Raw genomic sequence first — 72,089 nt, 5'->3', positions numbered from 1 at the left:
CCGATACTCGCCCGGATTCAATAACTTTTTGGTACTCACACCGATTATATCATTTTTCCGTACTCGTCAGGACAATTTTCCGGTACTCGCATGGATTCCTCTTTTTCCCGATACTCCCCCGGATTCAATAATTTTTCGGTACTCACATCGATTCTTCCATTTTTCGGTACTCGTCAGGATAGTTTTCCGGTACTCGCACGGATTCCACTTTTTCCCGGTACTCGCCCGGGTTCAATAATTTTGCGGTACTCACACCGATTCTACAATTTTTCGGTACTCGTTAGGACAGTTTTCCGGTACTCGCACGGATTCCACTTTTTCCCGATACTCTCCCGGATTCAATAACTTTTCGGTACTCGCACCGATTATATCATTTTTCCGTACTCGTAAGAGCAGTTTTCCGGTTCTCGCACAGATTCCACTTTTTCCCGATACTCTCCCGGATTCAATAACTTTTCGGTACTCGCACCGATTATATCATTTTTCGATACTCGTCAGGACAGTTTTTCGGTACTCGCACATATTCCACTTTTTCCCGGTACTCGCCCGGATTCAATAATTTTCCGGTACTCACACCGATTCTACCATTTTTCGGTACTCGTCAGGATAGTTTTCCGGTACACGCACGGATTCCACTTTTTCGCGGTACTCGCCCGGGTTCAATAATTTTGGGGTACTCACACCGATTCTACCATATTTCGATACTGGTCAGGATAGTTTTCCGGTACTCGCACGGATTCCACTTTTTCCCGGTACTCGCCCGGGTTCAATAATTTTGCGGTACTCACACCGATTCTACCAATTTTCGGTACTCGTCTGGACAGTTTTCCGGTACTCGCACGGATTCCGCTTTTTCCCGGTACTCGCCCGGGTTCAATAATTTTGCAGTACTCACACCGATTCTACCATTTTTCGGTACTCGTCAGGACAGTTTTCCGGTACTCGCAAGGATTCCGCTTTTTCCCGGTACTCGCCCGGGTTCAATAATTTTGCGGTACTCACACCGATTCTACCATTTTTCGGTACTCGTCAGGACAGTTTTCCGGTACTCGCACGGATTCCACTTTTTCCCGATACTCGCCCGGATTCAATAACTTTTCGGTACTCGCACCGATTATACCATTTTTCGGTACTCGTCAGGATAGTTTTCCGGTACTCGCACGGATTCCACTTTTTCCCGGTACTCGCCCGGGTTCAATAATTTTGCGGTACTCACACCGATTCTACCATTTTTCGGTACTCGTCTGGACAGTTTTCCGGTACTCGCACGGATTCCACTTTTTCCCGGTACTCGCCCGGGTTCAATAATTTTGCGGTACTCACACCGATTCGACCATTTTTCGGTACTCGTCTGGACAGTTTTCCGGTACTCGCACGGATTCCACTTTTTCCCGATACTCGCCCGGATTCAATAACTTTTCGGTACGCGCACCGATTATATCATTTTTCGATACTCGTCAGGACAGTTTTTCGGTACTCGCACATATTCCACTTTTTCCCGGTACTCGCCCGGATTCAATAATTTTCCGGTACTCACACCGATTCTACCATTTTTCGGTACTCGTCAGGATAGTTTTCCGGTACTCGCACGGATTCCACTTTTTCCCGGTACTCGCCCGGGTTCAATAATTTTGCAGTACTCACACCGATTCTACCATTTTTCGGTACTCGTTAGGACAGTTTTCCGGTACTCGCACGGAATCCGCTATTTCCCGATACTCTCCCGGATTCAATAATTTTTCGGTACTCACACCGATTCTACAATTTTTCGGTACTCGTAAGGACAGTTTTCCGGTACTCGCACGGATTCCACTTTTTCCCGGTACTCGCCCGGGTTCAATAATTTTGCGGTACTCACACCGATTCTACCATATTTCGATACTGGTCAGGATAGTTTTCCGGTACTCGCACGGATTCCACTTTTTCCCGGTATTCGCCCGGGTTCAATAATTTTGCGGTACTCACACCGATTCTACCAATTTTCGGTACTCGTCTGGACAGTTTTCCGGTACTCGCACGGATTCCGCTTTTTCCCGGTACTCGCCCGGGTTCAATAATTTTGCGGTACTCACACCGATGCTACCATTTTTCGGTACTCGTCTGGACAGTTTTCCGGTACTCGCACGGATTCCGCTTTTTCACGGTACTCGCCCGGATTCAATAATTTTGCGGTACTCACACCGATTCTACCATTTTTCGATACTCGTCAGGATAGTTTTCCGGTACTCGCACGGATTCCACTTTTTCCCGGTACTCGCCCGGGTTCAATAATTTTGCGGTACTCACACCGATTCTACCATTTTTCGGTACTCGTCTGGACAGTTTTCCGGTACTCGCACGGATTCCACTTTTTCCCGGTACTCACCCGGGTTCAATAATTTTGCGGTACTCACACCGATTCGACCATTTTTCGGTACTCGTCTGGACAGTTTTCCGGTACTCGCACGGATTCCACTTTTTCCCGATACTCGCCCGGATTCAATAACTTTTCGGTACGCGCACCGATTATATCATTTTTCGATACTCGTCAGGACAGTTTTTCGGTACTCGCACATATTCCACTTTTTCCCGGTACTCGCCCGGATTCAATAATTTTCCGGTACTCACACCGATTCTACCATTTTTCGGTACTCGTCAGGATAGTTTTCCGGTACTCGCACGGATTCCACTTTTTCCCGGTACTCGCCCGGGTTCAATAATTTTGCAGTACTCACACCGATTCTACCATTTTTCGGTACTCGTTAGGACAGTTTTCCGGTACTCGCACGGATTCCGCTATTTCCCGATACTCTCCCGGATTCAATAATTTTTCGGTACTCACACCGATTCTACCATTTTTCGGTACTCGTCAGGATAGTTTTCCGGTACTCGCACGGATTCCACTTTTTCCCGATACTCGCCCGGATTCAATAACTTTTTGGTACTCACACCGATTATATCATTTTTCCGTACTCGTCAGGACAATTTTCCGGTACTCGCATGGATTCCTCTTTTTCCCGATACTCCCCCGGATTCAATAATTTTTCGGTACTCACATCGATTCTTCCATTTTTCGGTACTCGTCAGGATAGTTTTCCGGTACTCGCACGGATTCCACTTTTTCCCGGTACTCGCCCGGGTTCAATAATTTTGCGGTACTCACACCGATTCTACAATTTTTCGGTACTCGTTAGGACAGTTTTCCGGTACTCGCACGGATTCCACTTTTTCCCGATACTCTCCCGGATTCAATAACTTTTCGGTACTCGCACCGATTATATCATTTTTCCGTACTCGTAAGGACAGTTTTCCGGTTCTCGCACGGATTCCACTTTTTCCCGATACTCTCCCGGATTCAATAACTTTTCGGCACTCGCACCGATTATATCATTTTTCGATACTCGTCAGGACAGTTTTTCGGTACTCGCACATATTCCACTTTTTCCCGGTACTCGCCCGGATTCAATAATTTTCCGGTACTCACACCGATTCTACCATTTTTCGGTACTCGTCAGGATAGTTTTCCGGTACTCGCACGGATTCCACTTTTTCCCGGTACTCGCCCGGGTTCAATAATTTTGCGGTACTCACACCGATTCTACCATATTTCGATACTGGTCAGGATAGTTTTCCGGTACTCGCACGGATTCCACTTTTTCCCGGTACTCTCCCGGGTTCAATAATTTTGCGGTACTCACACCGATTCTACCAATTTTCGGTACTCGTCTGGACAGTTTTCCGGTACTCGCACGGATTCCGCTTTTTCCCGGTACTCGCCCGGGTTCAATAATTTTGCAGTACTCACACCGATTCTACCATTTTTCGGTACTCGTCAGGACAGTTTTCCGGTACTCGCACGGATTCCGCTTTTTCCCGGTACTCGCCCGGGTTCAATAATTTTGCGGTACTCACACCGATTCTACCATTTTTCGGTACTCGTCAGGACAGTTTTCCGGTACTCGCACGGATTCCGCTTTTTCCCGGTACTCGCCCGGGTTCAATAATTTTGCGGTACTCACACCGATTCTACCAATTTTCGGTACTCGTCTGGACAGTTTTCCGGTACTCGCACGGATTCCGCTTTTTCCCGGTACTCGCCCGGGTTCAATAATTTTGCAGTACTCACACCGATTCTACCATTTTTCGGTACTCGTCAGGACAGTTTTCCGGTACTCGCACGGATTCCGCTTTTTCCCGGTACTCGCCCGGGTTCAATAATTTTGAGGTACTCACACCGATTCTACCAATTTTCGGTACTCGTCTGGACAGTTTTCCGGTACTCGCACGGATTCCGCTTTTTCCCGGTACTCGCCCGGGTTCAATAATTTTGCGGTACTCACACCGATGCTACCATTTTTCGGTACTCGTCTGGACAGTTTTCCGGTACTCGCACGGATTCCGCTTTTTCACGGTACTCGCCCGGATTCAATAATTTTGCGGTACTCACACCGATTCTACCATTTTTCGATACTCGTCAGGATAGTTTTCCGGTACTCGCACGGATTCCACTTTTTCCCGGTACTCGCCCGGGTTCAATAATTTTGCGGTACTCACACCGATTCTACCATTTTTCGGTACTCGTCTGGACAGTTTTCCGGTACTCGCACGGATTCCACTTTTTCCCGGTACTCGCCCGGGTTCAATAATTTTGCGGTACTCACACCGATTCTACCATTTTTCGATACTGGTCAGGATAGTTTTCCGGTACTCGCACGGATTCCACTTTTTCCCGGTACTCGCCCGGGTTCAATAATTTTGCGGTACTCACACCGATTCTACCAATTTTCGGTACTCGTCTGGACAGTTTTCCGGTACTCGCACGGATTCCGCTTTTTCCCGGTACTCGCCCGGGTTCAATAATTTTGCGGTACTCACACCGATTCTACCATATTTCGATACTGGTCAGGATAGTTTTCCGGTACTCGCACGGATTCCACTTTTTCCCGGTACTCTCCCGGGTTCAATAATTTTGCGGTACTCACACCGATTCTACCAATTTTCGGTACTCGTCTGGACAGTTTTCCGGTACTCGCACGGATTCCGCTTTTTCCCGGTACTCGCCCGGGTTCAATAATTTTGCAGTACTCACACCGATTCTACCATTTTTCGGTACTCGTCAGGACAGTTTTCCGGTACTCGCACGGATTCCGCTTTTTCCCGGTACTCGCCCGGGTTCAATAATTTTGCGGTACTCACACCGATTCTACCATTTTTCGGTACTCGTCAGGACAGTTTTCCGGTACTCGCACGGATTCCGCTTTTTCCCGGTACTCGCCCGGGTTCAATAATTTTGCGGTACTCACACCGATTCTACCAATTTTCGGTACTCGTCTGGACAGTTTTCCGGTACTCGCACGGATTCCGCTTTTTCCCGGTACTCGCCCGGGTTCAATAATTTTGCAGTACTCACACCGATTCTACCATTTTTCGGTACTCGTCAGGACAGTTTTCCGGTACTCGCACGGATTCCGCTTTTTCCCGGTACTCGCCCGGGTTCAATAATTTTGCGGTACTCACACCGATTCTACCAATTTTCGGTACTCGTCTGGACAGTTTTCCGGTACTCGCACGGATTCCGCTTTTTCCCGGTACTCGCCCGGGTTCAATAATTTTGCAGTACTCACACCGATTCTACCATTTTTCGGTACTCGTCAGGACAGTTTTCCGGTACTCGCACGGATTCCGCTTTTTCCCGGTACTCGCCCGGGTTCAATAATTTTGAGGTACTCACACCGATTCTACCAATTTTCGGTACTCGTCTGGACAGTTTTCCGGTACTCGCACGGATTCCGCTTTTTCCCGGTACTCGCCCGGGTTCAATAATTTTGCGGTACTCACACCGATGCTACCATTTTTCGGTACTCGTCTGGACAGTTTTCCGGTACTCGCACGGATTCCGCTTTTTCACGGTACTCGCCCGGATTCAATAATTTTGCGGTACTCACACCGATTCTACCATTTTTCGATACTCGTCAGGATAGTTTTCCGGTACTCGCACGGATTCCACTTTTTCCCGGTACTCGCCCGGGTTCAATAATTTTGCGGTACTCACACCGATTCTACCATTTTTCGGTACTCGTCTGGACAGTTTTCCGGTACTCGCACGGATTCCACTTTTTCCCGGTACTCGCCCGGGTTCAATAATTTTGCGGTACTCACACCGATTCTACCATTTTTCGATACTGGTCAGGATAGTTTTCCGGTACTCGCACGGATTCCACTTTTTCCCGGTACTCGCCCGGGTTCAATAATTTTGCGGTACTCACACCGATTCTACCAATTTTCGGTACTCGTCTGGACAGTTTTCCGGTACTCGCACGGATTCCGCTTTTTCCCGGTACTCGCCCGGGTTCAATAATTTTGCGGTACTCACACCGATTCTACCATATTTCGATACTGGTCAGGATAGTTTTCCGGTACTCGCACGGATTCCACTTTTTCCCGGTACTCTCCCGGGTTCAATAATTTTGCGGTACTCACACCGATTCTACCAATTTTCGGTACTCGTCTGGACAGTTTTCCGGTACTCGAACGGATTCCGCTTTTTCCCGGTACTCGCCCGGGTTCAATAATTTTGCAGTACTCACACCGATTCTACCATTTTTCGGTACTCGTCAGGACAGTTTTCCGGTACTCGCACGGATTCCGCTTTTTCCCGGTACTCGCCCGGGTTCAATAATTTTGCGGTACTCACACCGATTCTACCATTTTTCGGTACTCGTCAGGACAGTTTTCCGGTACTCGCACGGATTCCGCTTTTTCCCGGTACTCGCCCGGGTTCAATAATTTTGCGGTACTCACACCGATTCTACCAATTTTCGGTACTCGTCTGGACAGTTTTCCGGTACTCGCACGGATTCCGCTTTTTCCCGGTACTCGCCCGGGTTCAATAATTTTGCAGTACTCACACCGATTCTACCATTTTTCGGTACTCGTCAGGACAGTTTTCCGGTACTCGCACGGATTCCGCTTTTTCCCGGTACTCGCCCGGGTTCAATAATTTTGCGGTACTCACACCGATTCTACCATTTTTCGGTACTCGTCAGGACAGTTTTCCGGTACTCGCACGGATTCCGCTTTTTCCCGGTACTCGCCCGGGTTCAATAATTTTGCGGTACTCACACCGATTCTACCAATTTTCGGTACTCGTCTGGACAGTTTTCCGGTACTCGCACGGATTCCGCTTTTTCCCGGTACTCGCCCGGGTTCAATAATTTTGCAGTACTCACACCGATTCTACCATTTTTCGGTACTCGTCAGGACAGTTTTCCGGTACTCGCACGGATTCCGCTTTTTCCCGGTACTCGCCCGGGTTCAATAATTTTGAGGTACTCACACCGATTCTACCAATTTTCGGTACTCGTCTGGACAGTTTTCCGGTACTCGCACGGATTCCGCTTTTTCCCGGTACTCGCCCGGGTTCAATAATTTTGCGGTACTCACACCGATGCTACCATTTTTCGGTACTCGTCTGGACAGTTTTCCGGTACTCGCACGGATTCCGCTTTTTCACGGTACTCGCCCGGATTCAATAATTTTGCGGTACTCACACCGATTCTACCATTTTTCGATACTCGTCAGGATAGTTTTCCGGTACTCGCACGGATTCCACTTTTTCCCGGTACTCGCCCGGGTTCAATAATTTTGCGGTACTCACACCGATTCTACCATTTTTCGGTACTCGTCTGGACAGTTTTCCGGTACTCGCACGGATTCCACTTTTTCCCGGTACTCGCCCGGGTTCAATAATTTTGCGGTACTCACACCGATTCTACCATTTTTCGATACTGGTCAGGATAGTTTTCCGGTACTCGCACGGATTCCACTTTTTCCCGGTACTCGCCCGGGTTCAATAATTTTGCGGTACTCACACCGATTCTACCAATTTTCGGTACTCGTCTGGACAGTTTTCCGGTACTCGCACGGATTCCGCTTTTTCCCGGTACTCGCCCGGGTTCAATAATTTTGCGGTACTCACACCGATTCTACCATTTTTCGGTACTCGTCTGGACAGTTTTCCGGTACTCGCACGGATTCCACTTTTTCCCGGTACTCGCCCGGGTTCAATAATTTTGCGGTACTCACACCGATTCTACCAATTTTCGGTACTCACACCGATTCTACCATTTTTCGGTACTCGTGAGGACAGTTTTCCGGTACTCGCACGGATTCCACTTTTTCCCGATACTCTCCCGGATTCAATAACTTTTCGGTACTCGCACCGATTATATCATTTTTCGATACTCGTCAGGACAGTTTTTCGGTACTCGCACATATTCCACTTTTTCCCGGAACTCGCCCGGATTCAATAATTTTCCGGTACTCACACCGATTCTACCATTTTTCGGTACTCGTCAGGATAGTTTTCCGGTACTCGCACGGATTCCACTTTTTCCCGGTACTCGCCCGGGTTCAATAATTTTGCAATACTCACACCGATTCTACCAATTTTCGGTACTCGTCTGGACAGTTTTCCGGTACTCGCACGGATTCCGCTTTTTCCCGGTACTCGCCCGGGTTCAATAATTTTGAGGTACTCACACCGATTCTACCAATTTTCGGTACTCGTCTGGACAGTTTTCCGGTACTCGCACGGATTCCGCTTTTTCCCGGTACTCGCCCGGGTTCAATAATTTTGCGGTACTCACACCGATGCTACCATTTTTCGGTACTCGTCTGGACAGTTTTCCGGTACTCGCACGGATTCCGCTTTTTCACGGTACTCGCCCGGATTCAATAATTTTGCGGTACTCACACCGATTCTACCATTTTTCGATACTCGTCAGGATAGTTTTCCGGTACTCGCACGGATTCCACTTTTTCCCGGTACTCGCCCGGGTTCAATAATTTTGCGGTACTCACACCGATTCTACCATTTTTCGGTACTCGTCTGGACAGTTTTCCGGTACTCGCACGGATTCCACTTTTTCCCGGTACTCGCCCGGGTTCAATAATTTTGCGGTACTCACACCGATTCTACCATTTTTCGATACTGGTCAGGATAGTTTTCCGGTACTCGCACGGATTCCACTTTTTCCCGGTACTCGCCCGGGTTCAATAATTTTGCGGTACTCACACCGATTCTACCAATTTTCGGTACTCGTCTGGACAGTTTTCCGGTACTCGCACGGATTCCGCTTTTTCCCGGTACTCGCCCGGGTTCAATAATTTTGCGGTACTCACACCGATTCTACCATTTTTCGGTACTCGTCTGGACAGTTTTCCGGTACTCGCACGGATTCCACTTTTTCCCGGTACTCGCCCGGGTTCAATAATTTTGCGGTACTCACACCGATTCTACCAATTTTCGGTACTCACACCGATTCTACCATTTTTCGGTACTCGTGAGGACAGTTTTCCGGTACTCGCACGGATTCCACTTTTTCCCGATACTCTCCCGGATTCAATAACTTTTCGGTACTCGCACCGATTATATCATTTTTCGATACTCGTCAGGACAGTTTTTCGGTACTCGCACATATTCCACTTTTTCCCGGAACTCGCCCGGATTCAATAATTTTCCGGTACTCACACCGATTCTACCATTTTTCGGTACTCGTCAGGATAGTTTTCCGGTACTCGCACGGATTCCACTTTTTCCCGGTACTCGCCCGGGTTCAATAATTTTGCAATACTCACACCGATTCTACCAATTTTCGGTACTCGTCTGGACAGTTTTCCGGTACTCGCACGGATTCCGCTTTTTCCCGGTACTCGCCCGGGTTCAATAATTTTGCGGTACTCACACCGATTCTACCATTTTTCGGTACTCGTCTGGACAGTTTTCCGGTACTCGCACGGATTCCACTTTTTCCCGGTACTCGCCCGGGTTCAATAATTTTGCGGTACTCACACCGATTCTACCAATTTTCGGTACTCGTCTGGACAGTTTTCCGGTACTCGCACGGATTCCGCTTTTTCCCGGTACTCGCCCGGGTTCAATAATTTTGCGGTACTCACACCGATTCTACCATTTTTCGGTACTCGTCTGGACAGTTTTCCGGTACTCGCACGGATTCCGCTTTTTCCCGGTACTCGCCCGGGTTCAATAATTTTGCGGTACTCACACCGATTCTACCATTTTTCGGTACTCGTCTGGACAGTTTTCCGGTACTCGCACGGATTCCACTTTTTCCCGGTACTCGCCCGGGTTCAATAATTTTGCGGTACTCACACCGATTCTACCAATTTTCGGTACTCACACCGATTCTACCATTTTTCGGTACTCGTGAGGACAGTTTTCCGGTACTCGCACGGATTCCACTTTTTCCCGATACTCTCCCGGATTCAATAACTTTTCGGTACTCGCACCGATTATATCATTTTTCGATACTCGTCAGGACAGTTTTTCGGTACTCGCACATATTCCACTTTTTCCCGGAACTCGCCCGGATTCAATAATTTTGCGGTACTCACACCGATTCTACCATTTTTCGATACTGGTCAGGATAGTTTTCCGGTACTCGCACGGATTCCACTTTTTCCCGGTACTCGCCCGGGTTCAATAATTTTGCGGTACTCGCACCGATTCTACCAATTTTCGGTACTCGTCTGGACAGTTTTCCGGTACTCGCACGGATTCCGCTTTTTCCCGGTACTCGCCCGGGTTCAATAATTTTGCGGTACTCACACCGATTCTACCATTTTTCGGTACTCCTCTGGACAGTTTTCCGGTACTCGCACGGATTCCGCTTTTTCACGGTACTCGCCCGGATTCAATAATTTTGCGGTACTCACACCGATTCTACCATTTTTCGATACTCGTCAGGATAGTTTTCCGGTACTCGCACGGATTCCACTTTTTCCCGGTACTCGCCCGGGTTCAATAATTTTGCGGTACTCACACCGATTCTACCAATTTTCGGTACTCGTCTGGACAGTTTTCCGGTACTCGCACGGATTCCGCTTTTTCCCGGTACTCGCCCGGGTTCAATAATTTTGCGGTACTCACACCGATTCTACCATTTTTCGGTACTCGTCTGGACAGTTTTCCGGTACTCGCACGGATTCCGCTTTTTCCCGGTACTCGCCCGGGTTCAATAATTTTGCGGTACTCACACCGATTCTACCATTTTTCGGTACTCGTCTGGACAGTTTTCCGGTACTCGCACGGATTCCACTTTTTCCCGGTACTCGCCCGGGTTCAATAATTTTGCGGTACTCACACCGATTCTACCAATTTTCGGTACTCACACCGATTCTACCATTTTTCGGTACTCGTGAGGACAGTTTTCCGGTACTCGCACGGATTCCACTTTTTCCCGATACTCTCCCGGATTCAATAACTTTTCGGTACTCGCACCGATTATATCATTTTTCGATACTCGTCAGGACAGTTTTTCGGTACTCGCACATATTCCACTTTTTCCCGGAACTCGCCCGGATTCAATAATTTTCCGGTACTCACACCGATTCTACCATTTTTCGGTACTCGTCAGGATAGTTTTCCGGTACTCGCACGGATTCCACTTTTTCCCGGTACTCGCCCGGGTTCAATAATTTTGCAATACTCACACCGATTCTACCAATTTTCGGTACTCGTCTGGACAGTTTTCCGGTACTCGCACGGATTCCGCTTTTTCCCGGTACTCGCCCGGGTTCAATAATTTTGAGGTACTCACACCGATTCTACCAATTTTCGGTACTCGTCTGGACAGTTTTCCGGTACTCGCACGGATTCCGCTTTTTCCCGGTACTCGCCCGGGTTCAATAATTTTGCGGTACTCACACCGATGCTACCATTTTTCGGTACTCGTCTGGACAGTTTTCCGGTACTCGCACGGATTCCGCTTTTTCACGGTACTCGCCCGGATTCAATAATTTTGCGGTACTCACACCGATTCTACCATTTTTCGATACTCGTCAGGATAGTTTTCCGGTACTCGCACGGATTCCACTTTTTCCCGGTACTCGCCCGGGTTCAATAATTTTGCGGTACTCACACCGATTCTACCATTTTTCGGTACTCGTCTGGACAGTTTTCCGGTACTCGCACGGATTCCACTTTTTCCCGGTACTCGCCCGGGTTCAATAATTTTGCGGTACTCACACCGATTCTACCATTTTTCGATACTGGTCAGGATAGTTTTCCGGTACTCGCACGGATTCCACTTTTTCCCGGTACTCGCCCGGGTTCAATAATTTTGCGGTACTCACACCGATTCTACCAATTTTCGGTACTCGTCTGGACAGTTTTCCGGTACTCGCACGGATTCCGCTTTTTCCCGGTACTCGCCCGGGTTCAATAATTTTGCGGTACTCACACCGATTCTACCATTTTTCGGTACTCGTCTGGACAGTTTTCCGGTACTCGCACGGATTCCACTTTTTCCCGGTACTCGCCCGGGTTCAATAATTTTGCGGTACTCACACCGATTCTACCAATTTTCGGTACTCACACCGATTCTACCATTTTTCGGTACTCGTGAGGACAGTTTTCCGGTACTCGCACGGATTCCACTTTTTCCCGATACTCTCCCGGATTCAATAACTTTTCGGTACTCGCACCGATTATATCATTTTTCGATACTCGTCAGGACAGTTTTTCGGTACTCGCACATATTCCACTTTTTCCCGGAACTCGCCCGGATTCAATAATTTTCCGGTACTCACACCGATTCTACCATTTTTCGGTACTCGTCAGGATAGTTTTCCGGTACTCGCACGGATTCCACTTTTTCCCGGTACTCGCCCGGGTTCAATAATTTTGCAATACTCACACCGATTCTACCAATTTTCGGTACTCGTCTGGACAGTTTTCCGGTACTCGCACGGATTCCGCTTTTTCCCGGTACTCGCCCGGGTTCAATAATTTTGCGGTACTCACACCGATTCTACCATTTTTCGGTACTCGTCTGGACAGTTTTCCGGTACTCGCACGGATTCCACTTTTTCCCGGTACTCGCCCGGGTTCAATAATTTTGCGGTACTCACACCGATTCTACCAATTTTCGGTACTCGTCTGGACAGTTTTCCGGTACTCGCACGGATTCCGCTTTTTCCCGGTACTCGCCCGGGTTCAATAATTTTGCGGTACTCACACCGATTCTACCATTTTTCGGTACTCGTCTGGACAGTTTTCCGGTACTCGCACGGATTCCGCTTTTTCCCGGTACTCGCCCGGGTTCAATAATTTTGCGGTACTCACACCGATTCTACCATTTTTCGGTACTCGTCTGGACAGTTTTCCGGTACTCGCACGGATTCCACTTTTTCCCGGTACTCGCCCGGGTTCAATAATTTTGCGGTACTCACACCGATTCTACCAATTTTCGGTACTCACACCGATTCTACCATTTTTCGGTACTCGTGAGGACAGTTTTCCGGTACTCGCACGGATTCCACTTTTTCCCGATACTCTCCCGGATTCAATAACTTTTCGGTACTCGCACCGATTATATCATTTTTCGATACTCGTCAGGACAGTTTTTCGGTACTCGCACATATTCCACTTTTTCCCGGAACTCGCCCGGATTCAATAATTTTGCGGTACTCACACCGATTCTACCATTTTTCGATACTGGTCAGGATAGTTTTCCGGTACTCGCACGGATTCCACTTTTTCCCGGTACTCGCCCGGGTTCAATAATTTTGCGGTACTCGCACCGATTCTACCAATTTTCGGTACTCGTCTGGACAGTTTTCCGGTACTCGCACGGATTCCGCTTTTTCCCGGTACTCGCCCGGGTTCAATAATTTTGCGGTACTCACACCGATTCTACCATTTTTCGGTACTCCTCTGGACAGTTTTCCGGTACTCGCACGGATTCCGCTTTTTCACGGTACTCGCCCGGATTCAATAATTTTGCGGTACTCACACCGATTCTACCATTTTTCGATACTCGTCAGGATAGTTTTCCGGTACTCGCACGGATTCCACTTTTTCCCGGTACTCGCCCGGGTTCAATAATTTTGCGGTACTCACACCGATTCTACCAATTTTCGGTACTCGTCTGGACAGTTTTCCGGTACTCGCACGGATTCCGCTTTTTCCCGGTACTCGCCCGGGTTCAATAATTTTGCGGTACTCACACCGATTCTACCATTTTTCGGTACTCGTCTGGACAGTTTTCCGGTACTCGCACGGATTCCGCTTTTTCCCGGTACTCGCCCGGGTTCAATAATTTTGCGGTACTCACACCGATTCTACCATTTTTCGGTACTCGTCTGGACAGTTTTCCGGTACTCGCACGGATTCCACTTTTTCCCGGTACTCGCCCGGGTTCAATAATTTTGCGGTACTCACACCGATTCTACCAATTTTCGGTACTCACACCGATTCTACCATTTTTCGGTACTCGTGAGGACAGTTTTCCGGTACTCGCACGGATTCCACTTTTTCCCGATACTCTCCCGGATTCAATAACTTTTCGGTACTCGCACCGATTATATCATTTTTCGATACTCGTCAGGACAGTTTTTCGGTACTCGCACATATTCCACTTTTTCCCGGAACTCGCCCGGATTCAATAATTTTCCGGTACTCACACCGATTCTACCATTTTTCGGTACTCGTCAGGATAGTTTTCCGGTACTCGCACGGATTCCACTTTTTCCCGGTACTCGCCCGGGTTCAATAATTTTGCAATACTCACACCGATTCTACCAATTTTCGGTACTCGTCTGGACAGTTTTCCGGTACTCGCACGGATTCCGCTTTTTCCCGGTACTCGCCCGGGTTCAATAATTTTGCGGTACTCACACCGATTCTACCATTTTTCGGTACTCGTCTGGACAGTTTTCCGGTACTCGCACGGATTCCACTTTTTCCCGGTACTCGCCCGGGTTCAATAATTTTGCGGTACTCACACCGATTCTACCAATTTTCGGTACTCGTCTGGACAGTTTTCCGGTACTCGCACGGATTCCGCTTTTTCCCGGTACTCGCCCGGGTTCAATAATTTTGCGGTACTCACACCGATTCTACCATTTTTCGGTACTCGTCTGGACAGTTTTCCGGTACTCGCACGGATTCCGCTTTTTCCCGGTACTCGCCCGGGTTCAATAATTTTGCGGTACTCACACCGATTCTACCATTTTTCGGTACTCGTCTGGACAGTTTGCCGGTACTCGCACGGATTCCGCTTTTTCACGGTACTCGCCCGGATTCAATAATTTTGCGGTACTCACACCGATTCTACCATTTTTCGATACTCGTCAGGATAGTTTTCCGGTTCTCTCACGGATTCCCCTTTTTCCCGGTACTCGCCCGGGTTCAATAATTTTGCGGTACTCACACCGATTCTACCATTTTTCGGTACTCGTTAGGACAGTTTTCCGGTACTCGCACGGATTCCGCTTTTTCACGGTACTCGCCCGGATTCAATAATTTTGCGGTACTCACACCGATTCTACCATTTTTCGATACTCGTCAGGATAGTTTTCCGGTACTCGCACGGATTCCACTTTTTCCCGGTACTCGCCCGGGTTCAATAATTTTGCGGTACTCACACCGATTCTACCATTTTTCGATACTGGTCAGGATAGTTTTCCGGTACTCGCACGGATTCCACTTTTTCCCGGTACTCGCCCGGGTTCAATAATTTTGCGGTACTCACACCGATTCTACCAATTTTCGGTACTCGTCTGGACAGTTTTCCGGTACTCGCACGGATTCCGCTTTTTCCCGGTACTCGCCCGGGTTCAATAATTTTGCGGTACTCACACCGATTCTACCATTTTTCGGTACTCGTCTGGACAGTTTTCCGGTACTCGCACGGATTCCGCTTTTTCACGGTACTCGCCCGGATTCAATAATTTTGCGGTACTCACACCGATTCTACCATTTTTCGATACTGGTCAGGATAGTTTTCCGGTACTCGCACGGATTCCACTTTTTCCCGGTACTCGCCCGGGTTCAATAAATTTGCGGTACTCGCACCGATTCTACCAATTTTCGGTACTCGTCTGGACAGTTTTCCGGTACTCGCACGGATTCCGCTTTTTCCCGGTACTCGCCCGGGTTCAATAATTTTGCGGTACTCACACCGATTCTACCATTTTTCGGTACTCCTCTGGACAGTTTTCCGGTACTCGCACGGATTCCGCTTTTTCACGGTACTCGCCCGGATTCAATAATTTTGCGGTACTCACACCGATTCTACCATTTTTCGATACTGGTCAGGATAGTTTTCCGGTACTCGCACGGATTCCACTTTTTCCCGGTACTCGCCCGGGTTCAATAAATTTGCGGTACTCGCACCGATTCTACCAATTTTCGGTACTCGTCTGGACAGTTTTCCGGTACTCGCACGGATTCCGCTTTTTCCCGGTACTCGCCCGGGTTCAATAATTTTGCGGTACTCACACCGATTCTACCATTTTTCGGTACTCCTCTGGACAGTTTTCCGGTACTCGCACGGATTCCGCTTTTTCCCGGTACTCGCCCGGGTTCAATAATTTTGCGGTACTCACACCGATTCTACCATTTTTCGGTACTCGTCTGGACAGTTTTCCGGTACTCGCACGGATTCCACTTTTTCCCGGTACTCGCCCGGGTTCAATAATTTTGCGGTACTCACACCGATTCTACCAATTTTCGGTACTCACACCGATTCTACCATTTTTCGGTACTCGTGAGGACAGTTTTCCGGTACTCGCACGGATTCCACTTTTTCCCGATACTCTCCCGGATTCAATAACTTTTCGGTACTCGCACCGATTATATCATTTTTCGATACTCGTCAGGACAGTTTTTCGGTACTCGCACATATTCCACTTTTTCCCGGAACTCGCCCGGATTCAATAATTTTGCGGTACTCACACCGATTCTACCATTTTTCGATACTGGTCAGGATAGTTTTCCGGTACTCGCACGGATTCCACTTTTTCCCGGTACTCGCCCGGGTTCAATAATTTTGCGGTACTCGCACCGATTCTACCAATTTTCGGTACTCGTCTGGACAGTTTTCCGGTACTCGCACGGATTCCGCTTTTTCCCGGTACTCGCCCGGGTTCAATAATTTTGCGGTACTCACACCGATTCTACCATTTTTCGGTACTCGTCTGGACAGTTTTCCGGTACTCGCACGGATTCCACTTTTTCCCGGTACTCGCCCGGGTTCAATAATTTTGCGGTACTCACACCGATTCTACCAATTTTCGGTACTCGTCTGGACAGTTTTCCGGTACTCGCACGGATTCCGCTTTTTCCCGGTACTCGCCCGGGTTCAATAATTTTGCGGTACTCACACCGATTCTACCATTTTTCGGTACTCGTCTGGACAGTTTTCCGGTACTCGCACGGATTCCGCTTTTTCCCGGTACTCGCCCGGGTTCAATAATTTTGCGGTACTCACACCGATTCTACCATTTTTCGGTACTCGTCTGGACAGTTTTCCGGTACTCGCACGGATTCCACTTTTTCCCGGTACTCGCCCGGGTTCAATAATTTTGCGGTACTCACACCGATTCTACCAATTTTCGGTACTCACACCGATTCTACCATTTTTCGGTACTCGTGAGGACAGTTTTCCGGTACTCGCACGGATTCCACTTTTTCCCGATACTCTCCCGGATTCAATAACTTTTCGGTACTCGCACCGATTATATCATTTTTCGATACTCGTCAGGACAGTTTTTCGGTACTCGCACATATTCCACTTTTTCCCGGAACTCGCCCGGATTCAATAATTTTGCGGTACTCACACCGATTCTACCATTTTTCGATACTGGTCAGGATAGTTTTCCGGTACTCGCACGGATTCCACTTTTTCCCGGTACTCGCCCGGGTTCAATAATTTTGCGGTACTCGCACCGATTCTACCAATTTTCGGTACTCGTCTGGACAGTTTTCCGGTACTCGCACGGATTCCGCTTTTTCCCGGTACTCGCCCGGGTTCAATAATTTTGCGGTACTCACACCGATTCTACCATTTTTCGGTACTCCTCTGGACAGTTTTCCGGTACTCGCACGGATTCCGCTTTTTCACGGTACTCGCCCGGATTCAATAATTTTGCGGTACTCACACCGATTCTACCATTTTTCGATACTCGTCAGGATAGTTTTCCGGTACTCGCACGGATTCCACTTTTTCCCGGTACTCGCCCGGGTTCAATAATTTTGCGGTACTCACACCGATTCTACCAATTTTCGGTACTCGTCTGGACAGTTTTCCGGTACTCGCACGGATTCCGCTTTTTCCCGGTACTCGCCCGGGTTCAATAATTTTGCGGTACTCACACCGATTCTACCATTTTTCGGTACTCGTCTGGACAGTTTTCCGGTACTCGCACGGATTCCGCTTTTTCCCGGTACTCGCCCGGGTTCAATAATTTTGCGGTACTCACACCGATTCTACCATTTTTCGGTACTCGTCTGGACAGTTTTCCGGTACTCGCACGGATTCCACTTTTTCCCGGTACTCGCCCGGGTTCAATAATTTTGCGGTACTCACACCGATTCTACCAATTTTCGGTACTCACACCGATTCTACCATTTTTCGGTACTCGTGAGGACAGTTTTCCGGTACTCGCACGGATTCCACTTTTTCCCGATACTCTCCCGGATTCAATAACTTTTCGGTACTCGCACCGATTATATCATTTTTCGATACTCGTCAGGACAGTTTTTCGGTACTCGCACATATTCCACTTTTTCCCGGAACTCGCCCGGATTCAATAATTTTCCGGTACTCACACCGATTCTACCATTTTTCGGTACTCGTCAGGATAGTTTTCCGGTACTCGCACGGATTCCACTTTTTCCCGGTACTCGCCCGGGTTCAATAATTTTGCAATACTCACACCGATTCTACCAATTTTCGGTACTCGTCTGGACAGTTTTCCGGTACTCGCACGGATTCCGCTTTTTCCCGGTACTCGCCCGGGTTCAATAATTTTGCGGTACTCACACCGATTCTACCATTTTTCGGTACTCGTCTGGACAGTTTTCCGGTACTCGCACGGATTCCACTTTTTCCCGGTACTCGCCCGGGTTCAATAATTTTGCGGTACTCACACCGATTCTACCAATTTTCGGTACTCGTCTGGACAGTTTTCCGGTACTCGCACGGATTCCGCTTTTTCCCGGTACTCGCCCGGGTTCAATAATTTTGCGGTACTCACACCGATTCTACCATTTTTCGGTACTCGTCTGGACAGTTTTCCGGTACTCGCACGGATTCCGCTTTTTCCCGGTACTCGCCCGGGTTCAATAATTTTGCGGTACTCACACCGATTCTACCATTTTTCGGTACTCGTCTGGACAGTTTGCCGGTACTCGCACGGATTCCGCTTTTTCACGGTACTCGCCCGGATTCAATAATTTTGCGGTACTCACACCGATTCTACCATTTTTCGATACTCGTCAGGATAGTTTTCCGGTTCTCTCACGGATTCCACTTTTTCCCGGTACTCGCCCGGGTTCAATAATTTTGCGGTACTCACACCGATTCTACCATTTTTCGGTACTCGTTAGGACAGTTTTCCGGTACTCGCACGGATTCCGCTTTTTCACGGTACTCGCCCGGATTCAATAATTTTGCGGTACTCACACCGATTCTACCATTTTTCGATACTCGTCAGGATAGTTTTCCGGTACTCGCACGGATTCCACTTTTTCCCGGTACTCGCCCGGGTTCAATAATTTTGCGGTACTCACACCGATTCTACCATTTTTCGATACTGGTCAGGATAGTTTTCCGGTACTCGCACGGATTCCACTTTTTCCCGGTACTCGCCCGGGTTCAATAATTTTGCGGTACTCACACCGATTCTACCAATTTTCGGTACTCGTCTGGACAGTTTTCCGGTACTCGCACGGATTCCGCTTTTTCCCGGTACTCGCCCGGGTTCAATAATTTTGCGGTACTCACACCGATTCTACCATTTTTCGGTACTCGTCTGGACAGTTTTCCGGTACTCGCACGGATTCCGCTTTTTCACGGTACTCGCCCGGATTCAATAATTTTGCGGTACTCACACCGATTCTACCATTTTTCGATACTGGTCAGGATAGTTTTCCGGTACTCGCACGGATTCCACTTTTTCCCGGTACTCGCCCGGGTTCAATAAATTTGCGGTACTCGCACCGATTCTACCAATTTTCGGTACTCGTCTGGACAGTTTTCCGGTACTCGCACGGATTCCGCTTTTTCCCGGTACTCGCCCGGGTTCAATAATTTTGCGGTACTCACACCGATTCTACCATTTTTCGGTACTCCTCTGGACAGTTTTCCGGTACTCGCACGGATTCCGCTTTTTCACGGTACTCGCCCGGATTCAATAATTTTGCGGTACTCACACCGATTCTACCATTTTTCGATACTGGTCAGGATAGTTTTCCGGTACTCGCACGGATTCCACTTTTTCCCGGTACTCGCCCGGGTTCAATAAATTTGCGGTACTCGCACCGATTCTACCAATTTTCGGTACTCGTCTGGACAGTTTTCCGGTACTCGCACGGATTCCGCTTTTTCCCGGTACTCGCCCGGGTTCAATAATTTTGCGGTACTCACACCGATTCTACCATTTTTCGGTACTCCTCTGGACAGTTTTCCGGTACTCGCACGGATTCCGCTTTTTCCCGGTACTCGCCCGGGTTCAATAATTTTGCGGTACTCACACCGATTCTACCATTTTTCGGTACTCGTCTGGACAGTTTTCCGGTACTCGCACGGATTCCACTTTTTCCCGGTACTCGCCCGGGTTCAATAATTTTGCGGTACTCACACCGATTCTACCAATTTTCGGTACTCACACCGATTCTACCATTTTTCGGTACTCGTGAGGACAGTTTTCCGGTACTCGCACGGATTCCACTTTTTCCCGATACTCTCCCGGATTCAATAACTTTTCGGTACTCGCACCGATTATATCATTTTTCGATACTCGTCAGGACAGTTTTTCGGTACTCGCACATATTCCACTTTTTCCCGGAACTCGCCCGGATTCAATAATTTTGCGGTACTCACACCGATTCTACCATTTTTCGATACTGGTCAGGATAGTTTTCCGGTACTCGCACGGATTCCACTTTTTCCCGGTACTCGCCCGGGTTCAATAATTTTGCGGTACTCGCACCGATTCTACCAATTTTCGGTACTCGTCTGGACAGTTTTCCGGTACTCGCACGGATTCCGCTTTTTCCCGGTACTCGCCCGGGTTCAATAATTTTGCGGTACTCACACCGATTCTACCATTTTTCGGTACTCCTCTGGACAGTTTTCCGGTACTCGCACGGATTCCGCTTTTTCACGGTACTCGCCCGGATTCAATAATTTTGCGGTACTCACACCGATTCTACCATTTTTCGATACTCGTCAGGATAGTTTTCCGGTACTCGCACGGATTCCACTTTTTCCCGGTACTCGCCCGGGTTCAATAATTTTGCGGTACTCACACCGATTCTACCAATTTTCGGTACTCGTCTGGACAGTTTTCCGGTACTCGCACGGATTCCGCTTTTTCCCGGTACTCGCCCGGGTTCAATAATTTTGCGGTACTCACACCGATTCTACCATTTTTCGGTACTCGTCTGGACAGTTTTCCGGTACTCGCACGGATTCCGCTTTTTCCCGGTACTCGCCCGGGTTCAATAATTTTGCGGTACTCACACCGATTCTACCATTTTTCGGTACTCGTCTGGACAGTTTTCCGGTACTCGCACGGATTCCACTTTTTCCCGGTACTCGCCCGGGTTCAATAATTTTGCGGTACTCACACCGATTCTACCAATTTTCGGTACTCACACCGATTCTACCATTTTTCGGTACTCGTGAGGACAGTTTTCCGGTACTCGCACGGATTCCACTTTTTCCCGATACTCTCCCGGATTCAATAACTTTTCGGTACTCGCACCGATTATATCATTTTTCGATACTCGTCAGGACAGTTTTTCGGTACTCGCACATATTCCACTTTTTCCCGGAACTCGCCCGGATTCAATAATTTTCCGGTACTCACACCGATTCTACCATTTTTCGGTACTCGTCAGGATAGTTTTCCGGTACTCGCACGGATTCCACTTTTTCCCGGTACTCGCCCGGGTTCAATAATTTTGCAATACTCACACCGATTCTACCATTTTTCGGTACTCCTCTGGACAGTTTTCCGGTACTCGCACGGATTCCGCTTTTTCCCGGTACTCGCCCGGGTTCAATAATTTTGCGGTACTCACACCGATTCTACCATTTTTCGGTACTCGTCTGGACAGTTTTCCGGTACTCGCACGGATTCCGCTTTTTCCCGGTACTCGCCCGGGTTCAATAATTTTGCGGTACTCACACCGATTCTACCATTTTTCGGTACTCGTCAGGACAGTTTTTCGGTACTCGCACGGATTCCAGTTTTTCCCGATACTCCCCCGGATTCAATAAATTTTGCGGTACTCACACCGATTATATCATTTTTCGGTACTCGTCAGGACAGTTTTCCGGTACTCCCACGGATTCCACTTTTTCCCGATACTCTCCCGGATTCAATAACTTTTCGGTACTCACACCGATTATATCATTTTTCGGTACTCGTCAGGACAGTTTTCCGGTTCTCGCAGGGATTCCTCTTTTTCCCGATACTCCACCGGATTCAATAATTTTCCGGTACTCACACCGATTCTACCATTTTTCGGTACTCGTCAGGATAGTTTTCCGGTACTCGCACGGATTCCACTTTTTCCCGATACTCGCCCGGGTTCAATAATTTTGCGGTACTCACACCGATTCTACCATTTTTCGGTACTCGTCTGGACAGTTTTCTGGTACTCGCACGGATTCCGCTTTTTCCCGGTACTCGCCCGGGTTCAATAATTTTGCGGTACTCACACCGATTCTACCATTTTTCGGTACTCGTCTGGACAGTTTTCCGGTACTCGCACGGATTCCACTTTTTCCCGGTACTCGCCCGGGTTCAATAATTTTGCGGTACTCACACCGATTCTACCAATTTTCGGTACTCGTCTGGACAGTTTTCCGGTACTCGCACGGATTCCGCTTTTTCCCGGTACTCGCCCGGGTTCAATAATTTTGCGGTACTCACACCGATTCTACCATTTTTCGGTACTCGTCTGGACAGTTTTCCGGTACTCGCACGGATTCCGCTTTTTCCCGGTACTCGCCCGGGTTCAATAATTTTGCGGTACTCACACCGATTCTACCATTTTTCGGTACTCGTCTGGACAGTTTGCCGGTACTCGCACGGATTCCGCTTTTTCACGGTACTCGCCCGGATTCAATAATTTTGCGGTACTCACACCGATTCTACCATTTTTCGATACTCGTCAGGATAGTTTTCCGGTTCTCTCACGGATTCCACTTTTTCCCGGTACTCGCCCGGGTTCAATAATTTTGCGGTACTCACACCGATTCTACCATTTTTCGGTACTCGTTAGGACAGTTTTCCGGTACTCGCACGGATTCCGCTTTTTCACGGTACTCGCCCGGATTCAATAATTTTGCGGTACTCACACCGATTCTACCATTTTTCGATACTCGTCAGGATAGTTTTCCGGTACTCGCACGGATTCCACTTTTTCCCGGTACTCGCCCGGGTTCAATAATTTTGCGGTACTCACACCGATTCTACCATTTTTCGATACTGGTCAGGATAGTTTTCCGGTACTCGCACGGATTCCACTTTTTCCCGGTACTCGCCCGGGTTCAATAATTTTGCGGTACTCACACCGATTCTACCAATTTTCGGTACTCGTCTGGACAGTTTTCCGGTACTCGCACGGATTCCGCTTTTTCCCGGTACTCGCCCGGGTTCAATAATTTTGCGGTACTCACACCGATTCTACCATTTTTCGGTACTCGTCTGGACAGTTTTCCGGTACTCGCACGGATTCCGCTTTTTCACGGTACTCGCCCGGATTCAATAATTTTGCGGTACTCACACCGATTCTACCATTTTTCGATACTGGTCAGGATAGTTTTCCGGTACTCGCACGGATTCCACTTTTTCCCGGTACTCGCCCGGGTTCAATAAATTTGCGGTACTCGCACCGATTCTACCAATTTTCGGTACTCGTCTGGACAGTTTTCCGGTACTCGCACGGATTCCGCTTTTTCCCGGTACTCGCCCGGGTTCAATAATTTTGCGGTACTCACACCGATTCTACCATTTTTCGGTACTCGTCTGGACAGTTTTCCGGTACTCGCCCGGGTTCAATAATTTTGCGGTACTCACACCGATTCTACCATTTTTCGATACTGGTCAGGATAGTTTTCCGGTACTCGCACGGATTCCACTTTTTCCCGGTACTCGCCCGGGTTCAATAATTTTGCGGTACTCGCACCGATTCTACCAATTTTCGGTACTCGTCTGGACAGTTTTCCGGTACTCGCACGGATTCCGCTTTTTCCCGGTACTCGCCCGGGTTCAATAATTTTGCGGTACTCACACCGATTCTACCATTTTTCGGTACTCGTCTGGACAGTTTGCCGGTACTCGCACGGATTCCGCTTTTTCACGGTACTCGCCCGGATTAAATAATTTTGCGGTACTCACACCGATTCTACCATTTTTCGATACTGGTCAGGATAGTTTTCCGGTACTCGCACGGATTCCACTTTTTCCCGGTACTCGCCCGGGTTCAATAATTTTGCGGTACTCACACCGATTCTACCATTTTTCGGTACTCGTCTGGACAGTTTTCCGGTACTCGCACGGATTCCACTTTTTCCCGGTACTCGCCCGGGTTCAATAATTTTGCGGTACTCACACCGATTCTACCATTTTTCGGTACTCGTCTGGACAGTTTTCCGGTACTCGCCCGGGTTCAATAATTTTGCGGTACTCACACCGATTCTACCATTTTTCGATACTGGTCAGGATAGTTTTCCGGTACTCGCACGGATTCCACTTTTTCCCGGTACTCGCCCGGGTTCAATAATTTTGCGGTACTCGCACCGATTCTACCAATTTTCGGTACTCGTCTGGACAGTTTTCCGGTACTCGCACGGATTCCGCTTTTTCCCGGTACTCGCCCGGGTTCAATAATTTTGCGGTACTCACACCGATTCTACCATTTTTCGGTACTCCTCTGGACAGTTTTCCGGTACTCGCACGGATTCCGCTTTTTCACGGTACTCGCCCGGATTCAATAATTTTGCGGTACTCACACCGATTCTACCATTTTTCGATACTGGTCAGGATAGTTTTCCGGTACTCGCACGGATTCCACTTTTTCCCGGTACTCGCCCGGGTTCAATAATTTTGCGGTACTCACACCGATTCTACCAATTTTCGGTACTCGTCTGGACAGTTTTCCGGTACTCGCACGGATTCCGCTTTTTCCCGGTACTCGCCCGGGTTCAATAATTTTGCGGTACTCACACCGATTCTACCATTTTTCGGTACTCGTCTGGACAGTTTTCCGGTACTCGCACGGATTCCGCTTTTTCCCGGTACTCGCCCGGGTTCAATAATTTTGCGGTACTCACACCGATTCTACCATTTTTCGGTACTCGTCTGGACAGTTTTCCGGTACTCGCACGGATTCCACTTTTTCCCGGTACTCGCCCGGGTTCAATAATTTTGCGGTACTCACACCGATTCTACCAATTTTCGGTACTCACACCGATTCTACCATTTTTCGGTACTCGTGAGGACAGTTTTCCGGTACTCGCACGGATTCCACTTTTTCCCGATACTCTCCCGGATTCAATAACTTTTCGGTACTCGCACCGATTATATCATTTTTCGATACTCGTCAGGACAGTTTTTCGGTACTCGCACATATTCCACTTTTTCCCGGAACTCGCCCGGATTCAATAATTTTCCGGTACTCACACCGATTCTACCATTTTTCGGTACTCGTCAGGATAGTTTTCCGGTACTCGCACGGATTCCACTTTTTCCCGGTACTCGCCCGGGTTCAATAATTTTGCAATACTCACACCGATTCTACCAATTTTCGGTACTCGTCTGGACAGTTTTCCGGTACTCGCACGGATTCCGCTTTTTCCCGGTACTCGCCCGGGTTCAATAATTTTGCGGTACTCACACCGATTCTACCATTTTTCGGTACTCGTCTGGACAGTTTTCCGGTACTCGCACGGATTCCACTTTTTCCCGGTACTCGCCCGGGTTCAATAATTTTGCGGTACTCACACCGATTCTACCAATTTTCGGTACTCGTCTGGACAGTTTTCCGGTACTCGCACGGATTCCGCTTTTTCCCGGTACTCGCCCGGGTTCAATAATTTTGCGGTACTCACACCGATTCTACCATTTTTCGGTACTCGTCTGGACAGTTTTCCGGTACTCGCACGGATTCCGCTTTTTCCCGGTACTCGCCCGGGTTCAATAATTTTGCGGTACTCACACCGATTCTACCATTTTTCGGTACTCGTCTGGACAGTTTGCCGGTACTCGCACGGATTCCGCTTTTTCACGGTACTCGCCCGGATTCAATAATTTTGCGGTACTCACACCGATTCTACCATTTTTCGATACTCGTCAGGATAGTTTTCCGGTTCTCTCACGGATTCCACTTTTTCCCGGTACTCGCCCGGGTTCAATAATTTTGCGGTACTCACACCGATTCTACCATTTTTCGATACTGGTCAGGATAGTTTTCCGGTACTCGCACGGATTCCACTTTTTCCCGGTACTCGCCCGGGTTCAATAATTTTGCGGTACTCACACCGATTCTACCAATTTTCGGTACTCGTCTGGACAGTTTTCCGGTACTCGCACGGATTCCGCTTTTTCCCGGTACTCGCCCGGGTTCAATAATTTTGCGGTACTCACACCGATTCTACCATTTTTCGGTACTCGTCTGGACAGTTTTCCGGTACTCGCACGGATTCCGCTTTTTCCCGGTACTCGCCCGGGTTCAATAATTTTGCGGTACTCACACCGATTCTACCATTTTTCGGTACTCGTCTGGACAGTTTTCCGGTACTCGCACGGATTCCACTTTTTCCCGGTACTCGCCCGGGTTCAATAATTTTGCGGTACTCACACCGATTCTACCAATTTTCGGTACTCACACCGATTCTACCATTTTTCGGTACTCGTGAGGACAGTTTTCCGGTACTCGCACGGATTCCACTTTTTCCCGATACTCTCCCGGATTCAATAACTTTTCGGTACTCGCACCGATTATATCATTTTTCGATACTCGTCAGGACAGTTTTTCGGTACTCGCACATATTCCACTTTTTCCCGGAACTCGCCCGGATTCAATAATTTTCCGGTACTCACACCGATTCTACCATTTTTCGGTACTCGTCAGGATAGTTTTCCGGTACTCGCACGGATTCCACTTTTTCCCGGTACTCGCCCGGGTTCAATAATTTTGCAATACTCACACCGATTCTACCAATTTTCGGTACTCGTCTGGACAGTTTTCCGGTACTCGCACGGATTCCGCTTTTTCCCGGTACTCGCCCGGGTTCAATAATTTTGCGGTACTCACACCGATTCTACCATTTTTCGGTACTCGTCTGGAACGTTTTCCGGTACTCGCACGGATTCCACTTTTTCCCGGTACTCGCCCGGGTTCAATAATTTTGCGGTACTCACACCGATTCTACCAATTTTCGGTACTCGTCTGGACAGTTTTCCGGTACTCGCACGGATTCCGCTTTTTCCCGGTACTCGCCCGGGTTCAATAATTTTGCGGTACTCACACCGATTCTACCATTTTTCGGTACTCGTCTGGACAGTTTTCCGGTACTCGCACGGATTCCGCTTTTTCCCGGTACTCGCCCGGGTTCAATAATTTTGCGGTACTCACACCGATTCTACCATTTTTCGGTACTCGTCTGGACAGTTTGCCGGTACTCGCACGGATTCCGCTTTTTCACGGTACTCGCCCGGATTCAATAATTTTGCGGTACTCACACCGATTCTACCATTTTTCGATACTCGTCAGGATAGTTTTCCGGTTCTCTCACGGATTCCACTTTTTCCCGGTACTCGCCCGGGTTCAATAATTTTGCGGTACTCACACCGATTCTACCATTTTTCGGTACTCGTTAGGACAGTTTTCCGGTACTCGCACGGATTCCGCTTTTTCACGGTACTCGCCCGGATTCAATAATTTTGCGGTACTCACACCGATTCTACCATTTTTCGATACTCGTCAGGATAGTTTTCCGGTACTCGCACGGATTCCACTTTTTCCCGGTACTCGCCCGGGTTCAATAATTTTGCGGTACTCACACCGATTCTACCATTTTTCGATACTGGTCAGGATAGTTTTCCGGTACTCGCACGGATTCCACTTTTTCCCGGTACTCGCCCGGGTTCAATAATTTTGCGGTACTCACACCGATTCTACCATTTTTCGATACTGGTCAGGATAGTTTTCCGGTACTCGCACGGATTCCACTTTTTCCCGGTACTCGCCCGGGTTCAATAATTTTGCGGTACTCACACCGATTCTACCAATTTTCGGTACTCGTCTGGACAGTTTTCCGGTACTCGCACGGATTCCGCTTTTTCCCGGTACTCGCCCGGGTTCAATAATTTTGCGGTACTCACACCGATTCTACCATTTTTCGGTACTCGTCTGGACAGTTTTCCGGTACTCGCACGGATTCCGCTTTTTCACGGTACTCGCCCGGATTCAATAATTTTGCGGTACTCACACCGATTCTACCATTTTTCGATACTGGTCAGGATAGTTTTCCGGTACTCGCACGGATTCCACTTTTTCCCGGTACTCGCCCGGGTTCAATAAATTTGCGGTACTCGCACCGATTCTACCAATTTTCGGTACTCGTCTGGACAGTTTTCCGGTACTCGCACGGATTCCGCTTTTTCCCGGTACTCGCCCGGGTTCAATAATTTTGCGGTACTCACACCGATTCTACCATTTTTCGGTACTCCTCTGGACAGTTTTCCGGTACTCGCACGGATTCCGCTTTTTCACGGTACTCGCCCGGATTCAATAATTTTGCGGTACTCACACCGATTCTACCATTTTTCGATACTGGTCAGGATAGTTTTCCGGTACTCGCACGGATTCCACTTTTTCCCGGTACTCGCCCGGGTTCAATAATTTTGCGGTACTCGCACCGATTCTACCAATTTTCGGTACTCGTCTGGACAGTTTTCCGGTACTCGCACGGATTCCGCTTTTTCCCGGTACTCGCCCGGGTTCAATAATTTTGCGGTACTCACACCGATTCTACCATTTTTCGGTACTCGTCTGGACAGTTTGCCGGTACTCGCACGGATTCCGCTTTTTCACGGTACTCGCCCGGATTCAATAATTTTGCGGTACTCACACCGATTCTACCATTTTTCGATACTGGTCAGGATAGTTTTCCGGTACTCGCACGGATTCCACTTTTTCCCGGTACTCGCCCGGGTTCAATAATTTTGCGGTACTCACACCGATTCTACCAATTTTCGGTACTCGTCTGGACAGTTTTCCGGTACTCGCACGGATTCCGCTTTTTCCCGGTACTCGCCCGGGTTCAATAATTTTGCGGTACTCACACCGATTCTACCATTTTTCGGTACTCGTCTGGACAGTTTTCCGGTACTCGCACGGATTCCACTTTTTCCCGGTACTCGCCCGGGTTCAATAATTTTGCGGTACTCACACCGATTCTACCAATTTTCGGTACTCGTCTGGACAGTTTTCCGGTACTCGCACGGATTCCGCTTTTTCCCGGTACTCGCCCAGGTTCAATAATTTTGCGGTACTCACACCGATTCTACCATTTTTCGGTACTCGTCTGGACAGTTTTCCGGTACTCGCACGGATTCCGCTTATTCACGGTACTCGCCCGGATTCAATAATTTTGCGGTACTCACACCGATTCTACCATTTTTCGATACTCGTCAGGATAGTTTTCCGGTACTCGCACGGATTCCACTTTTTCCCGGTACTCGCCCGGGTTCAATAATTTTGCGGTACTCACACCGATTCTACCATTTTTCGATACTGGTCAGGATAGTTTTCCGGTACTCGCACGGATTCCACTTTTTCCCGGTACTCGCCCGGGTTCAATAATTTTGCGGTACTCACACCGATTCTACCAATTTTCGGTACTCGTCTGGACAGTTTTCCGGTACTCGCACGGATTCCGCTTTTTCCCGGTACTCGCCCGGGTTCAATAATTTTGCGGTACTCACACCGATTCTACCATTTTTCGGTACTCGTCTGGACAGTTTTCCGGTACTCGCCCGGGTTCAATAATTTTGCGGTACTCACACCGATTCTACCATTTTTCGATACTGGTCAGGATAGTTTTCCGGTACTCGCACGGATTCCACTTTTTCCCGGTACTCGCCCGGGTTCAATAATTTTGCGGTACTCGCACCGATTCTACCAATTTTCGGTACTCGTCTGGACAGTTTTCCGGTACTCGCACGGATTCCGCTTTTTCCCGGTACTCGCCCGGGTTCAATAATTTTGCGGTACTCACACCGATTCTACCATTTTTCGGTACTCGTCTGGACAGTTTTCCGGTACTCGCACGGATTCCGCTTTTTCCCGGTACTCGCCCGGGTTCAATAATTTTGCGGTACTCACACCGATTCTACCATTTTTCGGTACTCGTCTGGACAGTTTGCCGGTACTCGCACGGATTCCGCTTTTTCACGGTACTCGCCCGGATTCAATAATTTTGCGGTACTCACACCGATTCTACCATTTTTCGATACTCGTCAGGATAGTTTTCCGGTTCTCTCACGGATTCCACTTTTTCCCGGTACTCGCCCGGGTTCAATAATTTTGCGGTACTCACACCGATTCTACCATTTTTCGGTACTCGTTAGGACAGTTTTCCGGTACTCGCACGGATTCCGCTTTTTCACGGTACTCGCCCGGATTCAATAATTTTGCGGTACTCACACCGATTCTACCATTTTTCGATACTCGTCAGGATAGTTTTCCGGTACTCGCACGGATTCCACTTTTTCCCGGTACTCGCCCGGGTTCAATAATTTTGCGGTACTCACACCGATTCTACCATTTTTCGATACTGGTCAGGATAGTTTTCCGGTACTCGCACGGATTCCACTTTTTCCCGGTACTCGCCCGGGTTCAATAATTTTGCGGTACTCACACCGATTCTACCATTTTTCGATACTGGTCAGGATAGTTTTCCGGTACTCGCACGGATTCCACTTTTTCCCGGTACTCGCCCGGGTTCAATAATTTTGCGGTACTCACACCGATTCTACCAATTTTCGGTACTCGTCTGGACAGTTTTCCGGTACTCGCACGGATTCCGCTTTTTCCCGGTACTCGCCCGGGTTCAATAATTTTGCGGTACTCACACCGATTCTACCATTTTTCGGTACTCGTCTGGACAGTTTTCCGGTACTCGCACGGATTCCGCTTTTTCACGGTACTCGCCCGGATTCAATAATTTTGCGGTACTCACACCGATTCTACCATTTTTCGATACTGGTCAGGATAGTTTTCCGGTACTCGCACGGATTCCACTTTTTCCCGGTACTCGCCCGGGTTCAATAAATTTGCGGTACTCGCACCGATTCTACCAATTTTCGGTACTCGTCTGGACAGTTTTCCGGTACTCGCACGGATTCCGCTTTTTCCCGGTACTCGCCCGGGTTCAATAATTTTGCGGTACTCACACCGATTCTACCATTTTTCGGTACTCCTCTGGACAGTTTTCCGGTACTCGCACGGATTCCGCTTTTTCACGGTACTCGCCCGGATTCAATAATTTTGCGGTACTCACACCGATTCTACCATTTTTCGATACTGGTCAGGATAGTTTTCCGGTACTCGCACGGATTCCACTTTTTCCCGGTACTCGCCCGGGTTCAATAATTTTGCGGTACTCGCACCGATTCTACCAATTTTCGGTACTCGTCTGGACAGTTTTCCGGTACTCGCACGGATTCCGCTTTTTCCCGGTACTCGCCCGGGTTCAATAATTTTGCGGTACTCACACCGATTCTACCATTTTTCGGTACTCGTCTGGACAGTTTGCCGGTACTCGCACGGATTCCGCTTTTTCACGGTACTCGCCCGGATTCAATAATTTTGCGGTACTCACACCGATTCTACCATTTTTCGATACTGGTCAGGATAGTTTTCCGGTACTCGCACGGATTCCACTTTTTCCCGGTACTCGCCCGGGTTCAATAATTTTGCGGTACTCACACCGATTCTACCAATTTTCGGTACTCGTCTGGACAGTTTTCCGGTACTCGCACGGATTCCGCTTTTTCCCGGTACTCGCCCGGGTTCAATAATTTTGCGGTACTCACACCGATTCTACCATTTTTCGGTACTCGTCTGGACAGTTTTCCGGTACTCGCACGGATTCCACTTTTTCCCGGTACTCGCCCGGGTTCAATAATTTTGCGGTACTCACACCGATTCTACCAATTTTCGGTACTCGTCTGGACAGTTTTCCGGTACTCGCACGGATTCCGCTTTTTCCCGGTACTCGCCCAGGTTCAATAATTTTGCGGTACTCACACCGATTCTACCATTTTTCGGTACTCGTCTGGACAGTTTTCCGGTACTCGCACGGATTCCGCTTATTCACGGTACTCGCCCGGATTCAATAATTTTGCGGTACTCACACCGATTCTACCATTTTTCGATACTCGTCAGGATAGTTTTCCGGTACTCGCACGGATTCCACTTTTTCCCGGTACTCGCCCGGGTTCAATAATTTTGCGGTACTCACACCGATTCTACCATTTTTCGATACTGGTCAGGATAGTTTTCCGGTACTCGCACGGATTCCACTTTTTCCCGGTACTCGCCCGGGTTCAATAATTTTGCGGTACTCACACCGATTCTACCAATTTTCGGTACTCGTCTGGACAGTTTTCCGGTACTCGCACGGATTCCGCTTTTTCCCGGTACTCGCCCGGGTTCAATAATTTTGCGGTACTCACACCGATTCTACCATTTTTCGGTACTCGTCTGGACAGTTTTCCGGTACTCGCCCGGGTTCAATAATTTTGCGGTACTCACACCGATTCTACCATTTTTCGATACTGGTCAGGATAGTTTTCCGGTACTCGCACGGATTCCACTTTTTCCCGGTACTCGCCCGGGTTCAATAATTTTGCGGTACTCGCACCGATTCTACCAATTTTCGGTACTCGTCTGGACAGTTTTCCGGTACTCGCACGGATTCCGCTTTTTCCCGGTACTCGCCCGGGTTCAATAATTTTGCGGTACTCACACCGATTCTACCATTTTTCGGTACTCGTCTGGACAGTTTGCCGGTACTCGCACGGATTCCGCTTTTTCACGGTACTCGCCCGGATTCAATAATTTTGCGGTACTCACACAGATTCTACCATTTTTCGATACTGGTCAGGATAGTTTTCCGGTACTCGCACGGATTCCACTTTTTCCCGGTACTCGCCCGGGTTCAATAATTTTGCGGTACTCACACCGATTCTACCATTTTTCGGTACTCGTCTGGACAGTTTTCCGGTACTCGCACGGATTCCACTTTTTCCCGGTACTCGCCCGGGTTCAATAATTTTGCGGTACTCACACCGATTCTACCAATTTTCGGTACTCGTCTGGACAGTTTTCCGGTACTCGCACGGATTCCGCTTTTTCCCGGTACTCGCCCGGGTTCAATAATTTTGCGGTACTCACACCGATTCTACCATTTTTCGGTACTCGTCTGGACAGTTTGCCGGTACTCGCACGGATTCCGCTTTTTCACGGTACTCGCCCGGATTCAATAATTTTGCGGTACTCACACCGATTCTACCATTTTTCGATACTCGTCAGGATAGTTTTCCGGTTCTCTCACGGATTCCACTTTTTCCCGGTACTCGCCCGGGTTCAATAATTTTGCGGTACTCACACCGATTCTACCATTTTTCGGTACTCGTTAGGACAGTTTTCCGGTACTCGCACGGATTCCGCTTTTTCACGGTACTCGCCCGGATTCAATAATTTTGCGGTACTCACACCGATTCTACCATTTTTCGATACTGGTCAGGATAGTTTTCCGGTACTCGCACGGATTCCACTTTTTCCCGGTACTCGCCCGGGTTCAATAATTTTGCGGTACTCGCACCGATTCTACCAATTTTCGGTACTCGTCTGGACAGTTTTCCGGTACTCGCACGGATTCCGCTTTTTCCCGGTACTCGCCCGGGTTCAATAATTTTGCGGTACTCACACCGATTCTACCATTTTTCGGTACTCGTCTGGACAGTTTGCCGGTACTCGCACGGATTCCGCTTTTTCACGGTACTCGCCCGGATTCAATAATTTTGCGGTACTCACACCGATTCTACCATTTTTCGATACTGGTCAGGATAGTTTTCCGGTACTCCCACGGATTCCACTTTTTCCCGGTACTCGCCCGGGTTCAATAATTTTGCGGTACTCACACCGATTCTACCAATTTTCGGTACTCGTCTGGACAGTTTTCCGGTACTCGCACGGATTCCGCTTTTTCCCGGTACTCGCCCGGGTTCAATAATTTTGCGGTACTCACACCGATTCTACCATTTTTCGGTACTCGTCTGGACAGTTTTCCGGTACTCGCACGGATTCCACTTTTTCCCGGTACTCGCCCGGGTTCAATAATTTTGCGGTACTCACACCGATTCTACCAATTTTCGGTACTCGTCTGGACAGTTTTCCGGTACTCGCACGGATTCCGCTTTTTCCCGGTACTCGCCCGGGTTCAATAATTTTGCGGTACTCACACCGATTCTACCATTTTTCGGTACTCGTCTGGACAGTTTTCCGGTACTCGCACGGATTCCGCTTTTTCACGGTACTCGCCCGGATTCAATAATTTTGCGGTACTCACACCGATTCTACCATTTTTCGATACTGGTCAGGATAGTTTTCCGGTACTCGCACGGATTCCACTTTTTCCCGGTACTCGCCCGGGTTCAATAAATTTGCGGTACTCGCACCGATTCTACCAATTTTCGGTACTCGTCTGGACAGTTTTCCGGTACTCGCACGGATTCCGCTTTTTCCCGGTACTCGCCCGGGTTCAATAATTTTGCGGTACTCACACCGATTCTACCATTTTTCGGTACTCCTCTGGACAGTTTTCCGGTACTCGCACGGATTCCGCTTTTTCACGGTACTCGCCCGGATTCAATAATTTTGCGGTACTCACACCGATTCTACCATTTTTCGATACTGGTCAGGATAGTTTTCCGGTACTCGCACGGATTCCACTTTTTCCCGGTACTCGCCCGGGTTCAATAATTTTGCGGTACTCGCACCGATTCTACCAATTTTCGGTACTCGTCTGGACAGTTTTCCGGTACTCGCACGGATTCCGCTTTTTCCCGGTACTCGCCCGGGTTCAATAATTTTGCGGTACTCACACCGATTCTACCATTTTTCGGTACTCGTCTGGACAGTTTGCCGGTACTCGCACGGATTCCGCTTTTTCACGGTACTCGCCCGGATTCAATAATTTTGCGGTACTCACACCGATTCTACCATTTTTCGATACTGGTCAGGATAGTTTTCCGGTACTCGCACGGATTCCACTTTTTCCCGGTACTCGCCCGGGTTCAATAATTTTGCGGTACTCACACCGATTCTACCATTTTTCGGTACTCATCTGGACAGTTTTCCGGTACTCGCACGGATTCCACTTTTTCCCGGTACTCGCCCGGGTTCAATAATTTTGCGGTACTCACACCGATTCTACCAATTTTCGGTACTCGTCTGGACAGTTTTCCGGTACTCGCACGGATTCCGCTTTTTCCCGGTACTCGCCCGGGTTCAATAATTTTGCGGTACTCACACCGATTCTACCATTTTTCGGTACTCGTCTGGACAGTTTTCCGGTACTCGCACGGATTCCGCTTTTTCCCGGTACTCGCCCGGGTTCAATAATTTTGCGGTACTCACACCGATTCTACCAATTTTCGGTACTCGTCTGGACAGTTTTCCGGTACTCGCACGGATTCCGCTTTTTCCCGGTACTCGCCCGGGTTCAATAATTTTGCGGTACTCACACCGATTCTACCATTTTTCGGTACTCGTCTGGACAGTTTTCCGGTACTCGCACGGATTCCGCTTATTCACGGTACTCGCCCGGATTCAATAATTTTGCGGTACTCACACCGATTCTACCATTTTTCGATACTCGTCAGGATAGTTTTCCGGTACTCGCACGGATTCCACTTTTTCCCGGTACTCGCCCGGGTTCAATAATTTTGCGGTACTCACACCGATTCTACCATTTTTCGATACTGGTCAGGATAGTTTTCCGGTACTCGCACGGATTCCACTTTTTCCCGGTACTCGCCCGGGTTCAATAATTTTGCGGTACTCACACCGATTCTACCAATTTTCGGTACTCGTCTGGACAGTTTTCCGGTACTCGCACGGATTCCGCTTTTTCCCGGTACTCGCCCGGGTTCAATAATTTTGCGGTACTCACACCGATTCTACCATTTTTCGGTACTCGTCTGGACAGTTTTCCGGTACTCGCACGGATTCCGCTTTTTCACGGTACTCGCCCGGATTCAATAATTTTGCGGTACTCACACCGATTCTACCATTTTTCGATACTGGTCAGGATAGTTTTCCGGTACTCGCACGGATTCCACTTTTTCCCGGTACTCGCCCGGGTTCAATAAATTTGCGGTACTCGCACCGATTCTACCAATTTTCGGTACTCGTCTGGACAGTTTTCCGGTACTCGCACGGATTCCGCTTTTTCCCGGTACTCGCCCGGGTTCAATAATTTTGCGGTACTCACACCGATTCTACCATTTTTCGGTACTCCTCTGGACAGTTTTCCGGTACTCGCACGGATTCCGCTTTTTCACGGTACTCGCCCGGATTCAATAATTTTGCGGTACTCACACCGATTCTACCATTTTTCGATACTGGTCAGGATAGTTTTCCGGTACTCGCACGGATTCCACTTTTTCCCGGTACTCGCCCGGGTTCAATAATTTTGCGGTACTCGCACCGATTCTACCAATTTTCGGTACTCGTCTGGACAGTTTTCCGGTACTCGCACGGATTCCGCTTTTTCCCGGTACTCGCCCGGGTTCAATAATTTTGCGGTACTCACACCGATTCTACCATTTTTCGGTACTCGTCTGGACAGTTTGCCGGTACTCGCACGGATTCCGCTTTTTCACGGTACTCGCCCGGATTCAATAATTTTGCGGTACTCACACCGATTCTACCATTTTTCGATACTGGTCAGGATAGTTTTCCGGTACTCGCACGGATTCCACTTTTTCCCGGTACTCGCCCGGGTTCAATAATTTTGCGGTACTCACACCGATTCTACCATTTTTCGGTACTCATCTGGACAGTTTTCCGGTACTCGCACGGATTCCACTTTTTCCCGGTACTCGCCCGGGTTCAATAATTTTGCGGTACTCACACCGATTCTACCAATTTTCGGTACTCGTCTGGACAGTTTTCCGGTACTCGCACGGATTCCGCTTTTTCCCGGTACTCGCCCGGGTTCAATAATTTTGCGGTACTCACACCGATTCTACCATTTTTCGGTACTCGTCTGGACAGTTTTCCGGTACTCGCACGGATTCCGCTTTTTCCCGGTACTCGCCCGGGTTCAATAATTTTGCGGTACTCACACCGATTCTACCAATTTTCGGTACTCGTCTGGACAGTTTTCCGGTACTCGCACGGATTCCGCTTTTTCCCGGTACTCGCCCGGGTTCAATAATTTTGCGGTACTCACACCGATTCTACCATTTTTCGGTACTCGTCTGGACAGTTTTCCGGTACTCGCACGGATTCCGCTTATTCACGGTACTCGCCCGGATTCAATAATTTTGCGGTACTCACACCGATTCTACCATTTTTCGATACTCGTCAGGATAGTTTTCCGGTACTCGCACGGATTCCACTTTTTCCCGGTACTCGCCCGGGTTCAATAATTTTGCGGTACTCACACCGATTCTACCATTTTTCGATACTGGTCAGGATAGTTTTCCGGTACTCGCACGGATTCCACTTTTTCCCGGTACTCGCCCGGGTTCAATAATTTTGCGGTACTCACACCGATTCTACCAATTTTCGGTACTCGTCTGGACAGTTTTCCGGTACTCGCACGGATTCCGCTTTTTCCCGGTACTCGCCCGGGTTCAATAATTTTGCGGTACTCACACCGATTCTACCATTTTTCGGTACTCGTCTGGACAGTTTTCCGGTACTCGCACGGATTCCGCTTTTTCACGGTACTCGCCCGGATTCAATAATTTTGCGGTACTCACACCGATTCTACCATTTTTCGATACTGGTCAGGATAGTTTTCCGGTACTCGCACGGATTCCACTTTTTCCCGGTACTCGCCCGGGTTCAATAAATTTGCGGTACTCGCACCGATTCTACCAATTTTCGGTACTCGTCTGGACAGTTTTCCGGTACTCGCACGGATTCCGCTTTTTCCCGGTACTCGCCCGGGTTCAATAATTTTGCGGTACTCACACCGATTCTACCATTTTTCGGTACTCCTCTGGACAGTTTTCCGGTACTCGCACGGATTCCGCTTTTTCACGGTACTCGCCCGGATTCAATAATTTTGCGGTACTCACACCGATTCTACCATTTTTCGATACTGGTCAGGATAGTTTTCCGGTACTCGCACGGATTCCACTTTTTCCCGGTACTCGCCCGGGTTCAATAATTTTGCGGTACTCGCACCGATTCTACCAATTTTCGGTACTCGTCTGGACAGTTTTCCGGTACTCGCACGGATTCCGCTTTTTCCCGGTACTCGCCCGGGTTCAATAATTTTGCGGTACTCACACCGATTCTACCATTTTTCGGTACTCGTCTGGACAGTTTGCCGGTACTCGCACGGATTCCGCTTTTTCACGGTACTCGCCCGGATTCAATAATTTTGCGGTACTCACACCGATTCTACCATTTTTCGATACTGGTCAGGATAGTTTTCCGGTACTCGCACGGATTCCACTTTTTCCCGGTACTCGCCCGGGTTCAATAATTTTGCGGTACTCACACCGATTCTACCATTTTTCGGTACTCGTCTGGACAGTTTTCCGGTACTCGCACGGATTCCACTTTTTCCCGGTACTCGCCCGGGTTCAATAATTTTGCGGTACTCACACCGATTCTACCAATTTTCGGTACTCGTCTGGACAGTTTTCCGGTACTCGCACGGATTCCGCTTTTTCCCGGTACTCGCCCGGGTTCAATAATTTTGCGGTACTCACACCGATTCTACCATTTTTCGGTACTCGTCTGGACAGTTTGCCGGTACTCGCACGGATTCCGCTTTTTCACGGTACTCGCCCGGATTCAATAATTTTGCGGTACTCACACCGATTCTACCATTTTTCGATACTGGTCAGGATAGTTTTCCGGTACTCGCACGGATTCCACTTTTTCCCGGTACTCGCCCGGGTTCAATAATTTTGCGGTACTCACACCGATTCTACCATTTTTCGGTACTCGTCTGGATAGTTTTCCGGTACTCGCACGGATTCCACTTTTTCCCGGTACTCGCCCGGGTTCAATAATTTTGCGGTACTCACACCGATTCTACCAATTTTCGGTACTCGTCTGGACAGTTTTCCGGTACTCGCACGGATTCCGCTTTTTCCCGGTACTCGCCCGGGTTCAATAATTTTGCGGTACTCACACCGATTCTACCATTTTTCGGTACTCGTCTGGACAGTTTTCCGGTACTCGCACGGATTCCGCTTTTTCACGGTACTCGCCCGGATTCAATAATTTTGCGGTACTCACACCGATTCTACCATTTTTCGATACTGGTCAGGATAGTTTTCCGGTACTCGCACGGATTCCACTTTTTCCCGGTACTCGCCCGGGTTCAATAAATTTGCGGTACTCGCACCGATTCTACCAATTTTCGGTACTCGTCTGGACAGTTTTCCGGTACTCGCACGGATTCCGCTTTTTCCCGGTACTCGCCCGGGTTCAATAATTTTGCGGTACTCACACCGATTCTACCATTTTTCGGTACTCCTCTGGACAGTTTTCCGGTACTCGCACGGATTCCGCTTTTTCACGGTACTCGCCCGGATTCAATAATTTTGCGGTACTCACACCGATTCTACCATTTTTCGATACTGGTCAGGATAGTTTTCCGGTACTCGCACGGATTCCACTTTTTCCCGGTACTCGCCCGGGTTCAATAATTTTGCGGTACTCGCACCGATTCTACCAATTTTCGGTACTCGTCTGGACAGTTTTCCGGTACTCGCACGGATTCCGCTTTTTCCCGGTACTCGCCCGGGTTCAATAATTTTGCGGTACTCACACCGATTCTACCATTTTTCGGTACTCGTCTGGACAGTTTGCCGGTACTCGCACGGATTCCGCTTTTTCACGGTACTCGCCCGGATTCAATAATTTTGCGGTACTCACACCGATTCTACCATTTTTCGATACTGGTCAGGATAGTTTTCCGGTACTCGCACGGATTCCACTTTTTCCCGGTACTCGCCCGGGTTCAATAATTTTGCGGTACTCACACCGATTCTACCATTTTTCGGTACTCGTCTGGACAGTTTTCCGGTACTCGCACGGATTCCACTTTTTCCCGGTACTCGCCCGGGTTCAATAATTTTGCGGTACTCACACCGATTCTACCAATTTTCGGTACTCGTCTGGACAGTTTTCCGGTACTCGCACGGATTCCGCTTTTTCCCGGTACTCGCCCGGGTTCAATAATTTTGCGGTACTCACACCGATTCTACCATTTTTCGGTACTCGTCTGGACAGTTTTCCGGTACTCGCACGGATTCCGCTTTTTCACGGTACTCGCCCGGATTCAATAATTTTCCGGTACTCACACCGATTCTACCAATTTTCGGTACTCGTCTGGACAGTTTGCCGGTACTCGCACGGATTCCGCTTTTTCACGGTTCTCGCCCGGATTCAATAATTTTGCGGTACTCACACCGATTCTACCATTTTTCGATACTCGTCAGGATAGTTTTCCGGTTCTCGCACGGATTCCACTTTTTCCCGGTACTCGCCCGGGTTCAATAATTTTGCGGTACTCACACCGAATCTACCATTTTTCGGTACTCGTCTGGACAGTTTGCCGGTACTCGCACGGATTCCGCTTTTTCACGGTACTCGCCCGGATTCAATAATTTTGCGGTACTCACACCGATTCTACCATTTTACGATACTCGTCAGGATAGTTTTCCGGTTCTCGCACGGATTCCACTTTTTCCCGGTACTCGCCCGGGTTCAATAATTTTGCGGTACTCACACCGATTCTACCATTTTTCGATACTGGTCAGGATAGTTTTCCGGTACTCGCACGGATTCCACTTTTTCCCGGTACTCGCCCGGGTTCAATAATTTTGCGGTACTCACACCGATTCTACCAATTTTCGGTACTCGTCTGGACAGTTTTCCGGTACTCGCACGGATTCCGCTTTTTCCCGGTACTCGCCCGGGTTCAATAATTTTGCGGTACTCACACCGATTCTACCATTTTTCGGTACTCGTCTGGACAGTTTTCCGGTACTCGCACGGATTCCGCTTTTTCACGGTACTCGCCCGGATTCAATAATTTTGCGGTACTCACACCGATTCTACCATTTTTCGATACTGGTCAGGATAGTTTTCCGGTACTCGCACGGATTCCACTTTTTCCCGGTACTCGCCCGGGTTCAATAAATTTGCGGTACTCGCACCGATTCTACCAATTTTCGGTACTCGTCTGGACAGTTTTCCGGTACTCGCACGGATTCCGCTTTTTCCCGGTACTCGCCCGGGTTCAATAATTTTGCGGTACTCACACCGATTCTACCATTTTTCGGTACTCCTCTGGACAGTTTTCCGGTACTCGCACGGATTCCGCTTTTTCACGGTACTCGCCCGGATTCAATAATTTTGCGGTACTCACACCGATTCTACCATTTTTCGATACTGGTCAGGATAGTTTTCCGGTACTCGCACGGATTCCACTTTTTCCCGGTACTCGCCCGGGTTCAATAATTTTGCGGTACTCGCACCGATTCTACCAATTTTCGGTACTCGTCTGGACAGTTTTCCGGTACTCGCACGGATTCCGCTTTTTCCCGGTACTCGCCCGGGTTCAATAATTTTGCGGTACTCACACCGATTCTACCATTTTTCGGTACTCGTCTGGACAGTTTGCCGGTACTCGCACGGATTCCGCTTTTTCACGGTACTCGCCCGGATTCAATAATTTTGCGGTACTCACACCGATTCTACCATTTTTCGATACTGGTCAGGATAGTTTTCCGGTACTCGCACGGATTCCACTTTTTCCCGGTACTCGCCCGGGTTCAATAATTTTGCGGTACTCACACCGATTCTACCATTTTTCGGTACTCGTCTGGACAGTTTTCCGGTACTCGCACGGATTCCACTTTTTCCCGGTACTCGCCCGGGTTCAATAATTTTGCGGTACTCACACCGATTCTACCAATTTTCGGTACTCGTCTGGACAGTTTTCCGGTACTCGCACGGATTCCGCTTTTTCCCGGTACTCGCCCGGGTTCAATAATTTTGCGGTACTCACACCGATTCTACCATTTTTCGGTACTCGTCTGGACAGTTTTCCGGTACTCGCACGGATTCCGCTTTTTCACGGTACTCGCCCGGATTCAATAATTTTCCGGTACTCACACCGATTCTACCAATTTTCGGTACTCGTCTGGACAGTTTGCCGGTACTCGCACGGATTCCGCTTTTTCACGGTTCTCGCCCGGATTCAATAATTTTGCGGTACTCACACCGATTCTACCATTTTTCGATACTCGTCAGGATAGTTTTCCGGTTCTCGCACGGATTCCACTTTTTCCCGGTACTCGCCCGGGTTCAATAATTTTGCGGTACTCACACCGAATCTACCATTTTTCGGTACTCGTCTGGACAGTTTGCCGGTACTCGCACGGATTCCGCTTTTTCACGGTACTCGCCCGGATTCAATAATTTTGCGGTACTCACACCGATTCTACCATTTTACGATACTCGTCAGGATAGTTTTCCGGTTCTCGCACGGATTCCACTTTTTCCCGGTACTCGCCCGGGTTCAATAATTTTGCGGTACTCACACCGATTCTACCATTTTTCGATACTGGTCAGGATAGTTTTCCGGTACTCGCACGGATTCCACTTTTTCCCGGTACTCGCCCGGGTTCAATAATTTTGCGGTACTCACACCGATTCTACCATATTTCGATACTGGTCAGGATAGTTTTCCGGTACTCGCACGGATTCCACTTTTTCCCGGTACTCGCCCGGGTTCAATAATTTTGCGGTACTCACACCGATTCTACCAATTTTGGGTACTCGTCTGGACAGTTTTCCGGTACTCGCACGGATTCCGCTTTTTCCCGGTACTCGCCCGGGTTCAATAATTTTGCGGTACTCACACCGATTCTACCATTTTTCGGTACTCGTTAGGACAGTTTTCCGGTACTCGCACGGATTCCGCTATTTCCCGATACTCTCCCGGATTCAATAATTTTTCGGTACTCACACCGATTCTACCATTTTTCGGTACTCGTAAGGACAGTTTTCCGGTACTCGCACGGATTCCACTTTTTCCCGGTACTCGCCCGGGTTCAATAATTTTGCGGTACTCACACCGATTCTACCATATTTCGATACTGGTCAGGATAGTTTTCCGGTACTCGCACGGATTCCACTTTTTCCCGGTACTCGCCCGGGTTCAATAATTTTGCGGTACTCACACCGATTCTACCAATTTTCGGTACTCGTCTGGACAGTTTTCCGGTACTCGCACGGATTCCGCTTTTTCCCGGTACTCGCCCGGGTTCAATAATTTTGCGGTACTCACACCGATTCTACCATTTTTCGGTACTCGTCTGGACAGTTTGCCGGTACTCGCACGGATTCCGCTTTTTCACGGTTCTCGCCCGGATTCAATAATTTTGCGGTACTCACACCGATTCTACCATTTTTCGATACTCGTCAGGATAGTTTTCCGGTTCTCGCACGGATTCCACTTTTTCCCGGTACTCGCCCGGGTTCAATAATTTTGCGGTACTCACACCGATTCTACCATTTTTCGATACTCGTCAGGATAGTTTTCCGGTTCTCGCACGGATTCCACTTTTTCCCGGTACTCGCCCGGGTTCAATAATTTTGCGGTACTCACACCGATTCTACCATTTTTCGATACTGGTCAGGATAGTTTTTCGGTACTCGCACGGATTCCACTTTTTCCCGGTACTCGCCCGGGTTCAATAATTTTGCGGTACTCACACCGATTCTACCAATTTTCGGTACTCGTCTGGACAGTTTTCCGGTACTCGCACGGATTCCGCTTTTTCCCGGTACTCGCCCGGGTTCAATAATTTTGCGGTACTCACACCGAATCTACCATTTTTCGGTACTCGTCTGGACAGTTTTCCGGTACTCGCACGGATTCCGCTTTTTCAAGGTACTCGCCCGGATTCAATAATTTTGCGGTACTCACACCGATTCTACCATTTTTCGATACTCGTCAGGATAGTTTTCCGGTACTCGCACGGATTCCACTTTTTCCCGGTACTCGCCCGGGTTCAATAATTTTGCGGTACACACACCGATTCTACCATTTTTCGATACTGGTCAGGATAGTTTTCCGGTACTCGCACGGATTCCACTTTTTCCCGGTACTCGCCCGGGTTCAATAATTTTGCGGTACTCACACCGATTCTACCATATTTCGATACTGGTCAGGATAGTTTTCCGGTACTCGCACGGATTCCACTTTTTCCCGGTACTCGCCCGGGTTCAATAATTTTGCGGTACTCACACCGATTCTACCAATTTTCGGTACTCGTCTGGACAGTTTGCCGGTACTCGCACGGATTCCGCTTTTTCACGGTACTCGCCCGGATTCAATAATTTTGCGGTACTCACACCGATTCTACCATTTTTCGATACTCGTCAGGATAGTTTTCCGGTTCTCGCACGGATTCCACTTTTTCCCGGTACTCGCCCGGGTTCAATAATTTTGCGGTACTCACACCGATTCTACCATTTTTCGATACTCGTCAGGATAGTTTTCCGGTTCTCGCACGGATTCCACTTTTTCCCGGTACTCGCCCGGGTTCAATAATTTTGCGGTACTCACACCGATTCTACCATTTTTCGATACTGGTCAGGATAGTTTTCCGGTACTCGCACGGATTCCACTTTTTCCCGGTACTCGCCCGGGTTCAATAATTTTGCGGTACTCACACCGATTCTACCATTTTTCGGTACTCGTCTGGACAGTTTGCCGGTACTCGCACGGATTCCGCTTTTTCACGGTACTCGCCCGGATTCAATAATTTTGCGGTACTCACACCGATTCTACCATTTTTCGATACTCGTCAGGATAGTTTTCCGGTTCTCGCACGGATTCCACTTTTTCCCGGTACTCGCCCGGGTTCAATAATTTTGCGGTACTCACACCGATTCTACCATTTTTCGATACTGGTCAGGATAGTTTTCCGGTACTCGCACGGATTCCACTTTTTCCCGGTACTCGCCCGGGTTCAATAATTTTGCGGTACTCACACCGATTCTACCAATTTTCGGTACTCGTCTGGACAGTTTGCCGGTACTCGCACGGATTCCGCTTTTTCACGGTACTCGCCCGGATTCAATAATTTTGCGGTACTCACACCGATTCTACCATTTTACGATACTCGTCAGGATAGTTTTCCGGTTCTCGCACGGATTCCACTTTTTCCCGGTACTCGCCCGGGTTCAATAATTTTGCGGTACTCACACCGATTCTACCATTTTTCGATACTGGTCAGGATAGTTTTCCGGTACTCGCACGGATTCCACTTTTTCCCGGTACTCGCCCGGGTTCAATAATTTTGCGGTACTCACACCGATTCTACCATATTTCGATACTGGTCAGGATAGTTTTCCGGTACTCGCACGGATTCCACTTTTTCCCGGTACTCGCCCGGGTTCAATAATTTTGCGGTACTCACACCGATTCTACCAATTTTGGGTACTCGTCTGGACAGTTTTCCGGTACTCGCACGGATTCCGCTTTTTCCCGGTACTCGCCCGGGTTCAATAATTTTGCGGTACTCACACCGATTCTACCATTTTTCGGTACTCGTTAGGACAGTTTTCCGGTACTCGCACGGATTCCGCTATTTCCCGATACTCTCCCGGATTCAATAATTTTTCGGTACTCACACCGATTCTACCATTTTTCGGTACTCGTAAGGACAGTTTTCCGGTACTCGCACGGATTCCACTTTTTCCCGGTACTCGCCCGGGTTCAATAATTTTGCGGTACTCACACCGATTCTACCATATTTCGATACTGGTCAGGATAGTTTTCCGGTACTCGCACGGATTCCACTTTTTCCCGGTACTCGCCCGGGTTCAATAATTTTGCGGTACTCACACCGATTCTACCAATTTTCGGTACTCGTCTGGACAGTTTTCAGGTACTCGCACGGATTCCAGTTTTTCCCGATACTCCCCCGGATTCAATAAATTTTGCGGTACTCACACCGATTATATCATTTTTCGGTACTCGTCAGGACAGTTTTCCGGTACTCGCACGGATTCCACTTTTTCCCGGTACTCGCCCGGGTTCAATAATTTTGCGGTACTCACACCGATTCTACCATTTTTCGATACTCGTCAGGATAGTTTTCCGGTTCTCGCACGGATTCCACTTTTTCCCGGTACTCGCCCGGGTTCAATAATTTTGCGGTACTCACACCGATTCTACCATTTTTCGATACTGGTCAGGATAGTTTTTCGGTACTCGCACGGATTCCACTTTTTCCCGGTACTCGCCCGGGTTCAATAATTTTGCGGTACTCACACCGATTCTACCAATTTTCGGTACTCGTCTGGACAGTTTTCCGGTACTCGCACGGATTCCGCTTTTTCCCGGTACTCGCCCGGGTTTAATAATTTTGCGGTACTCACACCGAATCTACCATTTTTCGGTACTCCTCTGGACAGTTTTCCGGTACTCGCACGGATTCCGCTTTTTCAAGGTACTCGCCCGGATTCAATAATTTTGCGGTACTCACACCGATTCTACCATTTTTCGATACTCGTCAGGATAGTTTTCCGGTACTCGCACGGATTCCACTTTTTCCCGGTACTCGCCCGGGTTCAATAATTTTGCGGTACACACACCGATTCTACCATTTTTCGATACTGGTCAGGATAGTTTTCCGGTACTCGCACGGATTCCACTTTTTCCCGGTACTCGCCCGGGTTCAATAATTTTGCGGTACTCACACCGATTCTACCATATTTCGATACTGGTCAGGATAGTTTTCCGGTACTCGCACGGATTCCACTTTTTCCCGGTACTCGCCCGGGTTCAATAATTTTGCGGTACTCACACCGATTCTACCAATTTTCGGTACTCGTCTGGACAGTTTTCCGGTACTCGCACGGATTCCGCTTTTTCCCGGTACTCGCCCGGGTTCAATAATTTTGCGGTACTCACACCGATTCTACCATTTTTCGGTACTCGTCTGGACAGTTTGCCGGTACTCGCACGGATTCCGCTTTTTCACGGTACTCGCCCGGATTCAATAATTTTGCGGTACTCACACCGATTCTACCATTTTTCGATACTCGTCAGGATAGTTTTCCGGTTCTCGCACGGATTCCACTTTTTCCCGGTACTCGCCCGGGTTCAATAATTTTGCGGTACTCACACCGATTCTACCATTTTTCGATACTCGTCAGGATAGTTTTCCGGTACTCGCACGGATTCCACTTTTTCCCGGTACTCGCCCGGGTTCAATAATTTTGCGGTACTCACACCGATTCTACCAATTTTCGGTACTCGTCTGGACAGTTTGCCGGTACTCGCACGGATTCCGCTTTTTCACGGTTCTCGCCCGGATTCAATAATTTTGCGGTACTCACACCGATTCTACCATTTTACGATACTCGTCAGGATAGTTTTCCGGTTCTCGCACGGATTCCACTTTTTCCCGGTACTCGCCCGGGTTCAATAATTTTGCGGTACTCACACCGATTCTACCATTTTTCGATACTGGTCAGGATAGTTTTCCGGTACTCGCACGGATTCCACTTTTTCCCGGTACTCGCCCGGGTTCAATAATTTTGCGGTACTCACACCGATTCTACCATATTTCGATACTGGTCAGGATAGTTTTCCGGTACTCGCACGGATTCCACTTTTTCCCGGTACTCGCCCGGGTTCAATAATTTTGCGGTACTCACACCGATTCTACCAATTTTGGGTACTCGTCTGGACAGTTTTCCGGTACTCGCACGGATTCCGCTTTTTCCCGGTACTCGCCCGGGTTCAATAATTTTGCGGTACTCACACCGATTCTACCATTTTTCGGTACTCGTTAGGACAGTTTTCCGGTACTCGCACGGATTCCGCTATTTCCCGATACTCTCCCGGATTCAATAATTTTTAGGTACTCACACCGATTCTACCATTTTTCGGTACTCGTAAGGACAGTTTTCCGGTACTCGCACGGATTCCACTTTTTCCCGGTACTCGCCCGGGTTCAATAATTTTGCGGTACTCACACCGATTCTACCATATTTCGATACTGGTCAGGATAGTTTTCCGGTACTCGCACGGATTCCACTTTTTCCCGGTACTCGCCCGGGTTCAATAATTTTGCGGTACTCACACCGATTCTACCAATTTTCGGTACTCGTCTGGACAGTTTTCCGGTACTCGCACGGATTCCGCTTTTTCCCGGTACTCGCCCGGGTTCAATAATTTTGCGGTACTCACACCGATTCTACCATTTTTCGGTACTCGTCTGGACAGTTTGCCGGTACTCGCACGGATTCCGCTTTTTCACGGTACTCGCCCGGATTCAATAATTTTGCGGTACTCACACCGATTCTACCATTTTTCGATACTCGTCAGGATAGTTTTCCGGTTCTCGCACGGATTCCACTTTTTCCCGGTACTCGCCCGGGTTCAATAATTTTGCGGTACTCACACCGATTCTACCATTTTTCGATACTCGTCAGGATAGTTTTCCGGTTCTCGCACGGATTCCACTTTTTCCCGGTACTCGCCCGGGTTCAATAATTTTGCGGTACTCACACCGATTCTACCATTTTTCGATACTGGTCAGGATAGTTTTCCGGTACTCGCACGGATTCCACTTTTTCCCGGTACTCGCCCGGGTTCAATAATTTTGCGGTACTCACACCGATTCTACCATTTTTCGGTACTCGTCTGGACAGTTTGCCGGTACTCGCACGGATTCCGCTTTTTCACGGTACTCGCCCGGATTCAATAATTTTGCGGTACTCACACCGATTCTACCATTTTTCGATACTCGTCAGGATAGTTTTCCGGTTCTCGCACGGATTCCACTTTTTCCCGGTACTCGCCCGGGTTCAATAATTTTGCGGTACTCACACCGATTCTACCAATTTTCGGTACTCGTCTGGACAGTTTTCCGGTACTCGCACGGATTCCGCTTTTTCCCGGTACTCGCCCGGGTTCAATAATTTTGCGGTACTCACACCGATTCTACCATTTTTCGGTACTCGTTAGGACAGTTTTCCGGTACTCGCACGGATTCCGCTATTTCCCGATACTCTCCCGGATTCAATAATTTTTCGGTACTCACACCGATTCTACCATTTTTCGGTACTCGTAAGGACAGTTTTCCGGTACTCGCACGGATTCCACTTTTTCCCGGTACTCGCCCGGGTTCAATAATTTTGCGGTACTCACACCGATTCTACCATATTTCGATACTGGTCAGGATAGTTTTCCGGTACTCGCACGGATTCCACTTTTTCCCGGTACTCGCCCGGGTTCAATAATTTTGCGGTACTCACACCGATTCTACCAATTTTCGGTACTCGTCTGGACAGTTTTCCGGTACTCGCACGGATTCCGCTTTTTCCCGGTACTCGCCCGGGTTCAATAATTTTGCGGTACTCACACCGATTCTACCATTTTTCGGTACTCGTCTGGACAGTTTGCCGGTACTCGCACGGATTCCGCTTTTTCACGGTACTCGCCCGGATTCAATAATTTTGCGGTACTCACACCGATTCTACCATTTTTCGATACTCGTCAGGATAGTTTTCCGGTTCTCGCACGGATTCCACTTTTTCCCGGTACTCGCCCGGGTTCAATAATTTTGCGGTACTCACACCGATTCTACCATTTTTCGATACTCGTCAGGATAGTTTTCCGGTTCTCGCACGGATTCCACTTTTTCCCGGTACTCGCCCGGGTTCAATAATTTTGCGGTACTCACACCGATTCTACCATTTTTCGATACTGGTCAGGATAGTTTTCCGGTACTCGCACGGATTCCACTTTTTCCCGGTACTCGCCCGGGTTCAATAATTTTGCGGTACTCACACCGATTCTACCATTTTTCGGTACTCGTCTGGACAGTTTGCCGGTACTCGCACGGATTCCGCTTTTTCACGGTACTCGCCCGGATTCAATAATTTTGCGGTACTCACACCGATTCTACCATTTTTCGATACTCGTCAGGATAGTTTTCCGGTTCTCGCACGGATTCCACTTTTTCCCGGTACTCGCCCGGGTTCAATAATTTTGCGGTACTCACACCGATTCTACCAATTTTCGGTACTCGTCTGGACAGTTTTCCGGTACTCGCACGGATTCCGCTTTTTCCCGGTACTCGCCCGGGTTCAATAATTTTGCGGTACTCACACCGATTCTACCATTTTTCGGTACTCGTCTGGACAGTTTGCCGGTACTCGCACGGATTCCGCTTTTTCACGGTACTCGCCCGGATTCAATAATTTTGCGGTACTCACACCGATTCTACCATTTTTCGATACTCGTCAGGATAGTTTTCCGGTTCTCGCACGGATTCCACTTTTTCCCGGTACTCGCCCGGGTTCAATAATTTTGCGGTACTCACACCGATTCTACCATTTTTCGATACTCGTCAGGATAGTTTTCCGGTACTCGCACGGATTCCACTTTTTCCCGGTACTCGCCCGGGTTCAATAATTTTGCGGTACTCACACCGATTCTACCAATTTTCGGTACTCGTCTGGACAGTTTGCCGGTACTCGCACGGATTCCGCTTTTTCACGGTACTCGTCCGGATTCAATAATTTTGCGGTACTCACACCGATTCTACCATTTTACGATACTCGTCAGGATAGTTTTCCGGTTCTCGCACGGATTCCACTTTTTCCCGGTACTCGCCCGGGTTCAATAATTTTGCGGTACTCACACCGATTCTACCATTTTTCGATACTCGTCAGGATAGTTTTCCGGTACTCGCACGGATTCCACTTTTTCCCGGTACTCGCCCGGGTTCAATAATTTTGCGGTACTCACACCGATTCTACCATATTTCGATACTGGTCAGGATAGTTTTCCGGTACTCGCACGGATTCCACTTTTTCCCGGTACTCGCCCGGGTTCAATAATTTTGCGGTACTCACACCGATTCTACCAATTTTGGGTACTCGTCTGGACAGTTTTCCGGTACTCGCACGGATTCCGCTTTTTCCCGGTACTCGCCCGGGTTCAATAATTTTGCGGTACTCACACCGATTCTACCATTTTTCGGTACTCGTTAGGACAGTTTTCCGGTACTCGCACGGATTCCGCTATTTCCCGATACTCTCCCGGATTCAATAATTTTTCGGTACTCACACCGATTCTACCATTTTTCGGTACTCGTAAGGACAGTTTTCCGGTACTCGCACGGATTCCACTTTTTCCCGGTACTCGCCCGGGTTCAATAATTTTGCGGTACTCACACCGATTCTACCATATTTCGATACTGGTCAGGATAGTTTTCCGGTACTCGCACGGATTCCACTTTTTCCCGGTACTCGCCCGGGTTCAATAATTTTGCGGTACTCACACCGATTCTACCAATTTTCGGTACTCGTCTGGACAGTTTTCCGGTACTCGCACGGATTCCGCTTTTTCACGGTACTCGCCCGGATTCAATAATTTTGCGGTACTCACACCGATTCTACCATTTTACGATACTCGTCAGGATAGTTTTCCGGTTCTCGCACGGATTCCACTTTTTCCCGGTACTCGCCCGGGTTCAATAATTTTGCGGTACTCACACCGATTCTACCATTTTTCGATACTGGTCAGGATAGTTTTCCGGTACTCGCACGGATTCCACTTTTTCCCGGTACTCGCCCGGGTTCAATAATTTTGCGGTACTCACACCGATTCTACCATATTTCGATACTGGTCAGGATAGTTTTCCGGTACTCGCACGGATTCCACTTTTTCCCGGTACTCGCCCGGGTTCAATAATTTTGCGGTACTCACACCGATTCTACCAATTTTGGGTACTCGTCTGGACAGTTTTCCGGTACTCGCACGGATTCCGCTTTTTCCCGGTACTCGCCCGGGTTCAATAATTTTGCGGTACTCACACCGATTCTACCATTTTTCGGTACTCGTTAGGACAGTTTTCCGGTACTCGCACGGATTCCGCTATTTCCCGATACTCTCCCGGATTCAATAATTTTTCGGTACTCACACCGATTCTACCATTTTTCGGTACTCGTAAGGACAGTTTTCCGGTACTCGCACGGATTCCACTTTTTCCCGGTACTCGCCCGGGTTCAATAATTTTGCGGTACTCACACCGATTCTACCATATTTCGATACTGGTCAGGATAGTTTTCCGGTACTCGCACGGATTCCACTTTTTCCCGGTACTCGCCCGGGTTCAATAATTTTGCGGTACTCACACCGATTCTACCAATTTTCGGTACTCGTCTGGACAGTTTTCCGGTACTCGCACGGATTCCGCTTTTTCCCGGTACTCGCCCGGGTTCAATAATTTTGCGGTACTCACACCGATTCTACCATTTTTCGGTACTCGTCTGGACAGTTTGCCGGTACTCGCACGGATTCCGCTTTTTCACGGTTCTCGCCCGGATTCAATAATTTTGCGGTACTCACACCGATTCTACCATTTTTCGATACTCGTCAGGATAGTTTTCCGGTTCTCGCACGGATTCCACTTTTTCCCGGTACTCGCCCGGGTTCAATAATTTTGCGGTACTCACACCGATTCTACCATTTTTCGATACTCGTCAGGATAGTTTTCCGGTTCTCGCACGGATTCCACTTTTTCCCGGTACTCGCCCGGGTTCAATAATTTTGCGGTACTCACACCGATTCTACCATTTTTCGATACTGGTCAGGATAGTTTTTCGGTACTCGCACGGATTCCACTTTTTCCCGGTACTCGCCCGGGTTCAATAATTTTGCGGTACTCACACCGATTCTACCAATTTTCGGTACTCGTCTGGACAGTTTTCCGGTACTCGCACGGATTCCGCTTTTTCCCGGTACTCGCCCGGGTTCAATAATTTTGCGGTACTCACACCGATTCTACCAATTTTCGGTACTCGTCTGGACAGTTTTCCGGTACTCGCACGGATTCCGCTTTTTCCCGGTACTCGCCCGGGTTCAATAATTTTGCGGTACTCACACCGAATCTACCATTTTTCGGTACTCGTCTGGACAGTTTTCCGGTACTCGCACGGATTCCGCTTTTTCAAGGTACTCGCCCGGGTTCAATAATTTTGCAATACTCACACCGATTCTACCATTTTTCGGTACTCGTTAGGACAGTTTTCCGGTACTCGCACGGATTCCGCTATTTCCCGATACTCTCCCGGATTCAATAATTTTTCGGTACTCACACCGATTCTACCATTTTTCGGTACTCGTAAGGACAGTTTTCCGGTACTCGCACGGATTCCACTTTTTCCCGGTACTCGCCCGGGTTCAATAATTTTGCGGTACTCACACCGATTCTACCAATTTTCGGTACTCGTCTGGACAGTTTTCCGGTACTCGCACGGATTCCGCTTTTTCCCGGTACTCGCCCGGGTTCAATAATTTTGCGGTACTCACACCGATTCTACCATTTTTCGGTACTCGTCTGGACAGTTTGCCGGTACTCGCACGGATTCCGCTTTTTCACGGTTCTCGCCCGGATTCAATAATTTTGCGGTACTCACACCGATTCTACCATTTTTCGATACTCGTCAGGATAGTTTTCCGGTTCTCGCACGGATTCCACTTTTTCCCGGTACTCGCCCGGGTTCAATAATTTTGCGGTACTCACACCGATTCTACCATTTTTCGATACTCGTCAGGATAGTTTTCCGGTTCTCGCACGGATTCCACTTTTTCCCGGTACTCGCCCGGGTTCAATAATTTTGCGGTACTCACACCGATTCTACCATTTTTCGATACTGGTCAGGATAGTTTTTCGGTACTCGCACGGATTCCACTTTTTCCCGGTACTCGCCCGGGTTCAATAATTTTGCGGTACTCACACCGATTCTACCATTTTTCGATACTGGTCAGGATAGTTTTCCGGTACTCGCACGGATTCCACTTTTTCCCGGTACTCGCCCGGGTTCAATAATTTTGCGGTACTCACACCGATTCTACCATTTTTCGGTACTCGTCTGGACAGTTTGCCGGTACTCGCACGGATTCCGCTTTTTCACGGTACTCGCCCGGATTCAATAATTTTGCGGTACTCACACCGATTCTACCATTTTTCGATACTCGTCAGGATAGTTTTCCGGTTCTCGCACGGATTCCACTTTTTCCCGGTACACGCCCGGGTTCAATAATTTTGCGGTACTCACACCGATTCTACCATTTTTCGATACTGGTCAGGATAGTTTTCCGGTACTCGCACGGATTCCACTTTTTCCCGGTACTCGCCCGGGTTCAATAATTTTGCGGTACTCACACCGATTCTACCAATTTTCGGTACTCGTCTGGACAGTTTGCCGGTACTCGCACGGATTCCGCTTTTTCACGGTACTCGCCCGGATTCAATAATTTTGCGGTACTCACACCGATTCTACCATTTTACGATACTCGTCAGGATAGTTTTCCGGTTCTCGCACGGATTCCACTTTTTCCCGGTACTCGCCCGGGTTCAATAATTTTGCGGTACTCACACCGATTCTACCATTTTTCGATACTGGTCAGGATAGTTTTCCGGTACTCGCACGGATTCCACTTTTTCCCGGTACTCGCCCGGGTTCAATAATTTTGCGGTACTCACACCGATTCTACCATATTTCGATACTGGTCAGGATAGTTTTCCGGTACTCGCACGGATTCCACTTTTTCCCGGTACTCGCCCGGGTTCAATAATTTTGCGGTACTCACACCGATTCTACCAATTTTGGGTACTCGTCTGGACAGTTTTCCGGTACTCGCACGGATTCCGCTTTTTCCCGGTACTCGCCCGGGTTCAATAATTTTGCGGTACTCACACCGATTCTACCATTTTTCGGTACTCGTTAGGACAGTTTTCCGGTACTCGCACGGATTCCGCTATTTCCCGATACTCTCCCGGATTCAATAATTTTTCGGTACTCACACCGATTCTACCATTTTTCGGTACTCGTAAGGACAGTTTTCCGGTACTCGCACGGATTCCACTTTTTCCCGGTACTCGCCCGGGTTCAATAATTTTGCGGTACTCACACCGATTCTACCATATTTCGATACTGGTCAGGATAGTTTTCCGGTACTCGCACGGATTCCACTTTTTCCCGGTACTCGCCCGGGTTCAATAATTTTGCGGTACTCACACCGATTCTACCAATTTTCGGTACTCGTCTGGACAGTTTTCCGGTACTCGCACGGATTCCGCTTTTTCCCGGTACTCGCCCGGGTTCAATAATTTTGCGGTACTCACACCGATTCTACCATTTTTCGGTACTCGTCTGGACAGTTTGCCGGTACTCGCACGGATTCCGCTTTTTCACGGTTCTCGCCCGGATTCAATAATTTTGCGGTACTCACACCGATTCTACCATTTTTCGATACTCGTCAGGATAGTTTTCCGGTTCTCGCACGGATTCCACTTTTTCCCGGTACTCGCCCGGGTTCAATAATTTTGCGGTACTCACACCGATTCTACCATTTTTCGATACTCGTCAGGATAGTTTTCCGGTTCTCGCACGGATTCCACTTTTTCCCGGTACTCGCCCGGGTTCAATAATTTTGCGGTACTCACACCGATTCTACCATTTTTCGATACTGGTCAGGATAGTTTTTCGGTACTCGCACGGATTCCACTTTTTCCCGGTACTCGCCCGGGTTCAATAATTTTGCGGTACTCACACCGATTCTACCAATTTTCGGTACTCGTCTGGACAGTTTTCCGGTACTCGCACGGATTCCGCTTTTTCCCGGTACTCGCCCGGGTTCAATAATTTTGCGGTACTCACACCGATTCTACCAATTTTCGGTACTCGTCTGGACAGTTTTCCGGTACTCGCACGGATTCCGCTTTTTCCCGGTACTCGCCCGGGTTCAATAATTTTGCGGTACTCACACCGAATCTACCATTTTTCGGTACTCGTCTGGACAGTTTTCCGGTACTCGCACGGATTCCGCTTTTTCAAGGTACTCGCCCGGGTTCAATAATTTTGCAATACTCACACCGATTCTACCATTTTTCGGTACTCGTTAGGACAGTTTTCCGGTACTCGCACGGATTCCGCTATTTCCCGATACTCTCCCGGATTCAATAATTTTTCGGTACTCACACCGATTCTACCATTTTTCGGTACTCGTAAGGACAGTTTTCCGGTACTCGCACGGATTCCACTTTTTCCCGGTACTCGCCCGGGTTCAATAATTTTGCGGTACTCACACCGATTCTACCATTTTTCGGTACTCGTCTGGACAGTTTTCCGGTACTCGCACGGATTCCGCTTTTTCAAGGTACTCGCCCGGATTCAATAATTTTGCGGTACTCACACCGATTCTACCATTTTTCGATACTCGTCAGGATAGTTTTCCGGTACTCGCACGGATTCCACTTTTTCCCGGTACTCGCCCGGGTTCAATAATTTTGCGGTACTCACACCGATTCTACCATATTTCGATACTGGTCAGGATAGTTTTCCGGTACTCGCACGGATTCCACTTTTTCCCGGTACTCGCCCGGGTTCAATAATTTTGCGGTACTCACACCGATTCTACCAATTTTCGGTACTCGTCTGGACAGTTTTCCGGTACTCGCACGGATTCCGCTTTTTCCCGGTACTCGCCCGGGTTCAATAATTTTGCGGTACTCACACCGATTCTACCATTTTTCGGTACTCGTCTGGACAGTTTGCCGGTACTCGCACGGATTCCGCTTTTTCACGGTACTCGCCCGGATTCAATAATTTTGCGGTACTCACACCGATTCTACCATTTTTCGATACTCGTCAGGATAGTTTTCCGGTTCTCGCACGGATTCCACTTTTTCCCGGTACTCGCCCGGGTTCAATAATTTTGCGGTACTCACACCGATTCTACCATTTTTCGATACTGGTCAGGATAGTTTTTCGGTACTCGCACGGATTCCACTTTTTCCCGGTACTCGCCCGGGTTCAATAATTTTGCGGTACTCACACCGATTCTACCAATTTTCGGTACTCGTCTGGACAGTTTTCCGGTACTCGCACGGATTCCGCTTTTTCCCGGTACTCGCCCGGGTTCAATAATTTTGCGGTACTCACACCGATTCTACCAATTTTCGGTACTCGTCTGGACAGTTTTCCGGTACTCGCACGGATTCCGCTTTTTCCCGGTACTCGCCCGGGTTCAATAATTTTGCGGTACTCACACCGAATCTACCATTTTTCGGTACTCGTCTGGACAGTTTTCCGGTACTCGCACGGATTCCGCTTTTTCAAGGTACTCGCCCGGGTTCAATAATTTTGCAATACTCACACCGATTCTACCATTTTTCGGTACTCGTTAGGACAGTTTTCCGGTACTCGCACGGATTCCGCTATTTCCCGATACTCTCCCGGATTCAATAATTTTTCGGTACTCACACCGATTCTACCATTTTTCGGTACTCGTAAGGACAGTTTTCCGGTACTCGCACGGATTCCACTTTTTCCCGGTACTCGCCCGGGTTCAATAATTTTGCGGTACTCACACCGATTCTACCAATTTTCGGTACTCGTCTGGACAGTTTTCCGGTACTCGCACGGATTCCGCTTTTTCCCGGTACTCGCCCGGGTTCAATAATTTTGCGGTACTCACACCGATTCTACCATTTTTCGGTACTCGTCTGGACAGTTTGCCGGTACTCGCACGGATTCCGCTTTTTCACGGTTCTCGCCCGGATTCAATAATTTTGCGGTACTCACACCGATTCTACCATTTTTCGATACTCGTCAGGATAGTTTTCCGGTTCTCGCACGGATTCCACTTTTTCCCGGTACTCGCCCGGGTTCAATAATTTTGCGGTACTCACACCGATTCTACCATTTTTCGATACTCGTCAGGATAGTTTTCCGGTTCTCGCACGGATTCCACTTTTTCCCGGTACTCGCCCGGGTTCAATAATTTTGCGGTACTCACACCGATTCTACCATTTTTCGATACTGGTCAGGATAGTTTTTCGGTACTCGCACGGATTCCACTTTTTCCCGGTACTCGCCCGGGTTCAATAATTTTGCGGTACTCACACCGATTCTACCATTTTTCGATACTGGTCAGGATAGTTTTCCGGTACTCGCACGGATTCCACTTTTTCCCGGTACTCGCCCGGGTTCAATAATTTTGCGGTACTCACACCGATTCTACCATTTTTCGGTACTCGTCTGGACAGTTTGCCGGTACTCGCACGGATTCCGCTTTTTCACGGTACTCGCCCGGATTCAATAATTTTGCGGTACTCACACCGATTCTACCATTTTTCGATACTCGTCAGGATAGTTTTCCGGTTCTCGCACGGATTCCACTTTTTCCCGGTACACGCCCGGGTTCAATAATTTTGCGGTACTCACACCGATTCTACCATTTTTCGATACTGGTCAGGATAGTTTTCCGGTACTCGCACGGATTCCACTTTTTCCCGGTACTCGCCCGGGTTCAATAATTTTGCGGTACTCACACCGATTCTACCAATTTTCGGTACTCGTCTGGACAGTTTGCCGGTACTCGCACGGATTCCGCTTTTTCACGGTACTCGCCCGGATTCAATAATTTTGCGGTACTCACACCGATTCTACCATTTTACGATACTCGTCAGGATAGTTTTCCGGTTCTCGCACGGATTCCACTTTTTCCCGGTACTCGCCCGGGTTCAATAATTTTGCGGTACTCACACCGATTCTACCATTTTTCGATACTGGTCAGGATAGTTTTCCGGTACTCGCACGGATTCCACTTTTTCCCGGTACTCGCCCGGGTTCAATAATTTTGCGGTACTCACACCGATTCTACCATATTTCGATACTGGTCAGGATAGTTTTCCGGTACTCGCACGGATTCCACTTTTTCCCGGTACTCGCCCGGGTTCAATAATTTTGCGGTACTCACACCGATTCTACCAATTTTGGGTACTCGTCTGGACAGTTTTCCGGTACTCGCACGGATTCCGCTTTTTCCCGGTACTCGCCCGGGTTCAATAATTTTGCGGTACTCACACCGATTCTACCATTTTTCGGTACTCGTTAGGACAGTTTTCCGGTACTCGCACGGATTCCGCTATTTCCCGATACTCTCCCGGATTCAATAATTTTTCGGTACTCACACCGATTCTACCATTTTTCGGTACTCGTAAGGACAGTTTTCCGGTACTCGCACGGATTCCACTTTTTCCCGGTACTCGCCCGGGTTCAATAATTTTGCGGTACTCACACCGATTCTACCATATTTCGATACTGGTCAGGATAGTTTTCCGGTACTCGCACGGATTCCACTTTTTCCCGGTACTCGCCCGGGTTCAATAATTTTGCGGTACTCACACCGATTCTACCAATTTTCGGTACTCGTCTGGACAGTTTTCCGGTACTCGCACGGATTCCGCTTTTTCCCGGTACTCGCCCGGGTTCAATAATTTTGCGGTACTCACACCGATTCTACCATTTTTCGGTACTCGTCTGGACAGTTTGCCGGTACTCGCACGGATTCCGCTTTTTCACGGTTCTCGCCCGGATTCAATAATTTTGCGGTACTCACACCGATTCTACCATTTTTCGATACTCGTCAGGATAGTTTTCCGGTTCTCGCACGGATTCCACTTTTTCCCGGTACTCGCCCGGGTTCAATAATTTTGCGGTACTCACACCGATTCTACCATTTTTCGATACTCGTCAGGATAGTTTTCCGGTTCTCGCACGGATTCCACTTTTTCCCGGTACTCGCCCGGGTTCAATAATTTTGCGGTACTCACACCGATTCTACCATTTTTCGATACTGGTCAGGATAGTTTTTCGGTACTCGCACGGATTCCACTTTTTCCCGGTACTCGCCCGGGTTCAATAATTTTGCGGTACTCACACCGATTCTACCAATTTTCGGTACTCGTCTGGACAGTTTTCCGGTACTCGCACGGATTCCGCTTTTTCCCGGTACTCGCCCGGGTTCAATAATTTTGCGGTACTCACACCGATTCTACCAATTTTCGGTACTCGTCTGGACAGTTTTCCGGTACTCGCACGGATTCCGCTTTTTCCCGGTACTCGCCCGGGTTCAATAATTTTGCGGTACTCACACCGAATCTACCATTTTTCGGTACTCGTCTGGACAGTTTTCCGGTACTCGCACGGATTCCGCTTTTTCAAGGTACTCGCCCGGGTTCAATAATTTTGCAATACTCACACCGATTCTACCATTTTTCGGTACTCGTTAGGACAGTTTTCCGGTACTCGCACGGATTCCGCTATTTCCCGATACTCTCCCGGATTCAATAATTTTTCGGTACTCACACCGATTCTACCATTTTTCGGTACTCGTAAGGACAGTTTTCCGGTACTCGCACGGATTCCACTTTTTCCCGGTACTCGCCCGGGTTCAATAATTTTGCGGTACTCACACCGATTCTACCATTTTTCGGTACTCGTCTGGACAGTTTTCCGGTACTCGCACGGATTCCGCTTTTTCAAGGTACTCGCCCGGATTCAATAATTTTGCGGTACTCACACCGATTCTACCATTTTTCGATACTCGTCAGGATAGTTTTCCGGTACTCGCACGGATTCCACTTTTTCCCGGTACTCGCCCGGGTTCAATAATTTTGCGGTACTCACACCGATTCTACCATATTTCGATACTGGTCAGGATAGTTTTCCGGTACTCGCACGGATTCCACTTTTTCCCGGTACTCGCCCGGGTTCAATAATTTTGCGGTACTCACACCGATTCTACCAATTTTGGGTACTCGTCTGGACAGTTTTCCGGTACTCGCACGGATTCCGCTTTTTCCCGGTACTCGCCCGGGTTCAATAATTTTGCGGTACTCACACCGATTCTACCATTTTTCGGTACTCGTTAGGACAGTTTTCCGGTACTCGCACGGATTCCGCTATTTCCCGATACTCTCCCGGATTCAATAATTTTTCGGTACTCACACCGATTCTACCATTTTTCGGTACTCGTAAGGACAGTTTTCCGGTACTCGCACGGATTCCACTTTTTCCCGGTACTCGCCCGGGTTCAATAATTTTGCGGTACTCACACCGATTCTACCATATTTCGATACTGGTCAGGATAGTTTTCCGGTACTCGCACGGATTCCACTTTTTCCCGGTACTCGCCCGGGTTCAATAATTTTGCGGTACTCACACCGATTCTACCAATTTTCGGTACTCGTCTGGACAGTTTTCCGGTACTCGCACGGATTCCGCTTTTTCCCGGTACTCGCCCGGGTTCAATAATTTTGCGGTACTCACACCGATTCTACCATTTTTCGGTACTCGTCTGGACAGTTTGCCGGTACTCGCACGGATTCCGCTTTTTCACGGTTCTCGCCCGGATTCAATAATTTTGCGGTACTCACACCGATTCTACCATTTTTCGATACTCGTCAGGATAGTTTTCCGGTTCTCGCACGGATTCCACTTTTTCCCGGTACTCGCCCGGGTTCAATAATTTTGCGGTACTCACACCGATTCTACCATTTTTCGATACTCGTCAGGATAGTTTTCCGGTTCTCGCACGGATTCCACTTTTTCCCGGTACTCGCCCGGGTTCAATAATTTTGCGGTACTCACACCGATTCTACCATTTTTCGATACTGGTCAGGATAGTTTTTCGGTACTCGCACGGATTCCACTTTTTCCCGGTACTCGCCCGGGTTCAATAATTTTGCGGTACTCACACCGATTCTACCAATTTTCGGTACTCGTCTGGACAGTTTTCCGGTACTCGCACGGATTCCGCTTTTTCCCGGTACTCGCCCGGGTTCAATAATTTTGCGGTACTCACACCGATTCTACCAATTTTCGGTACTCGTCTGGACAGTTTTCCGGTACTCGCACGGATTCCGCTTTTTCCCGGTACTCGCCCGGGTTCAATAATTTTGCGGTACTCACACCGAATCTACCATTTTTCGGTACTCGTCTGGACAGTTTTCCGGTACTCGCACGGATTCCGCTTTTTCAAGGTACTCGCCCGGGTTCAATAATTTTGCAATACTCACACCGATTCTACCATTTTTCGGTACTCGTTAGGACAGTTTTCCGGTACTCGCACGGATTCCGCTATTTCCCGATACTCTCCCGGATTCAATAATTTTTCGGTACTCACACCGATTCTACCATTTTTCGGTACTCGTAAGGACAGTTTTCCGGTACTCGCACGGATTCCACTTTTTCCCGGTACTCGCCCGGGTTCAATAATTTTGCGGTACTCACACCGATTCTACCATTTTTCGGTACTCGTCTGGACAGTTTTCCGGTACTCGCACGGATTCCGCTTTTTCAAGGTACTCGCCCGGATTCAATAATTTTGCGGTACTCACACCGATTCTACCATTTTTCGATACTCGTCAGGATAGTTTTCCGGTACTCGCACGGATTCCACTTTTTCCCGGTACTCGCCCGGGTTCAATAATTTTGCGGTACTCACACCGATTCTACCATATTTCGATACTGGTCAGGATAGTTTTCCGGTACTCGCACGGATTCCACTTTTTCCCGGTACTCGCCCGGGTTCAATAATTTTGCGGTACTCACACCGATTCTACCAATTTTCGGTACTCGTCTGGACAGTTTTCCGGTACTCGCACGGATTCCGCTTTTTCCCGGTACTCGCCCGGGTTCAATAATTTTGCGGTACTCACACCGATTCTACCATTTTTCGGTACTCGTCTGGACAGTTTGCCGGTACTCGCACGGATTCCGCTTTTTCACGGTACTCGCCCGGATTCAATAATTTTGCGGTACTCACACCGATTCTACCATTTTTCGATACTCGTCAGGATAGTTTTCCGGTTCTCGCACGGATTCCACTTTTTCCCGGTACTCGCCCGGGTTCAATAATTTTGCGGTACTCACACCGATTCTACCATTTTTCGATACTCGTCAGGATAGTTTTCCGGTTCTCGCACGGATTCCACTTTTTCCCGGTACTCGCCCGGGTTCAATAATTTTGCGGTACTCACACCGATTCTACCATTTTTCGATACTGGTCAGGATAGTTTTCCGGTACTCGCACGGATTCCACTTTTTCCCGGTACTCGCCCGGGTTCAATAATTTTGCGGTACTCACACCGATTCTACCATTTTTCGGTACTCGTCTGGACAGTTTGCCGGTACTCGCACGGATTCCGCTTTTTCACGGTACTCGCCCGGATTCAATAATTTTGCGGTACTCACACCGATTCTACCATTTTTCGATACTCGTCAGGATAGTTTTCCGGTTCTCGCACGGATTCCACTTTTTCCCGGTACTCGCCCGGGTTCAATAATTTTGCGGTACTCACACCGATTCTACCATTTTTCGATACTGGTCAGGATAGTTTTCCGGTACTCGCACGGATTCCACTTTTTCCCGGTACTCGCCCGGGTTCAATAATTTTGCGGTACTCACACCGATTCTACCAATTTTCGGTACTCGTCTGGACAGTTTTCCGGTACTCGCACGGATTCCGCTTTTTCCCGGTACTCGCCCGGGTTCAATAATTTTGCGGTACTCACACCGATTCTACCATTTTTCGGTACTCGTCTGGACAGTTTGCCGGTACTCGCACGGATTCCGCTTTTTCACGGTACTCGCCCGGATTCAATAATTTTGCGGTACTCACACCGATTCTACCATTTTTCGATACTGGTCAGGATAGTTTTCCGGTTCTCGCACGGATTCCACTTTTTCCCGGTACTCGCCCGGGTTCAATAATTTTGCGGTACTCACACCGATTCTACCATTTTTCGGTACTCGTCTGGACAGTTTGCCGGTACTCGCACGGATTCCGCTTTTTCACGGTACTCGCCCGGGTTCAATAATTTTGCGGTACTCACACCGATTCTACCATTTTTCGATACTGGTCAGGATAGTTTTCCGGTACTCGCACGGATTCCACTTTTTCCCGGTACTCGCCCGGGTTCAATAATTTTGCGGTACTCACACCGATTCTACCATATTTCGATACTGGTCAGGATAGTTTTCCGGTACTCGCACGGATTCCACTTTTTCCCGGTACTCGCCCGGGTTCAATAATTTTGCGGTACTCAGACCGATTCTACCAATTTTCGGTACTCGTCTTGACAGTTTTCCGGTACTCGCACGGATTCCGCTTTTTCCCGGTACTCGCCCGGGTTCAATAATTTTGCGGTACTCACACCGATTCTACCATTTTTCGGTACTCGTCTGGACAGTTTGCCGGTACTCGCACGGATTCCGCTTTTTCACGGTACTCGCCCGGATTCAATAATTTTGCGGTACTCACACCGATTCTACCATTTTTCGATACTGGTCAGGATAGTTTTCCGGTACTCGCACGGATTCCACTTTTTCCCGGTACTCGCCCGGGTTCAATAATTTTGCGGTACTCACACCGATTCTACCATATTTCGATACTGGTCAGGATAGTTTTCCGGTACTCGCACGGATTCCACTTTTTCCCGGTACTCGCCCGGGTTCAATAATTTTGCGGTACTCAGACCGATTCTACCAATTTTCGGTACTCGTCTGGACAGTTTTCCGGTACTCGCACGGATTCCGCTTTTTCCCGGTACTCGCCCGGGTTCAATAATTTTGCGGTACTCACACCGATTCTACCATTTTTCGGTACTCGTCTGGACAGTTTGCCGGTACTCGCACGGATTCCGCTTTTTCAAGGTACTCGCCCGGATTCAATAATTTTGCGGTACTCACACCGATTCTACCATTTTTCGATACTCGTCAGGATAGTTTTCCGGTTCTCGCACGGATTCCACTTTTTCCCGGTACTCGCCCGGGTTCAATAATTTTGCGGTACTCACACCGATTCTACCATTTTTCGATACTCGTCAGGATAGTTTTCCGGTTCTCGCACGGATTCCACTTTTTCCCGGTACTCGCCCGGGTTCAATAATTTTGCGGTACTCACACCGATTCTATCATTTTTCGATACTGGTCAGGAGAGTTTTCCGGTACTCGCACGGATTCCACTTTTTCCCGGTACTCGCCCGGGTTCAATAATTTTGCGGTACTCACACCGATTCTACCATTTTTCGGTACTCGTCTGGACAGTTTGCCGGTACTCGCACGGATTCCGCTTTTTCACGGTACTCGCCCGGGTTCAATAATTTTGCGGTACTCACACCGATTCTACCATTTTTCGATACTGGTCAGGATAGTTTTCCGGTACTCGCACGGATTCCACTTTTTCCCGGTACTCGCCCGGGTTCAATAATTTTGCGGTACTCACACCGATTCTACCATATTTCGATACTGGTCAGGATAGTTTTCCGGTACTCGCACGGATTCCACTTTTTCCCGGTACTCGCCCGGGTTCAATAATTTTGCGGTACTCACACCGATTCTACCAATTTTCGGTACTCGTCTGGACAGTTTTCCGGTACTCGCACGGATTCCGCTTTTTCCCGGTACTCGCCCGGGTTCAATAATTTTGCGGTACTCACACCGATTCTACCAATTTTCGGTACTCGTCTGGACAGTTTTCCGGTACTCGCACGGATTCCGCTTTTTCCCGGTACTCGCCCGGGTTCAATAATTTTGCGGTACTCACACCGATTCTACCATTTTTCGGTACTCGTCTGGACAGTTTGCCGGTACTCGCACGGATTCCGCTTTTTCACGGTACTCGCCCGGATTCAATAATTTTGCGGTACTCACACCGATTCTACCATTTTTCGATACTCGTCAGGATAGTTTTCCGGTTCTCGCACGGATTCCACTTTTTCCCGGTACTCGCCCGGGTTCAATAATTTTGCGGTACTCACACCGATTCTACCATTTTTCGATACTCGTCAGGATAGTTTTCCGGTTCTCGCACGGATTCCACTTTTTCCCGGTACTCGCCCGGGTTCAAATATTTATGCGGTACTCACACCGATTCTATCATTTTTCGATACTGGTCAGGAGAGTTTTCCGGTACTCGCACGGATTCCACTTTTTCCCGGTACTCGCCCGGGTTCAATAATTTTGCGGTACTCACACCGATTCTACCAATTTTCGGTACTCGTCTGGACAGTTTTCCGGTACTCGCACGGATTCCGCTTTTTCCCGGTACTCGCCCGGGTTCAATAATTTTGCGGTACTCACACCGAATCTACCATTTTTCGGTACTCGTCTGGACAGTTTTCCGGTACTCGCACGGATTCCGCTTTTTCACGGTACTCGCCCGGATTCAATAATTTTGCGGTACTCACACCGATTCTACCATTTTTCGATACTCGTCAGGATAGTTTTCCGGTACGCGCACGGATTCCACTTTTTCCCGGTACTCGCCCGGGTTCAATAATTTTGCGGTACTCACACCGATTCTACCATTTTTCGGTACTCGTTAGGACAGTTTTCCGGTACTCGCACGGATTCCACTTTTTCCCGATACTCTCCCGGATTCAATAACTTTTCTGTACTCGCACCGATTATATCATTTTTCCGTACTCGTAAGGACAGTTTTCCGGTTCTCGCACGGATTCCACTTTTTCCCGATACTCCCCCGGATTCAATAACTTTTCGGTACTCGCACCGATTATATCATTTTTCGATACTCGTTAGGACAGTTTTCCGGTACTCGCACATATTCCACTTTTTCCCGGTACTCGCCCGGGTTCAATAATTTTGCGGTACTCACACCGATTCTACCAATTTTCGGTACTCGTCTGGACAGTTTTCCGGTACTCGCACGGATTCCGCTTTTTCCCGGTACTCGCCCGGGTTCAATAATTTTGCGGTACTCACACCGAATCTACCATTTTTCGGTACTCGTCTGGACAGTTTTCCGGTACTCGCACGGATTCCGCTTTTTCAAGGTACTCGCCCGGGTTCAATAATTTTGCAATACTCACACCGATTCTACCATTTTTCGGTACTCGTTAGGACAGTTTTCCGGTACTCGCACGGATTCCGCTATTTCCCGATACTCTCCCGGATTCAATAATTTTTCGGTACTCACACCGATTCTACCATTTTTCGGTACTCGTAAGGACAGTTTTCCGGTACTCGCACGGATTCCACTTTTTCCCGGTACTCGCCCGGGTTCAATAATTTTGCGGTACTCACACCGATTCTACCATTTTTCGGTACTCGTCTGGACAGTTTTCCGGTACTCGCACGGATTCCGCTTTTTCAAGGTACTCGCCCGGATTCAATAATTTTGCGGTACTCACACCGATTCTACCATTTTTCGATACTCGTCAGGATAGTTTTCCGGTACTCGCACGGATTCCACTTTTTCCCGGTACTCGCCCGGGTTCAATAATTTTGCGGTACTCACACCGATTCTACCATATTTCGATACTGGTCAGGATAGTTTTCCGGTACTCGCACGGATTCCACTTTTTCCCGGTACTCGCCCGGGTTCAATAATTTTGCGGTACTCACACCGATTCTACCAATTTTCGGTACTCGTCTGGACAGTTTTCCGGTACTCGCACGGATTCCGCTTTTTCCCGGTACTCGCCCGGGTTCAATAATTTTGCGGTACTCACACCGATTCTACCATTTTTCGGTACTCGTCTGGACAGTTTGCCGGTACTCGCACGGATTCCGCTTTTTCACGGTACTCGCCCGGATTCAATAATTTTGCGGTACTCACACCGATTCTACCATTTTTCGATACTCGTCAGGATAGTTTTCCGGTTCTCGCACGGATTCCACTTTTTCCCGGTACTCGCCCGGGTTCAATAATTTTGCGGTACTCACACCGATTCTACCATTTTTCGATACTCGTCAGGATAGTTTTCCGGTTCTCGCACGGATTCCACTTTTTCCCGGTACTCGCCCGGGTTCAATAATTTTGCGGTACTCACACCGATTCTACCATTTTTCGATACTGGTCAGGATAGTTTTCCGGTACTCGCACGGATTCCACTTTTTCCCGGTACTCGCCCGGGTTCAATAATTTTGCGGTACTCACACCGATTCTACCATTTTTCGGTACTCGTCTGGACAGTTTGCCGGTACTCGCACGGATTCCGCTTTTTCACGGTACTCGCCCGGATTCAATAATTTTGCGGTACTCACACCGATTCTACCATTTTTCGATACTCGTCAGGATAGTTTTCCGGTTCTCGCACGGATTCCACTTTTTCCCGGTACTCGCCCGGGTTCAATAATTTTGCGGTACTCACACCGATTCTACCATTTTTCGATACTCGTCAGGATAGTTTTCCGGTTCTCGCACGGATTCCACTTTTTCCCGGTACTCGCCCGGGTTCAAATATTTATGCGGTACTCACACCGATTCTATCATTTTTCGATACTGGTCAGGAGAGTTTTCCGGTACTCGCACGGATTCCACTTTTTCCCGGTACTCGCCCGGGTTCAATAATTTTGCGGTACTCACACCGATTCTACCAATTTTCGGTACTCGTCTGGACAGTTTTCCGGTACTCGCACGGATTCCGCTTTTTCCCGGTACTCGCCCGGGTTCAATAATTTTGCGGTACTCACACCGAATCTACCATTTTTCGGTACTCGTCTGGACAGTTTTCCGGTACTCGCACGGATTCCGCTTTTTCACGGTACTCGCCCGGATTCAATAATTTTGCGGTACTCACACCGATTCTACCATTTTTCGATACTCGTCAGGATAGTTTTCCGGTACGCGCACGGATTCCACTTTTTCCCGGTACTCGCCCGGGTTCAATAATTTTGCGGTACTCAGACCGATTCTACCAATTTTCGGTACTCGTCTGGACAGTTTTCCGGTACTCGCACGGATTCCGCTTTTTCCCGGTACTCGCCCGGGTTCAATAATTTTGCGGTACTCACACCGATTCTACCAATTTTCGGTACTCGTCTGGACAGTTTTCCGGTACTCGCACGGATTCCGCTTTTTCCCGGTACTCGCCCGGGTTCAATAATTTTGCGGTACTCACACCGAATCTACCATTTTTCGGTACTCGTCTGGACAGTTTTCCGGTACTCGCACGGATTCCGCTTTTTCAAGGTACTCGCCCGGGTTCAATAATTTTGCAATACTCACACCGATTCTACCATTTTTCGGTACTCGTTAGGACAGTTTTCCGGTACTCGCACGGATTCCGCTATTTCCCGATACTCTCCCGGATTCAATAATTTTTCGGTACTCACACCGATTCTACCATTTTTCGGTACTCGTAAGGACAGTTTTCCGGTACTCGCACGGATTCCACTTTTTCCCGGTACTCGCCCGGGTTCAATAATTTTGCGGTACTCACACCGATTCTACCATTTTTCGGTACTCGTCTGGACAGTTTTCCGGTACTCGCACGGATTCCGCTTTTTCAAGGTACTCGCCCGGATTCAATAATTTTGCGGTACTCACACCGATTCTACCATTTTTCGATACTCGTCAGGATAGTTTTCCGGTACTCGCACGGATTCCACTTTTTCCCGGTACTCGCCCGGGTTCAATAATTTTGCGGTACTCACACCGATTCTACCATATTTCGATACTGGTCAGGATAGTTTTCCGGTACTCGCACGGATTCCACTTTTTCCCGGTACTCGCCCGGGTTCAATAATTTTGCGGTACTCACACCGATTCTACCAATTTTCGGTACTCGTCTGGACAGTTTTCCGGTACTCGCACGGATTCCGCTTTTTCCCGGTACTCGCCCGGGTTCAATAATTTTGCGGTACTCACACCGATTCTACCATTTTTCGGTACTCGTCTGGACAGTTTGCCGGTACTCGCACGGATTCCGCTTTTTCACGGTACTCGCCCGGATTCAATAATTTTGCGGTACTCACACCGATTCTACCATTTTTCGATACTCGTCAGGATAGTTTTCCGGTTCTCGCACGGATTCCACTTTTTCCCGGTACTCGCCCGGGTTCAATAATTTTGCGGTACTCACACCGATTCTACCATTTTTCGATACTCGTCAGGATAGTTTTCCGGTTCTCGCACGGATTCCACTTTTTCCCGGTACTCGCCCGGGTTCAATAATTTTGCGGTACTCACACCGATTCTACCATTTTTCGATACTCGTCAGGATAGTTTTCCGGTTCTCGCACGGATTCCACTTTTTCCCGGTACTCGCCCGGGTTCAATAATTTTGCGGTACTCACACCGATTCTACCATTTTTCGATACTGGTCAGGATAGTTTTCCGGTACTCGCACGGATTCCACTTTTTCCCGGTACTCGCCCGGGTTCAATAATTTTGCGGTACTCACACCGATTCTACCATTTTTCGGTACTCGTCTGGACAGTTTGCCGGTACTCGCACGGATTCCGCTTTTTCACGGTACTCGCCCGGATTCAATAATTTTGCGGTACTCACACCGATTCTACCATTTTTCGATACTCGTCAGGATAGTTTTCCGGTTCTCGCACGGATTCCACTTTTTCCCGGTACTCGCCCGGGTTCAATAATTTTGCGGTACTCACACCGATTCTACCATTTTTCGATACTCGTCAGGATAGTTTTCCGGTTCTCGCACGGATTCCACTTTTTCCCGGTACTCGCCCGGGTTCAAATATTTATGCGGTACTCACACCGATTCTATCATTTTTCGATACTGGTCAGGAGAGTTTTCCGGTACTCGCACGGATTCCACTTTTTCCCGGTACTCGCCCGGGTTCAATAATTTTGCGGTACTCACACCGATTCTACCAATTTTCGGTACTCGTCTGGACAGTTTTCCGGTACTCGCACGGATTCCGCTTTTTCCCGGTACTCGCCCGGGTTCAATAATTTTGCGGTACTCACACCGAATCTACCATTTTTCGGTACTCGTCTGGACAGTTTTCCGGTACTCGCACGGATTCCGCTTTTTCACGGTACTCGCCCGGATTCAATAATTTTGCGGTACTCACACCGATTCTACCATTTTTCGATACTCGTCAGGATAGTTTTCCGGTACGCGCACGGATTCCACTTTTTCCCGGTACTCGCCCGGGTTCAATAATTTTGCGGTACTCAGACCGATTCTACCAATTTTCGGTACTCGTCTGGACAGTTTTCCGGTACTCGCACGGATTCCGCTTTTTCCCGGTACTCGCCCGGGTTCAATAATTTTGCGGTACTCACACCGATTCTACCAATTTTCGGTACTCGTCTGGACAGTTTTCCGGTACTCGCACGGATTCCGCTTTTTCCCGGTACTCGCCCGGGTTCAATAATTTTGCGGTACTCACACCGAATCTACCATTTTTCGGTACTCGTCTGGACAGTTTTCCGGTACTCGCACGGATTCCGCTTTTTCAAGGTACTCGCCCGGGTTCAATAATTTTGCAATACTCACACCGATTCTACCATTTTTCGGTACTCGTTAGGACAGTTTTCCGGTACTCGCACGGATTCCGCTATTTCCCGATACTCTCCCGGATTCAATAATTTTTCGGTACTCACACCGATTCTACCATTTTTCGGTACTCGTAAGGACAGTTTTCCGGTACTCGCACGGATTCCACTTTTTCCCGGTACTCGCCCGGGTTCAATAATTTTGCGGTACTCACACCGATTCTACCATTTTTCGGTACTCGTCTGGACAGTTTTCCGGTACTCGCACGGATTCCGCTTTTTCAAGGTACTCGCCCGGATTCAATAATTTTGCGGTACTCACACCGATTCTACCATTTTTCGATACTCGTCAGGATAGTTTTCCGGTACTCGCACGGATTCCACTTTTTCCCGGTACTCGCCCGGGTTCAATAATTTTGCGGTACTCACACCGATTCTACCATATTTCGATACTGGTCAGGATAGTTTTCCGGTACTCGCACGGATTCCACTTTTTCCCGGTACTCGCCCGGGTTCAATAATTTTGCGGTACTCACACCGATTCTACCAATTTTCGGTACTCGTCTGGACAGTTTTCCGGTACTCGCACGGATTCCGCTTTTTCCCGGTAC

This window comes from Vitis vinifera, chromosome 15 (assembly GCF_030704535.1).
Source record: "Vitis vinifera cultivar Pinot Noir 40024 chromosome 15, ASM3070453v1".
In the NCBI taxonomy this organism is placed as follows: domain Eukaryota; kingdom Viridiplantae; phylum Streptophyta; class Magnoliopsida; order Vitales; family Vitaceae; genus Vitis; species Vitis vinifera.
Note: the sequence above shows the minus strand (reverse complement) of the source record.